We start from the raw sequence: 72,089 nt of genomic DNA, 5'->3' as shown, positions 1-72,089 counted from the left end.
CCTTTTCAGATTTTACAAGAAACGTGGGACCCTCATGCCAACTGCGGCTCTTCAGAAAGTCAGGGATCTTCATTCCTCTGGATGCAGAATCAGCTGGGTTGTCTTTGGTTCCTACATGCTTCCATTGACATGGTCTTGAAACCTCTCTTATGGTTGTGATCCTATTTGCCACAAATGTGTGGAAACGCTTGTCCTCGTTGTTAATGTACTTCAGAACTGAAGTACTGTCTGTCCAAAACACAGACTCATCCAAATGAAGTTGAAGCTCTGATTTTAACATCATATCCACTCTGGCAGCCAGAACAGCAGCTGTTAGTTCCAGTCGTGGAATGGTCACCATTTTTATGGGTGTAACTCTAGCCTTTCCTAATAGGAAAGCAACATGAACATCGCCTTTGCAGTTCATTAGCCTGATGTAAGTTACAGTCCCGTAGCCATTTTCACTGGCATCAGCAAAGTGATGTAGTTGAGAGTGTATGGGTTCACCGAAGTCCTTTGGCTTCATACACCTGTCCACTTTGAGTGATGCCAACAACTTAATGTCCTCCAACCACCGTCTCCACTGGTATACGATATCTGGTGGAATGGCATCATCCCATCCACAGCTTCTCCTGCAAAGCTCTTGTTGCATTATCTTGGCTGGCAAAGTGACTGGTGCCAAAATACCCAAAGGATCATACACCGAGCTTGTTGTGGATAGCATGCCACGTCTGGTTAGAGCCTGCTGTTTCACTTCCATCTTGAATTTAAAGGAATCTGACTTGACGCACCAGAGTAGTCCCAAAGCTCTCTCAAGAGGAAGATTGTCTCTATCCAGATCCAGATCCTTTAGCTCTTTAGCCTTCTGCTCTTCCGAGATTGTCTGCAAAACTGCCCGACTATTGCTGATCCATTTTTCCAGCACAAAACCTCCTCTTTTACAGAGAGCATTAAGATCTTCAACCATTTGTATTGCTGCCTCCTCTGAGCCCAAAGCCATCAAACAGTCATCCACATAGAAATTTCGCTTAACTGCTTCAACAGTCTCAGCAGAAAAGTCAGACTTGTTGTCGTCAGCAGTTTTCCTTAGCGCATAGCTAGCGCAACTGGGAGAAGAGACAGCCCCAAACAGATGCACCGTCATTCTGTATTCCTGGATCTCTCTGGTGAAGTCTCCCTCTGGCCACCAGAGAAAACGAAGGAAATCTCGGTCTTCTTCTGTGACTTTGACCTGGTGAAACATAGCCCGTATGTCGCCCATGAATGCCACAGGTTCCTGCCTGAAACGAGTGAGAACTCCAAGCAGTGAACTGGTGAGGTTGGGACCTTGATAAAGTACATTGTTTAATGATGTTCCTTTAAATGTGGCACCACAATCAAACACCACTCGGAGAGAACCTTTTCGTGGATGGTAAACACTGTGGTGTGGGATGTACCATAATTTTCCACTGCCACAGTGCTGCTGTGTTGGTACCTGTTCAGCATAACCCTTTTCAATCACTCCATTCAGAAAGCTGGCATATTCCTTATGCAACATTGGGTTACTCACAAATCTTTTCCTCAATCCAAGTAGCCTTTGCTTTGCCACTGCAAAGTTGTTTGGAAGAAGGACGTCAGGTGTCTTAAGGGGCAACTTCAGGCTGTACCTGTTGTCCTGTAGTGTTGCAGATGTATTCATGATTTCCATAAATGTTTGGTCTTCCCTTGACATCTCTTTTTCCTTTGAGGGATTTTCATTAAAGTCATGATTATACTGACTGCTAAGCATGAGCTCCAATTTGGAAATAGAAATCCTATTCACCACAACAGAAGCTTGCTCCATGTCAACATCGCTGCCATTGCTGCTTCCATGTAAAGGACCATTGATGGCCCATCCCAACACTGTTCTTATAGCGTATGGGCCATTTCCACAACTGTTGACAATTTCCCAAGGTTCCAATATCTTGGGAGCGTTGGTTCCAATCAACATGTCAACATTGGCATTTATGCTTGGGATATGAACTTTTGACAAATGATTCCACCTCTTCACATCTGCGGCTGTAGCAATGTTTTCTTTGGTTACTGGCATTTGCTTCTGTGTGAGGACTTCTGGAAGAGGATAAAAGTTATTTTCCTCAAGATAAGGAGTAAGCTGGAACGACCTTTTTCTGTCCCATAGTCTTCAAAAGAAAATTAGTTATTTTTCCTGTGATGTTTAATCTGTGCATGAGATCTTCTGAGCAGAATGTGGCTGTGCTTCCAGGGTCTAAAAATGCATAGGTCTGTATAATCTCACTTCCCTTTGTGGACTTGACCTGCACTGGAATAATTGAAAGAATGCAGCCATCATTTCCAGCCACTGTTCGTCCACATGTCTGAGGGGGGGTTTGTGATTTAGCGGTTTTTCCCAATTCCACATTAGATGTATTTATGTGGAGCGCAGTAGGATGTTGCTTTTCACAAACCTCACAGATCAAGCGTTGTTTACAGTCCCGGCTTATGTGTCCAATACACAAGCATCCAAAGCAAATTCCTTTCTCCTTTAGAAATTGAATTTTGTCTCTGTGCTTCCTTTTGCTGAACTGCTTACATCTGTCCAAAACGTGAGTGTTGTGATCACAACAATGACACACCAAGCTCTCCTGTGGTTTTGAGTTATTTGTCGTTTTAATTCCGACCTCACTCATTGGGAATACTGTAGCAAAACTACTTCCTTTCATTCTGTTCTTTGATTGTGGCTGAAACATGTTGGAAGATTTTATAGCAACTGATTTATGTCCTGAATCCTCGATGTCTCCAAAGGTCGGATCAGAAAGGACTCTTACATGTCTCTCAATGAATTTGACCAAGTCAATGAAATGAGCTCTGTTGTTTGAGGCTTCCATGATGTTATGAGCTTTGTTTCTCCATTGTTCCCTTAGTTTGTATGGCAACTTGAAGACGACCATTTTCATATTGGAGGGCATATCCAACTCCTGCATGTACTGAAGTTCTTCCATCACATTAGCACATCCACGCAGAAATAAAGCATAGGCTTGTAGTGCTTTAATGTCTTCTGCCTTTGTTATTGTTGGCCAAGCTAGAGCCTTTCCTATGTAAGCAGCAGCAATCTTGTACTCATTCCCAAAATGTTCTTGCAAAAGACCCTTTGCCACAATGTAGCCATGTGCTGGCAGCTACGAACCAGTTCCTGTGGCTGTCCTTTTGTGAACTGTTCTAAATAGTACAAGCAGTCGGCTTTGCTGGCTTTGTTTTCCACTCCTTGTTCAAATGCTTTAATGAAAGCCTTGTACTGAAACAGGTCTCCATCAAAGATAGGAATGTCTCTTGCTGGTAGAGACAGTAAATGTTGCTGGTGAACCAGTGCAGCTGTTATTTCATTTTGCTTTTGCATTATCGTGAATAAACCTTCAGGTGGAATTCGATTGATTTGCTGAAGGTAATTTTCCTGTTGACTTTCCCATGCAGTTGATTCACCAGTTATCAACCCATGTGATGTTCCCAGATAATGTTGATTTTGTACATAAGCATCTTCCTTAAATGCAAACTGCCTTTCAGCTTGCTTTGGTTCCATGTCCATCTTTGTTGGTTTGCTGGAGGATATTTTCCATGATGTGGAATCATACTCCTTTGCTAGGGGGTTAAGTATGTTTAACGATGCCAGTTTCCTTTTTTCCTTTTCCAGGTATGAGTTCATTCCATTTGTTGGTGCAAGAGAGGACTGTCGTGAATGTGAACCCTGTAAAACTGCTAGCCTAGCAGTAGATACAGCTAGCTCAGTTTCCAAATCAAGCTTTTCCTTTTTCCGCTTTAATTGTAGCTCCTGTTCCTCCAGTGCATGCCTCTCAGTTAAACCTGCCAATGCGTGCAACAATTGCAGCATTTTCTGCTGCTGCTATAATTTGTGAAGTTATACTTGACTTTGTACTGCGGTCACTTTTGTTTGAACATTTACCAACATTAGAAACACTGTCATCAGGATTGATATCATTATTATCACCAGTACCTTTGGTTTGACCAACCCACACCTTGATTTGGACAATAAATTCATCATTGAACATCATTTTGGCTTTAAACCATGTTTCATGTCTTTCCCTTTCATCATGTGGCAATAAACCCATTAAAGTGTCATGCATAGACCTGGCTTCAACACACAATTCAATATAACCATCAAGAGCATTTTGAACCTTAACATCAAATCTTTTATATTTGTTCTTAATTTGCTAGCTTTATTTAGCTTAGCCTTTCTGCCATTTTGCAACCTCTCAAGTTTTTCCGCAAGTGCTTTGGCAGAGAGTTTAACTACCCGCTTAGTGCTTTGCGCATCTCTACAGCTGACCACGCTATCCAGCTTGCCAGCTGCTGGCAGCGCGTAATCTGACGCGTTGTCAGCTGCTGGTATGTCCGCAGCGCGCTCCTCCATATTTGAATGTCTTAAAGTCAAACGGATTGTCACAAATCAATCAGTACAATACAAGCGCTTATTGTTCATCCCTTTCACAACCAATGCATTGGAATTACGCCCCTTATGTGTGCACACAACTTAATTCCTATGGCCATTTAAACCGGTTGTAGCGCGCTACACATACCTCTTTAGATGAACGTAGTTCCATGCCAAGCGGCGAAAAGCTTCCCGGCACCATTCAGCGGGTTGCTACTGTCGCCTTCCTGTGCAGCAGATGAGCAAACGAGTTGTAGCCATCCTCCTCTTGGCGTCCAACACACTCTCACTCCCTAAGCGTCCAGGAGCGACGTTTGGTCAGTGTCCGTGGCATCCAGTTGTGACGCTCCTAGGCTCCTTCAGCGTCATAAAGGGACGCAAATAGCTTTCAACTGATTGCAATGTATTCCCATCTGTGGCGGGATTTGACGCTCATGGAAGCACGGCATTCGTTTGTGTCGGCTGCCCTTAAAGGCAATGTGAGCGTCCATTCCCATTGGATAACGGTGAATTGTACACCCGGAAGTAAGTATTCCTCTTACTGTCGATTGATTTTACAGTGATATCTGCACTACTCATCGACTAAAAAACACCAGATTATCCTTGTTAATTACACAACATTGATTGGTTTAAATTGTGTGCAATGCTTTTGTATTTTTCCCCTTCGATTCGGAGAAACAAATATTTTTTCGGAGTAAAGGATGGCAGAAGACACTACACTACCCAGAATCCCCAGCTATCGTTTGGACTACACCATGTGCTCTGTTTGACAAACCCCGTTTTTTTTCACCATTCATTCCAATGGTAGGCGTCTATGTCACGTAATCTTCAAATTTCTCCCTGCAGAAAAAGAAAACATGGCCGAACTTCGTTTTATTCACGGTGGAAAATGCCTATTTTAAAGTTAGTTTGGCCATTAAAATGCGTTTATGTCATTTGATGCGAGAAATATGAGTTGTTATTTCAGATTATGTGTGCAGTGGATGTACATGATCTTTAGTTTGCTAGTTATTATGAAGATTACTTCAGGAAATCGCGACGTTTTCATTGTTACCAAGGTGGTTGCTAGGGACGCTTCTATCGATATTATTTCTGTTATGTTGTGTAACTGTTTAATGGTGTTATCTTTATTGCTACCCCCTTCCCCGTCAATGTATAGTGTTGGTCCACAGTGCAAACATATTAATTTAACAAAATCCGCATCTAAAGATAGCCTACGTTATTTTCCCCTGTGCAATTCCAGTCTCACATCTCACAGCACATCGTCATTAACAAATACCGGAAACAGACCGAAAACATTTAAAAAAAAAAAAAATACTTTATTCCGAGTGTGCTTGGTTTTCTCTTTGAAAGTCATCACATAACGGCATTGTAATACACTGTTCGGCTGCATTAAATATTACATATCTGCCGTAGTTCTGTATTTATAGAGCCCTGATGAGAAGACTTCTAGACAAACATGAGGAACTGAAAACGTGACGTGGATCATAAATATATCAGCCATTAAACAACATCTTACATTTATTTTCACACAATACGTCTCCTTGCAGTATCAACACTAATTCGGCTGACTTTTATATTTGATCCAATTGGTAGATAGGCTGTATTTACACCATAAAGGTGCACAGCTGATATAAAGGGACACCTAGTGGTTAAAGCATGTTATTGAATTTCATTATTTTTATTATTAGATATGAATAGGATTCCTATAAAGTATATTCATTACTCGTTATTCTCTACTAATAGTTAATTAAAGACTGTATATAATGACTATTTTGCACATCCCTTTCAAGATTTCAAGATTTTCTAAGGTGTATTGACATATCATATAGGCCTACACAACTATGGTGTAGTTCTGCACTGAATGAAAAACTTGGGTCGCAGGTTCCTCAATAGTGCATTACAAGACATCTATCAATATGTGTGCATACCTCCAGCAATGTTAACTATGTTGAAGCACTTATTTTAACTGATATTATACATAATGTATTATACTCTTATAAGATGTATGTAGATATTTCATCTCCGGCCTTGTCAGGTATTGAACAATCAATAAATAAAGAACACAGAATTGTTGAATATAAAACACAGAATTTGTGTTATTATACTAAATTATTTACAAATAAACACGACTGCATATTTACAACTGTTACACATGCTGATGTAACGCAAATGTTCCAACTTGGGATCAATAAAGTATATCTTATCTTAAGCTGATCGATGGCTACTGCCATATTTGCAAAATTTGTCTCTGAACCTTGACAAGTGCATGTTTCAGGCTTATCAATTAATGTAATGTAATGTTATCAATTAACCGCAGGGGTCACAAACATAAGACCAGCTGTTAAATAAAGCTCTTCTGACCTTAGCTGGCATGTGTGTATATATATATATTAATGCTGCCCATTATGGGCACAAGCAATTTTCACCCATTTATTAATTATATGTTTTAAATTTGAGTGTTTCCTATCCCCTAAACCTCCAGGGATGTACACAGTTTAATACTGGCAACTTCTTATTATGGGAAATATGAAAACGTCTTTTAAAACTACAACTCCCAGTAGAGACGTGCCAGAGATGGAGAACATGTTGGGGGTGGGGGAGGGGGGGACGCGGTGGACCCGTTCAAATCCAGTTTTGGACAGTCTGCCGTGGTTCCATCTCATTTCAAGTGCTGTTCGAGAATCGGCGTAACCCTCGGAGCACACTCTCCAATCACAGAGCTTGAGGACTATCACGGGGTTTGTCAAACAAAGCACATGGTGTAGTCCAAACGATAGCTGGGGATTCTGGGTAGTGTAGTGTCTTCTGCCATCCTTTACTCCGAAAAAATATTTGTTTTTCCGAATTGAAGGGGAAAAATACAAAAGCATTGCACACAATTTAAACCAATCAATGTTGTGTAATTAACAAGGATAATCTGGTGTTTTTTAGTCGATGAGTAGTGCAGATATCACTGTAAAATCAATCGACAGTAAGAGGAATACTTACTTACGGGTGTACAATTCACCGTTATCCAATGGGAATGGACGCTCACATTGCCTTTAAGGGCAGCCGACACAAACGAATGCCGTGCTTCCATGAGCGTCAAATCCCGCCGCAGATGGGAATACATTGCAATCAGTTGAAAGCTATTTGCGTCCCTTTATGACGCTGAAGGAGCCTAGGAGCGTCACAACTGGACGCCACGGACACTGACCAAACGTCGCTCCTGGACGCTTAGGGAGTGAGAGTGTGTTGCAGCGTCAGGTGGCTGATAACAGCTGAGCAGCCGGCGTGTTGTTTTCCTCCTCTCGGCGTCCGGTTGAAGGTGAGCAGCCGCTCTCAGCGTTCGATAAACGCAACGAAAAAATGTCCTCTTGTGTTACTCCAAAAAAGGCTAGTTTTTGACTATGTGTAGAGGCTAAGCCAACGCTTTAAGCCTCTGAGGATCCGCTTGGTGGGTGTAATTGACGCACACCTTGTTTGCTGCCGAATAAAAGTTAGAAACAAAGTTTCCAGTTCGAAATAGTCCATTTATTTCCCTTTTTTACTGGTTTCTTCCCATCATTCACCACACGATATTTATGGTTTACACCAGTGGTTCCCAAACTTTTTCTGCCCAAGGCACACCAAAGGACAAGTAAAAATCTCAAGGCACACCTATTGTGCAAAATAGCCCTTATAACACGTGTTATCACTCATATCATGTAAAATATCTGTACATGTGCATAATTATTTACTAATGCCAAATAAAATGTGACAAAGACAACTATATTACTCATGAAATATTTATTAATGAAGTATTTCAGAAATTAATTTGAAACGTTATCAAATTAGGCTTCATCAAAGCAGCAACACACTCATTTAAACCAGACAGGTCACACAATAAAAAATGAGGCAAAGGAAACTCAGCAGAAATTCAGCACAGAGAACTTTCAATGCAAGCTGCATTGTCCATGGTCCTGAACTACAAATTATAAATGTAACATTTCAGCAATCAGAATTGAAACATGTGCTATTGTAAATATGTTGCCGACTTACAAATGAGTGAGATACATGTGCCTGTCGGGGCGCGCAGATTTTTTTAATCCTTGGTGGCACTGAGGAGAGGGCCACTCGCAAGTCCTGTTCAACAGAGAGCCGTGACCTCCTGTTGTTCTTCATGTAAATCAGAGTAGAGAACGCCAACTCCAGAGATGGGGTCGTTACTATTTTTTTTTAATACATTACATATTACTTTAAAAAAAAGTAATATATTACACTACTTTGTTACTATCTACATAAAGTAACTCGTTACTTTACTCGCCGAGCACGTACGAACTGCGCATGCGTGAGTGGCAATAACTCTCCTTACCAGCAGGCGGCGGTAGTGTGTATTTGTCATTCAAAACAGGCAACAACCGGAAGACAGAGAAGAGGAACAGACTACGTGATATAAACAAACAACAAATAGCGTGTGCGTTAGCTTCACCTTAGCATGTGTTCCTTGCAGGTGTGTGTTGAGGTTTGACGTGGTGTTCACAGCAGTGGATAACAGCTTCTGGCCTGGACACAGTTTGCACCTCACCGTCACATTCCTGTCTATTCTTTGGACGAACTCAAAATAATGGGCATACCTCCACCCCTCGAAAGTTATCGCTGACTCAGCCATGTTTATGCAGCACTGCACGTGGAGATGTGGACGCGCAAGTCGTGCAGATTACGTACATATAAACCTACAAAGTACTGATATAGTGAATTAAATAATTATTTGTGTGTAGTTGCATATTGCAATAATAACGTATAGTTGTCACAAAATCCCACGGCACACCCGGACTTGACTCACGGCACACCGTTTGGGAACCACTGGTTTACACAATACCTTTGGCTTTGTTCTTAATCCCGTGTGTGTGTGTGTGTGTGTGTGTGCTCGTGTGTGTGTGTGTGTGTGTGTGTGTGCTCGTGTGTGTGTGTGTGTGTGTGTGTGTGTGTGTGTGTGTGTGTGTTCAGTGTGTGTGTTCTCCGTGTGTGGTCAAAAACTGTATGGGCCTTCCGGCGGAACCTCTCACCAACACACATAGGTTCCTACCTTTATACCCACAGTTAATTGGCTCCTACACATGTGTAAGACATTTTGATAAACTAGCCGAGTACAGTTAGCTTAACTTGCTTTTTCACTAAGCGGCCTGACGTCGGACTGTCAAACTTTGGCTACAGTTACATAAATGAACTGACAAAATTGTTTGTATTAATTACTTTCTTTGTCTCTTGAGTTACCCTGTCCATTGGGGGAGGTTACTTCCTGGTTCAGCAAAGGGCGTGGCCGAGCGCTGAGGACTCATAAATACTGTAAGGAGCCAATTGGGACAGATTGGGACAAACCACCGGCTTCCATGTTAAAGGGGGGATTTGGGTTTTGTCAGTGTCCTTTGTGTTTTCTGTTACTATTAATTATCCCTTGGTTTCAACTTGGTTTGGCAAAGCCACTATATAGGTTCCTTGGTTTTTCATTGGAGCACTAGCAGGTTAGTTTGTTGAGTTAACACCTGTTAAGTTGATGCCATGTTTCTTTGAGGTATTTTCTGGTGACCTTTTTTATAGGCCTAGTTATTAGAAATTATTGATTTGATGTTTTCTGTGGACTTTTGGGTAAATAAAAAAACCCTCACTGTTTATTCATCATTCAATTCATTCTATATTTTATTCTGTAGATTGTGTACATTACTTTTCACTTCACTGCTTGTTGCACTCCTGGTCAGAAGCTAAACTGTAGTGATGGCAAAATGAAGCTTTGAATGAAGCATCGAACCACTTGGACAATTGTGTCGGAAATAGGTTCATTTCTCGAAGCTTCAGTTACAGCGACCTCTCCTGGCGAAGTGCAAGGCTGTCGTGGGTTTAACGTATCTTTGCCTTGAAAAATATTCGATGCACACACACACTAAGACTGAATATCATGTTCTATTTGCAATTAAAGATTGATAATTGTGTGTGTTGGGTTATTGAGAAGAGACTAGAGCAGGGGTCTCCAACCTTTCTCCACCTGAGAGCTACTTTGAAAAAATGAAAGTGGCCAAGAGCTACTTGCATCGCATCGCTTACATTTATTCACATAGCACTCATCAGTTTAATTAGGCTACTAGACGTGTGAAATTGCAATACCTAAAGCTTATCTAAAATCTTAACTTCACATCAAGGTCCAAGAAAACGACAATTTCTCACATATTAATATAGACAACATAGTAAGTACTTCACTGAAGATTCACACAAATGTCCAAGAGAAAAATACAATGTTTTCACTTGTTATTATGGCCCACATAGTAAATGCATCGCCTTAATCACCACCTTGCAAGCATATTATGGCACGTGTAAAATAAGTGCATTCACTCTTTTTTACAGTCAGTGAGATGACTGGCTCTGCATGGAGTCCACCATAGAGGTGTATGCTGGACCCACTTAGGTTCACTAATAGAGTCATTTACATGTTCATCAGTCGGTCTTGCTCTGTATTTAGATTTCATTCCTGTCAGAAAAAGCTGCTTCACAAAGGGATGTATACAGAACCAAATAAAGCAGACGTGTTCAGTGCTGCTTGGTGATGTTCTTATAGTTTTCTGGGTCTACAATGCTCCAGAAATGTTGTGAGTTTTGCTGAGACTTCAGCTGAACATGATTTTAGAGATTTATAACCTCCACCTCCATCTCCACAGGATTGACACTGAACAGTGCATCCATATTTTCTTCTTCTTCGTCTTGACATTAAATTATAAACCATAATTAATCAATTGTATAGGTCTAGCCTCCCTATATCTGTGTGTGACATTTTTCCATCCTCAAAAACAAAAAACTAATACTTCTGCAGTCTAACTGCAGCTTCAAGCAACGGTCTTCTGTTAAAAAAAGGACACTGAATGTCTTGAATGAGGCATCACACACAGGACTTGAGTCTGAACACAGCAGACAACAGGAGTATTTACAACAGCATTATAAAAACAAAAATAGTGCATGTGGGTGCACACTCACATTCTCTGTTTTACTGTTACATTAATCCCAAGAATGTATGAGATTAAGTTAGCTTCATCATCCCAATCAGTGATTAAGTGAATAATAAAGTTTCTATCAGGTCACTGTCAGCCTGTCACTCTTATTAGTAGTTATTTTTCAGGAGGGGGCGGGGCTTGGAGGAACGGAGAGGAGACAGTGATTGCGGAGGCTTTCCTCCTGCCTTCACAAACTTTACACACGTATTATCAACTGAAAATAGCAAGAGGACATTCATACTCTGCAATCCAAGACTTGATTGAATCCACCAAAAACCTGACATTACGATAACGAGAGTTTTTCAAAAACACAAATCCCTCCCTGTGTGTCTGAGCCGCAGCTGTGGTTCTGGACTGGTGCTGCTGGATAAAGCAGACTGCTCCATGTGTGGTGTCGCTGTGCCGCTGTCACATCTGCTCCTTGATCTCTGCGTCACGGACCAATTTTATATTTGTGTGACAGAAACAATTCTAAAATAAAAACACCGGACAATCAAGAATACACTATAATCGATAATCGAGCGGCGAGCTACTGAAAAGCTGCCCGCGAGCGATCGACGTGTTGGAGACCCCTGGTCCTGGACTAGAGAGTGCTGGACATTTTTTGGGGAGGAGAGGGCCTTTTATCAGTTATTAAAGTTGAAAAGCAATGATTAAAATACATCCATTCCGGGCTTTGAACCAGCTGCGCGGAGGACATCGCCGCATTCGGGCCGCCGGCTATACACACTGGGCTATCTATTCCTTGAAATATTGAACTGTTTTTATATTACTGATCATTTTCTTTTTGTTCACAACTTCTCCACATTTCGAAGTGTTTCCAGAGCCAGAACGACCTATCTTTCTTCCTGGTTTGCTCTATAAAGATACAATTCAAATGCAATACCAACAACAACTCAACAGCAACAACGCAAACTACGACAACAACCCACACATTGCGCATTGTTTAGAGCGGTCATAAAGTGTTGAAGCGCTCAAATTCGAAACTGTTTCAACCTGTCACCTGTCAGAATCGAGACGAGGCAGTGCATTGAATCGCGTGAATGGACCGCGAACCAGTCAAGTGATTCGTTCAGGAAATGAAGCAGTTGCTGCTTCGGACGTCATATGTCACGTGATTTGAAGCAAGCTTCGAAGCACTGCTGCTATGGAATAGGAAGTCCAGGGTTGAAGCTCCGTTCGAAGCTTCAGTGTCAAACTGCCATCACTACTAAACTGCATTATGAAGTGGATGCAATATAAATTCCACAATTAATATATCACTACAAATTAATAACTCAAGTGTCTGTTAATTTTAATTGCATGAACGCCAACGCAATTTCCGCCATTGCAAACCGAGTCAAGCCGACTACGAAGAGGTTTCTCAATACTCAAATGTCCAACTGTGCAGCGCTGAAGCGTAAAGAGCAGCGGCAGAATATGTCCCCGCCAAACGGTATTGGCCTGATCACCCATACCCGTGCACAGGCGAGTAAAAGTATTCCTGATGTCTCATTATCTGAGTCTGTGATTGTGCCTGTGTTTTCCGATGAAGCTGTGTCCGGGGAGAAGCCAGAAATTGTGGCTCCCCCTCCTCCTCGTGAGGATGTCGCGAGACCGGCGCAACACGCCGGCTCAGACAAGCCTCTAGACTTCTCGACACTCCCGGTAACCCGAGAGCGTCAGCTAGGTTATCGAATCCTGGTGTTGGTGTTAGCCCTACAACATGTTAAAATTCATGTTTGACCCAGCCTTTGGCCAATTGTGATGTTTACATGTTACGATTCATTTATATTCTGCCCCAGCGCGTCCAAGCACAATCAGCGTCTCCTGCAATGGGCTCTGATTGTGCGGGACTATAACAGTAGACACCCGTCATTAAAGGGTTCAGAGAATGTGTTGGCCGATGCTTGTCCAGGTTGAGTTTGAGATGTTAGTGTGTGTTATTAGGAGTTCGTTAGTGTGTTAGGTTTACAAAACTGTGGATTTGTGTCTTAAGGGGGGGGGGGGGCTGCCTGAGCAGTGTGCGAACTATACCACGGTCACCGGGGGAGCCGGGATTTTTTTTTGTTGCGGGGCCCCCCCCGCAAATGCTGATCCGTGCATTAATAGCAACAGCACAGACATAGGCTTATTATATAGAGAAAATCTGTTGCACACGGGGTGGTGCCACAGGTCTACATTTACATGAAACGTCCCGATGGATCAGGTTCATGTCAACATATTTCCCGAGCATGTATGGACTATGCAAACTTCAATCAACTTGATAATAAGTAATCCACGGACCACCAATGTAACGTTTGACTGTTTAATTAAATCAACTTAAAATGTCTCAAAAATGTGATCCACTCACTCCACTGTTGGCTGGTCCAGCCAGCCGGCGGCCGCGGGACCACCGCAGCAACTTCGCCCCCCCCCCGATCTCGAGCAGCAGGCAAGGAGGAAGAGGAAGAACAGGTGGAGTGGTCATCAGTAGCATCATCATCATCTTCTTCCACATCTCCTTCGACCTCTACTATGGTAGTTGTAGTCATCAAGTTAGCTTCTCTTGGCTCGTCTTCTTGTGTCTCTTCAGCCCCCAAGTTAACGTTAGCTGTCAAGTTAGCACTAGCACATGACGTTAGCTCCCTCCTCTCTCGGTTCTGTTGTAGCAGCAGTCACAACGTACGATGTGCTACCACCAGCTACATTCGGTTGGTCTTCTTGATCAGGTTGTTTGGCCGTCTTTTTAAAGAAATTGCCCAAGGTACGTTTTTTTTTTCTTTTCGACATGTCAGCAGCAGCAACAACAATGCCTGGTAAACATGCAGTGCCAACTAAAGCTTGTGAGTGAGTGGGTAGTGGGTGGAGCAGCGGGCAGCATACAAGCAGGCGACACTTTTTTCATGAATCATAAACTATAATTTTATTTCACTTATTTTACACCTTTGAAAAAAAAAACATGCCCAAAATGGAATTTATTTGGTCATCATATCAGTATTTTAGAGAGCTCCCCCCAAATTTCACAAACCATGTTCCCAGGGGAGCTCATGTCACCACTAGGGGAGCTATAGCTCCCCCTGCTCCAGGGCCGGCCCTGACCAATTTGCCGCCCTAGGCAAGATTTTAGCTGGCGCGCCCCCCCCCCCCCCCCCCCAAAATGCAGACACTCACTATGATTCGCATGTGCATGGTTGCATGGTTTAGTTTCCTATCCATTTTAACATGATTTAAGTGGGGGGGGGGGGGCTCCTCTAAGGGGGTCCGGGGGCATGCACCCCCGGGAAGACTCTTTTTTTTAATATTGAAGTTAAAAGCATCAATCTGGTGCACTTTGAGAGCAACATTAGGAGATCTATGGATACATCTCTCAACACCCATATGAAACAGAACTGTAAGCAGATTTTCTTTTTCTTTATGGATATTTTACAAATCACTCCCCTTTCAAACTGTATTCTTGTTTATTAATAACAACTTTTTTGTACTGTCAGTATTTTATACCTGTTTTTCACCTGTTCTCTTATTTTTTTATAACTATAATGATCATATAAAGGTGTGCCTTTACCTCACTGAGCTGAGGTTATCAGAGCCTCTCAGTCTTTCAGGAGAGAGCTCTCTAAAGCTCTCCCCCTCGCGGCTGCTTACACAGTAAATTCCAATGTTAATAAAAGCACACAGAAGCTGTGTACGTTTTTTGGGAGTTTGATTTATTTTAAATGAATACAAATACAAAATTAAAACCTATAATTGCACACTAAAACCATTATTTCAAAAAAAGAACAATTTCACATAAACCTTTGGTTTTTACTGGGACTGGGGCGGTTCAACTTGATTTGGGGGGGGGGTGCCATAGTTTATGGGTGCTGTACGCAATATAGGCGTAGTTCTGTTAGTATAAGATAATAAGATGTACTTTGTTGATCCAAAATCGGGAAATTGTGTTGTTATGAAATAAAAAAATAAATATATTTTTTTTATTTCTAACTTTTTTTTTTTTTTTTTTTTCTTTTCGGCGCCCCCTATGGGTTGATGCGCCCTTAGCATTCGCCTATACTGCCTATGCCGAGGGCCGGCCCTGCCCTGCTCCCCTCCAGTTCGCACCCTGTGCCTGAGTGTTTTCAGCTGTGTGTGTGATTATGTAAATGAGCTGTGTGGTTGCTCCAACATCATTGGCTGTCCATCTCCTGGTCCGCCTCGGAAGATGGTGATTGGATTGACGTCGTCCAATCGCAGCGCACAGCCGGCGCACACTTGCTGGGGAGGAGTACAAAGGCCGCAGACTATCACCACTCTGGAGGCTCTGTATTGTGGGACAGATAGTGATGGCGAGATGAAGCCTTATGAAGCTTTGAAGCTTTCGAGCCAATTGGTTCGCAAAAGGGTTCATCTCATGAGGCTTCATCATGGGCTTCATTTGAACACAAACCCCCTGTTGGTCAAAGTGTGTAAAACAGGCAGATTGGACATCTCAACAGTGTGCTCTATCTCATACCGAGTTCCCAATGAGTAAAGCCATAGAATAACTCTAAACAACGAACATTAAATCATATTTTCATGTTAACAATATTGTATTTATTCCAGTTTAATGATTGTGATTGAAAAGCCTAAGGAGGCTGGTACACATTGCAAAGAGGGATTTGTATTCCGCAATAATATTCATAAACTTGTTGTAGCCTGAGAAAGGCTAAACCATATCAAGAATACATTTATTAACTACATTATCTCATTTAGCTGTAGCTTTTCTAAACAACAAAAAAATACGTATTGTTCAGTCGTTGAACCAGGGACCCTGCGGTCATGAGTCAACTGCTTTCAGGCTGAGCCGCAGCACACACACTAAAGCTCCCTGAAAACACTGCAAGATATGTATTCCTGTATTTATTGATGTTTTTATTCATGTTTTTATTCCTACATTTATTTATGCTTGCATCCATTTATACTTATGACATGTTCCGACCTCTATATAAGTGAGGGTCTGAGCTCTCTTAATTCCATCATGTCACCGGGCCCGGGTACAGGAGGGGTAATATGGTTCTTGTTATACATCCATGGGTATTATGAGCGTTGTGGTTCAACCCAGTGGCGGCTGGTGTAAAATATGTTTGGTGGGGCTGTTGATATAGTGAGTAAAACATTTTTTTTTGGGAGAAATGACCCCTTAAATTAGGACTTCTGGTGATGTAATGGCGCATTCCAGTGCAGCGCGGAGCTCGCTTTAATGCTGCGTTCAGACCGGACGCGATGCGAATATTCGCTTCGCTCTAAACGCTCCTATCGCATCAACACAAAATGCTGCAGCTCGTGTACTAACCAGAGTTAGGAAAAGAGACCACATTACTCCTGTTCTGGCTGCCTTACACTGGCTCCCTATAGAACACAGGACAGAATTTAAAATTCTTCTAAAGCAGCGTTCAGTTATTATGCTCCAAACATCTGGAACAAACTCCCAGAAACCTGCAGATCCGCTGCAACTCTTACTACTTTTAAATCCAGGCTGAAGACTTTTCTTTTTGTCGCTGCTTTTAATTGAACTATTCATATCTTAGACTGCACTGCAACTTTTATCCATGTATTTTTTCTTTTTATGTTTATTTTATTAGCTTTTATTTTTAATGACTGATTTTAAATGTCATTTTCTTAATGTCTTTCATTTTTTGTAAAGCACTTTGAATTGCCTTGTGTTGAAAAGTGCTATATAAATAAACTTGCCTTGCCTTGCCTTGTTCTCGCCTACAAAGCCCTTAATGGGCAGGCGCCATCTTACCTTAAAGGAATGGTATGCTCATGACACTCATTTTTAAATAATTATCATCCGATAAAACAGACCAGTCTCTGCCAGTCTCTCTCTTTTTTTTTTTAATCCGACGACATTATCAGTGATTTTAAACTGATTATATACCGAAATAACATCAACACTGTGGGCGCCGCCATTTTCCGGACGTGACGTAAACCATGCGTTTGGTTTTCGAAGACACGTTGATCTCCATGTTATTTACTGTAGTTTCTCTCTTCAAATATGCCTCACTGTATCGCGAAATATTGCCACAATTCTGATAGGAACAATCCACGGAATGCTCGGTTCCATCTGTTGCCAAAAGGTAAGCGTAAGAAGTACATTCAGAGGCAGTGGCTAGCGAAATGTGGCCGGCCCGAACCGAAAGATTCACAGGCTCATGTATGCAGCGAACATTTCAAATTTCCGGACGACTACTCTGAGAGTATGATAAAACATAACATGGGATTTATGGAACAACCATTACTTAATGGAGATGCAGTACCATCGGTCTTTCTGGTGTCATCACCGACCAGGACACCAGTTCGGCCAGTTGAGAAATCGCCCTCCGCAAGTGTGAAGCGACGGAGGAGCAGAAGTAGTGCTCGGAGTAAGAATAAGGTATGTTATAGCGCATTTCCATTGCAGCGGCTAGCCCCGTTTTAACGTCCTTTAGCGTCCAGGCCAGGACAGTTTTTGGTGGCCTTTCCATATAGCGTAGTACCGGCTAGTGTGTATTTTCCCCCAGTTTTTTCCGGCCCCATAAAATCGTGATTCTATGGCCAGGGACAACGAAGCTGAGTATGCTAAACTAGAGAGGGAATCGCTAGCAAGGGTGGTACTACATGCATACATATAGTATCTTATATCATCTTCCCATTATACACACATGCATTTCCAAACATTTGGACTACCTATGTTGCAAATGTATTATCTTTTCAATTTACACACGGCATCTATTGCACGTCTGTCCGTCCTGGGAGAGGGATCCCTCCTCTGTTGCTCTCCCTGAGGTTTCTCCCATGTTCCCTTTAAACTGTGGGTTTTCTTCGGAAGTTTTTCCTTGTACGATGTGAGGGTCTAAGGACAGAGGGTGTCGTATTGTCATACTGATATGTATGGCTGAATTCCCCCATCCAATCTCTTCACATTGGTCAAAACTTGTTCCTCTGCTGACGAGTCCGAACTGAAATACTCCACCATGTTTCCGTGTGTTGACAAAGTGAACGCATGGATGACGTCACGACCATCACGTGACTACTGAAAATGGCAAACATGGCGGCGGCCAGACGGAATATACAGGTCTTGATAAAAAAGAGCTATAAAATCATTATTTACCGGGGAATATCGCTGATTTCTTCAGGGTATGGTTTAAACATAACGTTTCACTAAATACTGAAGTTTTGATTAATTATCTAATGAGTGGACCATTCCTTTAAAGAACTCATTATACCCTACTGTCCTACTAGGGCATTGCGTTCCAAGAATGCAGGGTTGTTGGTTGTTCCTAGAGTCTCTAAAAGTACAATGGGAGCCAGAGCCTTTTCTTATCAAGCTCCACATTTGTGGAATCAGCTTCCAGTTTGTGTTCGGGCGGCAGACACCCTATTCGAGTGCGCTTAAGACCTTCCTTTTTGATAAAGCTTAACATTTTTGGTTACTGTGATCTTCTACATTACATTGTTGGTTACTGTGATTATATACATTACATTGTTGGTTACTGTGAATATCTACATTACATTGTTGGTTACTGTGAATATCTACAGTACATTGTTGGTTACTGTGATTATATACATTACATTGTTGGTTACTGTGAATATCTACATTACATTGTTGGTTACTGTGAATATCTACATTACATTGTTGGTTACTGTGATCTTCTACATTACATTGTTGGTTACTGTGAATATATACATTACATTATTGGTTACTGTGAATATCTACATTACATTGTTGGTTACTGTGATCTTCTACATTACATTGTTGGTTACTGTGAATATCCACATTACATTTTTGGTTACTGTAAATATCTACAGTACATTGATGGTTACTGTGAATATATACATTACATTTTTGGTTACTGTAAATATCTACAGTACATTGATGGTTACTGTGAATATATACATTACATTGTTGGTTACTGTGAATATATACAGTACATTGTTGGTTACTGTGAATATATACATTACATTGTTGGTTACTGTGAATATCTACCGTACATTGTTGGTTATCAATCAATCAATCAATCAATCAATCAATCAATCAATCAATCAATGTTTATTTATATAGCCCAAAATCACAAATGTTACATTTGTCTCAGTGGTCTTCACAGTGTGTACAGAATATCAGTATGACAATACGACACCCTCTGTCCTTAGACCCTCACATCGTACAAGGAAAAACTTCCGGAGAAAACCCACAGTTTAAAGGGAAAAATGGGAGAAACCTCAGGGAGAGCAACAGAGGAGGGATCCCTCTCCCAGGAGGGACAGACGTGCAATAGATGCCGTGTGTAAATTGAAAAGATAATACATTTGCAACATAGGTAGTCCAAATGTTTGGAAATGCATGTGTGTATAATAGGAAGATGAATCCACAAGGATATCCATCCAGGACCGATGATCCATGACCACAGCCACGACTCGCGATCCAGGACACAGGACCGCAGGATCATCCATGACTCCGGATCCCGGCGTATATAGACACCAAAAAGAAAGAAATTTGGGGAAGCTGGGTTAATCGCAACATGAGAGTACACAGGTATAGACAGAGAGAAGGAAGAAGTAAGATGTCCCCCGACAAACTAAGCCTATATCAGCAAAACTAGGGACTGAATCTAATCAGCCCTAACTATAAGCTTTATCAAAAAGGAAGGTCTTAAGCGAACTCTTAAAAATGGATAGGGTGTCTGCCGCCCGAACACAAACTGGAAGCTGATTCCACAAATGTGGAGCTTGATAAGAAAAGGCTCTGGCTCCCATTGTACTTTTAGAGACTCTCGGAACAACCAACAACCCTGCATTCTTGGAACGCAATGCCCTAGTAGGACAGTAGGGTATAATGAGTTATTTAAGGTAAGATGGCGCCTGCCCATTAAGGGCTTTGTAGGCAAGAACAAGGCAAGGCAAGGCAAGTTTATTTATATAGCACTTTTCAACACAAGGCAATTCAAAGTGCTTAGGGTTAGGGTTAGGGTTAAAATGGCATTTAAAATCAGTCATTAAAAATAAAAGCTAATAAAATAAACATAAAAAGAAAAAATACATGGATAAAAGTTGCAGTGCAGTCTAAGATATGAATAGTTCAATTAAAAGCAGCGACAAAAAGAAAAGTCTTCAGCCTGGATTTAAAAGTAGTAAGAGTTGCAGCGGACCTGCAGGTTTCTGGGAGTTTGTTCCAGATGTTGGAGCATAATAACTGAACACTGCTTTAGAAGAATTTTAAATTCTGTCCTGTGTTCTATAGGGAGCCAGTGTAAGGCAGCCAGAACAGGAGTAATGTGGTCTATTTTCCTAACTCTGGTTAGTACACGAGCTGCAGCATTTTGAATCAGCTGAAGCGACTTGACTGACTTCTTGGTACTCCCTGATAATAAAGAGTTACAATAATCCAGCCTAGAAGTAACAAATGCATGAACTAGTTTCTCTGCATCGTTTTGAGGCAAGATATGCCTGATTTTTGCAATGTTACGTAGATGGAAGTAGGCGGTCCTTGAAATTGATTTTATGTGGGCGTTAAAGGATAAATCCTGATCAAATATAACACCAAGATTCCTTACAGTCTCACTGGAGGCCAAATTAATGCCATCCATAGTTAGTATATCTTTAGATAATTTGTTTCGTAGATTCTTCGGGCCAAGTACAATAACTTCAGTTTTGGTCGTGTTTAACATCAAAAAGTTTAAGGTCATCCACGTTTTTAAGTCCTTAAGGCAGTCTTGAATTTTATTAGATGATTAATTTCATCAGGCTTGATTGATAAATATAGTTGAGTATCATCCGCATAACAATGAAAGTTTACAGAATGATTCCTTATAATATTGCCAAACGGAAGCATATATAATGTGAACAAAATAGGTCCGAGCACTGAGCCCTGTGGCACTCCATGGCTAACTTTGGTTTGCGTGGAAGATTCATCGTTAACACGTACAAACTGAGAGCGTTCAGATAGATAGGACCTACACCAGCCTAAAGCAGTTCCCTGTATGCCAACTAAGTGCTCTAGTCTTTGCAATAGTCTTTACTGTGAATATATACATTACATTGTTGGTTACTGTGAATATCTACAGTACATTGTTGGTTAATGTGAATATCTACATTACATTGTTGGTTACTGTGAATATCTACAGTACATTGTTGGTTACTGTGAATATCTACATTACATTGTTGGTTACTGTGAATATCTACAGTACATTGTTGGTTAATGTGAATATCTACATTACATTGTTGGTTACTGTGAATATCTACAGTACATTGTTGGTTACTGTGAATATCTACAGTACATTGTTGGTTAATGTGAATATCTACATTACATTGTTGGTTACTGTGAATATCTACAGTACATTGTTGGTTACTGTGAATATCTACAGTACATTGTTGGTTACTGTGAATATCTACATTACATTGTTGGTTACTGTGAATATCTACATTACATTGTTGGTTACTGTGAATATCTACAGTACATTGTTGGTTAATGTGAATATCTACATTACATTGTTGGCTACTGTGAATATCTACAGTACATTGTTGGTTACTGTGAATATCTACAGTACATTGTTGGTTACTGTGAATATCTACAGTACATTGTTGGTTACTGTGATTATCTACAGTACATTGTTGGTTACTGTGATTATCTACAGTACATTGTTGGTTACTGTGAATATCTACAGTACATTGTTGGTTACTGTGAATATATACATTACATTGTTGGTTACTGTGAATATCTACCGTACATTGTTGGTTATCAATCAATCAATCAATCAATCAATCAATCAATCAATCAATCAATCAATGTTTATTTATATAGCCCAAAATCACAAATGTTACATTTGTCTCAGTGGTCTTCACAGTGTGTACAGAATATCAGTATGACAATACGACACCCTCTGTCCTTAGACCCTCACATCGTACAAGGAAAAACTTCCGGAGAAAACCCACAGTTTAAAGGGAAAAATGGGAGAAACCTCAGGGAGAGCAACAGAGGAGGGATCCCTCTCCCAGGAGGGACAGACGTGCAATAGATGCCGTGTGTAAATTGAAAAGATAATACATTTGCAACATAGGTAGTCCAAATGTTTGGAAATGCATGTGTGTATAATAGGAAGATGAATCCACAAGGATATCCATCCAGGACCGATGATCCATGACCACAGCCACGACTCGCGATCCAGGACACAGGACCGCAGGATCATCCATGACTCCGGATCCCGGCGTATATAGACACCAAAAAGAAAGAAATTTGGGGAAGCTGGGTTAATCGCAACATGAGAGTACACAGGTATAGACAGAGAGAAGGAAGAAGTAAGATGTCCCCCGACAAACTAAGCCTATATCAGCAAAACTAGGGACTGAATCTAATCAGCCCTAACTATAAGCTTTATCAAAAAGGAAGGTCTTAAGCGAACTCTTAAAAATGGATAGGGTGTCTGCCGCCCGAACACAAACTGGAAGCTGATTCCACAAATGTGGAGCTTGATAAGAAAAGGCTCTGGCTCCCATTGTACTTTTAGAGACTCTCGGAACAACCAACAACCCTGCATTCTTGGAACGCAATGCCCTAGTAGGACAGTAGGGTATAATGAGTTATTTAAGGTAAGATGGCGCCTGCCCATTAAGGGCTTTGTAGGCGAGAACAAGGCAAGGCAAGGCAAGTTTATTTATATAGCACTTTTCAACACAAGGCAATTCAAAGTGCTTAGGGTTAGGGTTAGGGTTAAAATGGCATTTAAAATCAGTCATTAAAAATAAAAGCTAATAAAATAAACATAAAAAGAAAAAATACATGGATAAAAGTTGCAGTGCAGTCTAAGATATGAATAGTTCAATTAAAAGCAGCGACAAAAAGAAAAGTCTTCAGCCTGGATTTAAAAGTAGTAAGAGTTGCAGCGGACCTGCAGGTTTCTGGGAGTTTGTTCCAGATGTTTGGAGCATAATAACTGAACACTGCTTTAGAAGAATTTTAAATTCTGTCCTGTGTTCTATAGGGAGCCAGTGTAAGGCAGCCAGAACAGGAGTAATGTGGTCTATTTTCCTAACTCTGGTTAGTACACGAGCTGCAGCATTTTGAATCAGCTGAAGCGACTTGACTGACTTCTTGGTACTCCCTGATAATAAAGAGTTACAATAATCCAGCCTAGAAGTAACAAATGCATGGACTAGTTTCTCTGCATCGTTTTGAGGCAAGATATGCCTGATTTTTGCAATGTTACGTAGATGGAAGTAGGCGGTCCTTGAAATTGATTTTATGTGGGCGTTAAAGGATAAATCCTGATCAAATATAACACCAAGATTCCTTACAGTCTCACTGGAGGCCAAATTAATGCCATCCATAGTTAGTATATCTTTAGATAATTTGTTTCGTAGATTCTTCGGGCCAAGTACAATAACTTCAGTTTTGGTCGTGTTTAACATCAAAAAGTTTAAGGTCATCCACGTTTTTAAGTCCTTAAGGCAGTCTTGAATTTTATTTAGATGATTAATTTCATCAGGCTTGATTGATAAATATAGTTGAGTATCATCCGCATAACAATGAAAGTTTACAGAATGATTCCTTATAATATTGCCAAACGGAAGCATATATAATGTGAACAAAATAGGTCCGAGCACTGAGCCCTGTGGCACTCCATGGCTAACTTTGGTTTGCGTGGAAGATTCATCGTTAACACGTACAAACTGAGAGCGTTCAGATAGATAGGACCTAAACCAGCCTAAAGCAGTTCCCTGTATGCCAACTAAGTGTCTTTGCAATAGTCTTTACTGTGAATATATACATTACATTGTTGGTTACTGTGAATATCTACAGTACATTGTTGGTTAATGTGAATATCTACATTACATTGTTGGTTACTGTGAATATCTACAGTACATTGTTGGTTACTGTGAATATCTACAGTACATTGTTGGTTAATGTGAATATCTACATTACATTGTTGGTTACTGTGAATATCTACAGTACATTGTTGGTTACTGTGAATATCTACAGTACATTGTTGGTTACTGTGAATATCTACATTACATTGTTGGTTACTGTGAATATCTACATTACATTGTTGGTTACTCTGAATATCTACAGTACATTGTTGGTTAATGTGAATATCTACATTACATTGTTGGTTACTGTGAATATCTACAGTACATTGTTGGTTACTGTGAATATCTACAGTACATTGTTGGTTACTGTGAATATCTACAGTACATTGTTGGTTACTGTGATTATCTACAGTACATTGTTGGTTACTGTGATTATCTACAGTACATTGTTGGTTACTGTGATTATCTTTAATAATCTTTTAATCATTTCTAATAAAGGATTTAATTATGAAAAATAAGAAGTGTACATTTAAAATAGAAAAAGTGACAATTACAGATGTTGAATGTCTACTAGGTAAATGTAATGATAAACCACCAGGAGTGGATAATTTAGTTGTTACATTTCTTAGATATGTTGCTAATTTTGTTGCAGAGCCTATCTGTCATATTATACATTTGAGTATTGATAAATGTATTTGCCCACAGGCATGGAAAATAGCAAAAATTATTCCACTTGCAAAAAATCCAGCTGGACCATTTTCTGGTACAAATAGCCGTCCAATACGTTTATTACCAGAATTAGCAAAGATAATAGAGAGAATAATTTTCAATCAAATACAAAAATACTTTGAAGGTAACAAACGTAATACTGTGTATCAACATGCTTACAGACCTGGCCATTCCACATGCACCGCTTTAACACAAATGACAGATGACTGGAAGGGCGAACTAGATAATAGGAAGTTAGTGGGTGCAGTACTACTCAATTTTAGTTCTGCTTTTGATGTCATTAACCATTCTTTGTTGTTACACAAGCTGGAACAATATGGTTTTCATTTTGAAACGCTGAAGTGGTTAGAAAGTTACCTGACAAATCGAAGTCAAACTGTTTTTTTTAATGGAAGTCTCTCAAAGATGAAAACAGTCACTTGTGGAGTACCTCAGGGTAGTTGTTTGGGACCACTTTTATTTTCTATTTTTACAAATGACCTACCATTAGTTAAAAGGTGAACCAAAATTGCAACTACATTTAAACCATATTGAAATTGAACAGGTCAAGGAGACAAAATTGCTAGGTATAACCCTGGATCATAAATTATCTTGGTCTAAACAAATTGATAATGTTGTATGTAAAATGGGAAGGGGTGTGTCACTTGTAAAAAGAATTGTAAAATATTTGCCTATGGATGTCAGTAGACAAGTTTTGGATGCTTTGGTTCTGTCGCAGCTTGATTATTGTTTGGTTATATGGTCTAGTGCTGCTGAAAAAGATTTAAACAAAGTACAAGTAGCACAAAATAAGGCAGCACGATGTGCACTGCAGTGCTCCTACAGAACCAGAGTCACTGAAATGCTGGAGACACTGAAATGGTTAACTGTCAGACAGAGGTCAACTTATATTTTATTAAATGTTGTCAGAAATATTACAGTGACTCACTCACCAGATATATTATCACAAAGGTTTATAGCGCAATATGCACAACATAACTATCAAACACGACATACAATAGAAGGAAGGTTTGTATTACCCAAATCTAAATCAAATATGGGACAGAAAACAGTCATGTACAGAGCCATGATCAGCTGGAACTCTTTACCGGTTCACATCATTCAGGAAAATTCTCAAGTACATTTCAAAAGGTTGCTAAAAAATTATTTAAGTATTACAAAGTAAATTTGAACTGTGCCTGTGGCTATGTATGCATATATTATTATGTATACTTATTTGTATTTACTTTTGTTTGGCCTTAGGATGGCGATGATTGGATGACCATTTTAGTTTTCACTTAATTTCACTGTAAATTGCATGAAATTATGAGCTGTTTTGTTTTGTTTTAATTTTGTTGTATGTATGTTTTGAGTGTGTGAGGACTCCAGGAAGAATAGCCAATGCTCATGCTAGTGCTAATGGGGATCCTAATAAAGACATAAAGACATCTACAGTACATTGTTGGTTACTGTGATTATCTACATTACATTGTTGGTTACTGTGAATATCTACATTACATTGTTGGTTACTGTGATTATCTACAGTACATTGTTGGTTACTGTGAATATATACAGTACATTGTTGGTTACTGTGATCTTCTACAATACATTGTTGGTTACTGTGATTATCTACAGTACATTGTTGGTTACTGTGAATATCTACAGTACATTGTTGGTTACTGTGAATATATACATTACATGTTGGTTACTGTGATTATCTACAGTACATTGTTGGTTACTGTGATTATCTACATTACATTGTTGGTTACTGTGATCTTCTACAATACATTGTTGGGTTACTGTGATTATCTACAGTATTGTTGGTTACTCTGTGAATATCTACAGTACATTGTATACTGTGATCTTCTACAGTACATTGTTGGTTACTGTGATGTTCTACAGTTGGGACGTTACTACTGATATTTTTAAAGTAACTCCAGAGTTGCTGTACTTTTTGGTTGGAAACACGGTATTATACTCTAAAATGGTATACAGTAAATTACTGTAAATAACTGTGGATTTCACAGCCATTTTTTACAGTGTGGAAATGCAGAATTATCTGCTAAATGCCCGGGCGTGCTTTGACAGATGGTAAGACACCCACTGTGTTAAACGGCATAGATTGGGGTCATGTTCAATAATATGCGTTTACTACATTCTATTGTGTTTACACATCCACATGTATACCAAGTACAGTCTGCTCTATGCTGTGTAGGACTACACGAGACCAAATCATTGATGTGCATGTAGCTCGGTTGTAATATGATTCAAATATAGTATACTGCATCTAAGGAGCAGTCTTTTAACTAGGCTATGTATGGTCTATATGTCTACAGATCGTTTGCGTTTTTAAAACTTAATGAGTAAACGCATCACGTTGTCGTGTCGGTGCATGCCACAACCCCTGCTTCTGTGTTCCCCTTGGATCCCAGTGATTTCCCTGTTTTGCATAAACCTATAACCACAATGCGCGTACACGTTCCGCTCGCATTCGCGTACACGCGCCCATGGTTCGCTTTGCATCTCGTCAAAACAAAGCGGGGGGCGAGCCAGTGAGTGAGTGAGCGAGTGAGCGAGCAAGCGAGCGGCAGCGCATGCTTCATGAATGAGTCCCTCTCTACAGCACAGAGACCCTCAGCCTGCACCCTGATGCCAGTGAGGGTGCGCTGACCCCCGGGGAACAGTAGAGGAACCAGCCGCTGATGATCCCGGACAGTGAACGCCTCGGCCCGGTGCTACAGGACCGTTTCATCCCTCCAGGAACAACACGACAGGACAAGGCACGGTGAGAGCTACAGTGGGCGGGCAGAGGCGCATGACATACGACAACTTTGTGGCCATAATCATACAGTTTGTAACCATACTTATGATGCATCTGTGCCCGTGTCTGTGTGTGTCCATAAGACAATGTTTAGAGAGGGACTTGGCTTCATTCTCTCGTCTGTTCAGGTAGAAAAAATAGAAAACCCTCCACGTACGCACGACTGGCTGTACATTCCTCCCTGTCGGAAAAAACGTGGACTGTTGATTGCGTGTCTGTGCGATTGATTGTCTTATGTCGAATAAACAACATGTGAGGCAGTACACTGGGATATCAATAAGCCAGAAAAGCAATAGAGCCCAATTTAAATTAAAAGTGTTATCCATCTGACTGTAGTCGCTCCTGAAAGAGAAAGAGGAGGGGTGAACAAAAGCAGAAATGCCCAGACTGGCCTGGCATGGCATGTCGGGCAGTCTGTCTCTGAGCCTCTGGCTGAGATGTGGATTTACTCTGATAAGACTGCAGGCCAAGCCATCTGAAAACACTCAGATCACCCATTTTATCACGCAGGCAGGGTGGCAGTAAGGGAGGCTCGTGTAGAGTCTTTGTCTGTGGAGTGACAGCCCAGACTGTTGTTCTCCCCTCTGACCAGGGGATGGTGCTTTACTATGCCTACTGTGTTTCTATGGGGGAGACACCCAAAATACATTATAATACTGTACAGTCATACTGGCTGGTGTGGCTTTTAACAGGAATACTCCCTCACTCACACTTATACTGGACATGTACACACTTGCATTTCCTTTTTTCTCTCTGATGAAAATGTGTGTGTGTAATTGTGGCACGGTTAGGGCGTAGCTTGAGCTCTGATTGCAAAACACTCTTTCATAGTATTTGAATAACAAAGTAAACAGAAAACACCTAGGTCACCAAATGTGCAGCTTGTGTTTTTACTTTCATATGTTTTGTCTGTATTAGGGGCTTCAGTGGTCCTTTATTTTATTAATTGAATCAAAGTAGGTGTAGGAGTATCATTTTCCCCCTGATGCCCCACACAGCTGCTTGTAATCCCTCCTGTTACGCTCTGGTATGTGCCTTTGATGATAGGTTTCATTAATGTCCTTTGTCTCCACACTTATGTCTAGATGCTTGATGGACTCCGGCGGAGGCATGCCTCCCGGCCCTCCACCAGACCCCTGTCACTCAACTTCAGCACTTCTCTTGCCCCTCCCCCAAGCCCAGACATGGACAGCAGCAGTGAGCATCCAATCAGGAGGTGAGGCTCAGTTTCCTGGGATTAAAATTTCACAACACACAGCATCCTGGAAATGCATGAAATATTAATGAGCATTCATAAAAATCCCACCACTGCTCCTCCCAAATTATTTCATTAAACAACCGTGCTTTCAACACACGTTGACTTAATGATCTCCTGGTGGGATGTTTGTTTTCTCATCAGTTTGTACACTCACTTTCCATGTTTTCCTGTGTGTAGTGTGTGTGTGTGTGTGTGTGTGTGTGTGTGTGTGTGGTGTTGTGTGTGTGGTGTGTGTGTGTGTGTGTGTGTGTGTGTGGTGTGCGTGTGTGTTTGTTTGTGGGGGGCGTGGAAGGGGGTCCTTTTTGTTGACTGCATTGCTGTCAGCAGAGAGTTTGTGGAAAGCATGGGTTTAAAATATATAATTTCCACCCCTTCTTCGAGGTGCTGGTTCTCCCCAAGTACCTCTTGAAAATATGCAAAACAGTGTTTACTTTCATGTTCTGAAATTAGTTAGGATTCAACAGGAAAATATGTCATGGAGGGGAGGTTGTCTCATATAGAGCTAGATTGACAAATTCTATGATGACAATATGATCTGTAAATTACTATTGGCTGATGTAAGGCTAGGCGCTAACAACGATATTTTTGATTTAAAAAACATAGAATAGTGATATCATTTGAGTAATACACATATTATAATACTGTGTGAATAAATGATTTCCTTTTCTTTCCATTCACATTTAATCTCCCTAACCAATTATAATTTTCCTTCAAATGTATCTATAAAAACGCAATACCAATGTCAATTCTATTGGCAATGATAATCGTGTAATGAAAATCTGATATTGTGATAACTCTTGCTGTTTTATTGTTATCATTGATTGTTTTAATATTCCCAATAATCATTCAAACTTTTAAACAATCAGTGGGCCTACCAGTGCTGGGACACTTATTATATACTCAAAATGTGCAGCTAAACTTTGTTTTTATTAATACATATTTCTAAAAGAGATACACAAATGTCCAAAGATATAGTATGTCAAGTTGGATTTGGGAAAATGCGGTCAAAAAGATGTAGAATGCATACATTTTTTGGATTGGTATAGTCATGAAAATATGGAGCTTTGGGGATTAAATATTTAATTCATAAAAGTTCTAAACATCATAAGGAATTGTTCAAACAGGCTAAGATATGTAAGACTGTCGACAGGATTAGAAAATATATTATTGGTCCAACCTTTAAAGCTATGTTAGGCGGAATACATTAAAGAGGAAAACCTTTAAACTCTCAAATATCAAAAGCATTTTTAGCTTCAAGATCCGGTATCAGGCCTCCTCTAGTCTGACCCTTGCTCTGCTTTTTTACTTTGTTGTCCTGCTTAAGTTGTGCTGAACATGGGAGAGCAGGAAAACCTTCTTTATTGTCCCTCATTGTGTCACTGCCTTCCTATCCCTGTTGTTGTAATAAGCAGAAATTCTTCCTCCTCCGCCTCCTCGTGTACAGTGACAAGCACAGCAAGTCCCAACTGCTTCAGTCTGCTTATCCTGCAGTTCCTGCGGCTTCTGTGCATAAATATTTGTTTGCATCAATGATTGGTATTGTATTAAAAGAGAGGAGGAAGTATGCCCCCTGTCAGTGCATGTGCTATTGTTTCCTCCTCTTCTGAGACTTCAGGCAAGAGCGCTGGCCCACCTCTCGGCTTGGCTCCACCCATGCTGCTCTTAACGTGCTCTTAACCATGCATCATTCTGTCCTACTTTTCCTCTTCCTCTGTCACCACGGCTTCTCTTTCTATTGTCATTGTGCTTTTTCCTTCTCTGGCATCCTCTATCCCTCTCTCAGACTCACACTGCTTATGTTCTCCCTCTGGCTATCTCCTCTGGGTTCTTCTCTGTATGTCAGCTTGTAGCCTGACCTGCTTTCTCTCCTGTCCACTACTTGTTTCTTACGACTTCCTCTATATCTCCCTCATGAGGACTCTGCACCGGCTGAAGCTGATGAGCTCCCCAAGCCTCAGTGAGCTGGGGAGAGTGAGAAAAGTTCTCCGGAGGAAAGAGGAGAGAAGCAGAAGAAGGGAGGATCAAACGCCACCTGGAACAGGTACGCGGCTTAATACAACCACGGTGGAAAAAAACCTCAGCGGCTAAAATTAATTTTGAACTAAAAAAGATTATGTCGTGTTGCAGCATCCACAACGCTGTCATAGCAGTCTTCCAGAAGAAAGGCTTGGCCGATAACGAACTCTACGTCCTCAACGAAGGTGTCCGGTAAGTTTAGAAAGAAACTGCCACACATTCACACAGTACAGAGAAAACAACCTTATTTTAGACCATTGATGTCATTTTGTGCTATAATTAGTATAATCACTGCCTATCCTATGTTGGCTGACTGAACATTTTCTTGTGAATGAGTTTATTTGTTTGCGTGTGTCAGTGAACTGTATGTGGGTTTGGAAAGTCATGTGGTTATGCAAGATATGTCATTATCTTTCTGAACTGGACCCATCACTTCTATCCTATCAGCCCAGTAAACATATTTCCATGTAAAGAAAAGCAACAAGGAGGTGGACCGACGAAAACAGAGACCTTAGTAGTTGGCTTGACATCCTGGTGTTATTTTTCATGGTGTTACACAGTCACATGGAATGCAGTTCAGTAATAAATTGCAGGTTTAAACGCCTCATTTCCACAAAATAAAGATTTTCTGAATAATTAAGTGTGTGAGTCATAAAGTAATCCACATATTTGTTTCTTCAGGCATCTGTTGAAGACTGAGCTGGGGTTCTTCTTCACAGAATACCTTCAGGTAATAAGCTTTTGATATTGAATGATATAAGATAAGGGTTAGTATAAGGCGTCAAAATGAAAGCGGTGGTGTCTCATATATTTATTTAATGGCATATTTCCTTGTGTTCACAGAACCAGCTGCTGACAAAAGGCATGGTCATCCTTCGGGACAAAATAAGGTTTTATGAAGGTATGGCTGACTGAAAGATAGTCTGAATGCATTTTGTTGTGGTCTGTGTCCATGAACTTAGCTTGAGTCAACTCTATTTCTACTTTATGTGTTATCAATGCAGGTCAGAAGTTACTTGACTCTCTGGCAGAGACTTGGGACTTCTTCTTCTGTGATGTTCTGTCGATGCTGCAGGCCATCTTCCATCCGGTCCAGGTACACAAATATCTTGCTGCCTGACAACTTCACTGGATGATGATCATTGTTGCTAAGTTCTTCTGTTTGTTGTTGTCCTTAACGTGTGCAGGGTAAGGAGCCCTCTGTCCGACAGCTAGCTTTGCTTCACTTCAGGAACACCATAGTCCTGAGCGTAAAGTTGGAGGACGCCCTGTCTCGACCTCGGGCCCGTGTTCCCCCCTCTGTTACACAGATGCTGCTTATTCTACAGGTAGGCCTGCAAATCACACATGAAACTAAAAGTAATAAAAACACCAACTGTATTTAGACTCAAATTAGTACCTAATTGAATAGAATAGACAAATTAGTTGTGAAAACTTGTAAATGTGATTCAGTAGTCAACAGTTGATTGTCGATCTGAGCCTATTATTGTTTTATTGTATCTATTTTTTTTGTTTTGTTTCTTAGTGTCTCAACTATTATAGTAGTAACATTCTACATTTGAGATGTTAGACATGCAAGAACAATATTTTGCGATATTATTATTTAATAAATAGCTTATTCTGTGAATAGTTTTTTTCATGGTTCTAAAGCACTAATGAACAGCTTTAGGCTGATTTATACTGGAGTGACTTTGATGCCTGTCTGTCTCTGTCTGTGTTTAGGGGGTCCATGAGTCGCGCGGTGTAAATGAGGAATACCTGAGGCTGGAGTCTCTGATTCAGAAGGTGGTCTCGCCCTACCTGGGCACCACACGGGCTTTACTCTGAAGACGGGGCTGAGTCTCATTGCTGTGTTTGGGTGAGACTGTGAACCTCAAAAAGAAGAGTAAAAATTGCCACGTTTCTGGAAAGAGACATAAAGTTAACCTTCTTATCCTTCTTTTATGTCTCTCAGAGAAAGCGTTCACCGTGGGGCTGGTCAAAGTCTACAGATCAAACCGTTCTAAAAAACCCTGTGGTACGATCCAAAAGCTACAATATCCCTCTGCTGCTGACCCCTGTGGCTGAGTATGACCCAGATGCCAGCTCTGTTGGCAGTGGAGGAATTCGGCGCCACTCGGCCTGCGAGATTATAACATGCCTGGAGGAACAAGGACTGGTTTACGCTGACTTGGCCTCCGGATCTGAACTGTCTGGCCCCTCCTCCAACAGGCTGTGTGTGGGCTCTCAGTTCAATGGTATGTCACAGATTAAGATGTCTGAAAAACTGAAATCCTACTGTAAAAATGCTCAATAATCCAGTACCCTCTCATTCATAGGTATTGTACAAGCGGGAGCGGGTGCCATGGCCTTGCCTCTTTCGTCTGCCTCTATCCATCTCCTTCATTCCTCAGGAGCTCTGGCACGGCACTGAGGCTACAACAACAATGACTGATCTCAGTAAAGGTGCATCATCCTCGCCGCCCAGTGAATCATCAGCCCTGAAACCATTATTGGACAAGTGCTAGACTCTGCAGACTCAGACTCAGATGGGATAGTTATTGATTTCCCACCTCACTCCTCAGAGGCTATGGGGTACTGCCGTGACAGCAGGCAGAGCACTGTGTAGCTGTGGCTGCTTTAAGAACACACCCCTCCTCCAGTGTGTACACTGATAATCTGGGAGACAGATTAAAGAATAATTACAAGAAACATTTCATTAAATTGGTACCATCTTCTGTTCTTATTAGTCCATTCCAAGTGCTTTCAATGGTGAATGAAAACCTTGCAACTCTAAAGTTTCAACTATTCATCCAACAAAAAACTAAGCAAATCCCAGTGGAATTATTATTATCAATGCTCTAAAATGTTTGACCAAGTTTTGAATTTGGGATATAGTTGCGACTTTATCCAAGCTCTTTATCCAGAGATTTCCAATGTTTTCATTAACACAAAATACGTTGCATTAACTTCCTAAGCGATAAATCTGGTGATATTCTTATACTTTTCTTATTGTCAACAACTCTCTGAAATGAACAGCAATGAATGAATCTCAGAAAGATTTCTTCTGAAGAACAAATCCTAATTATCATGTCCCACTGCCACAGACCTCCATCTTGTCCAAAAATACTAAAAAACACATGGAATGTGCCATACAGTTGCACTAACCTGTTACCTGATTTGAAATAAAAACGGGCACTTTAGTTTATAATGACTCAATTCAAACATTCAATTTGTTGGTACTGTAAAAACTCACAAGATCATCAGATGTGAATTAATCTGTGGCTGAAAGATGTCCCCAAAAAATGCACTATTAACTTAACTACAGTGCAGAATTACTCAGCTTTTGTGACGCATTTAGAAAATGTATGTCTTAAAAAGAACAAGATTTGTTGACAATATACAAACAATAATATATCCTTTAACTCAAAGAGAAGCAAGACAATCTTTAACTGAATTTAACATCATCAATAGAGTTATGAGGTTTTTTTCAAACAGCATCATTTTCTTGCCTCTACTAATAAGATGGCCACCATTTACATGGAAAAAGTGACAGACACGTTACATATTTATCATGGATTGTTTTGTATGTGTATTTTATATATTCTGTTTACGCTTTGTTGTCTGCTTTTAGCAGTAACAGTAATGAGGTCTTCTGCTCTCTCTTTTGTACGACATCTTATGAAAATGTTGACTTTTGGATTGTTTTTATTGTCAGCGGCGGTCATAGAGGTTTATATGCAACTTCTTATCTTAGAACAGACATCAGTGTGACAACATTTGCTTTTCTGTATTAGCTCCCTACAGCCGGACTTTGAGGAATGATGATGTTTATTGTTTACATTTGATAAAGACATGAACATTTTGACTGAATGTCGTCTCACACACTGTATTTTGCACCACCACTATGTTGTAAATAGAAATGCATTGTTGTTTTTTAGGACAGCTTGATAGTGTAAAGTGAACTTTTACCTTTAAATGACTTGAGATTTTAATAAGGGCTTTTTATCTGAATCTTTTTCAAACAATGTTTTACCTCAAGCATTTTGTACTTTACCTTTTTTGACAATCTATGATGTCTTCGGAGTTGTACTTTGTATTAATTTGTTATACTAGCCCAGTAAAAAAATAAATACATTTGAAAAGTATTTAAAACCATTGGTTATCGCCTTCTTTTAACACTTGATTTATCATAAGTAAAATGTTGCCCTGATTAATACTGCCAAGTGTAAGAGGGGACATACAGTCAAAGCTGGATATATTTGTTATCGATGAGTCAAACTCCATTAAGCAATCTATAATTAAGGGCCAGCATTTTAGAAAAACTGAGGTCGTAAGTCCAAATCCCCCCAGTGTACCACAAACGCCTCAATTTTGACCAGTGACCATAAAGAATTAGATTTTTCATATTTTATAAATAGATTTCAAAATAACTAATTTGTGCATGTTTTTATTAGTTTTTATCACCCTCAGGGTTGAGCTTTCGGTATACATTTTGATTGTGGCAATAGTAAATCTCAACTCAAATTCTACTTCATAGATTTATTATGTAACTATACACAGTCGGGGAGAAATGTACTGGACCTGGAGTTAAGATGAACTGGGTGTTCTCAATAGAAGCTACAAACCACCTGCAGTTATTTATCAAAACATTTATCAGCTGATAAAAGAATACATTTTTTATTTGGAAAGGGTGTACCGGAAGTCTTCAGCTATTCTATTTAAAATTATGCTTTTGTTTTGTAAAGACTTACCGGAAACTTGCAGTAGCTGCTTGCCGCTGCTGCTGGCGGAGTTAATCTGGAAGTGGCTAAATGCTAAATGCTAACTACACTGTAATGTTCGCTGTCATTGAGATACTTTAAGCTTAAAACTAAACCGTCTGTTTAAAAGTGCTGACGTTGGTGTCGCTGGTGAAGAGTCGTTTTTTTTAAAAGGCTGATTCCCCTGGTCTACTTGGTAAGACATATTTCTTTTAACAATGTTTTTTTGGGTATCATGTAAGCTACAAAGCTAGCCACCATACAGTAGCTTAAGTGGAAGTAAAAGAAAAATGGGTCTTTAAAAAAGTGATTTACATTTTCTAAAAGCCTGAGAGCTAGTGGAGGGAGTTTTGATGTGTGAACAAAGTTACCTCCTATTTCTCAGTCAAGACATCCATGAGAGAAAGAGATTAAGCCTGCTGTGTTTTGGTTTGTTTTCAGATCTATCTGTGTGGGTGTGTGGGTGTCCTTGGCTGTGCTTCTCAGTCTCTGTGGTGGGGTTGACCCTGGCTCTGTGCCAGCCCTCTGTAGATGAAGATGTCCCTGGCCCAGCGAGTGCTCCTCTCCTGGATCTTCGCCCTGGTCTTCCTCATCATGCTGGTCCTAAAGCTGGACTCCAAAATCCACTGGAACTGGTTTCTCATCTTCCTCCCTGTGTGGACCTTTGACACAATCCTCATCCTCATGCTAATTGTGAAGATGGCGGGGCGCTGCAAGCCGGACTTTGACCCCAGAGATGGTGAACAGAGCCTGAAGAGGAAGCTGTGGTACCTGACAGCCATGCTTCTGAAGCTGGCCTTCTGTCTTACACTGTGCTCCCGCCTAGAGAGGCTCACTGAAATGTGGGTCAGTTTGGTGTGCATCCCCCTGTGGGTCCTAATGGGTGGAGCGCTGGTGGAGCTAGGACACAATGTTTTCCACTACAGGAGGGAATGAACCACACGACTTTGCAAAACAAGGATTTTAAATGTAAAGTAAGGGAGAGAACCTTTTATGCTCAAGAATGTCTCGCTTGGGATGCACCAATCTGATTCACTATGTGTGTCAGGTCCGATACTGACCCTTATAAAGTGGACCGGTATCAATCAGACATATCGACATTATATACATTTTCTTTGTCAATGTCATTTTAACATTCACAGTGTCTGCTGTAAGTTACATCTTATTTAAATTACAGCAGGTAGCAGACTCAATGACGTGTGGTAGCGATCCCAGCAGTGTGCACATTCGTCCACCGTGAGTTTTCGCAAAATGTGGTTTACACGCTTGGAGATTTCATGTACTCTACTCCACACAGTTTTGCGTCTTTAGCATAAAACGAGCCTTAGCATTGTTTTAGCGTTCACATTACTGCCTTATTGCTTTTGGTTGCAGAATTGGGTCAAGGATAATAAGAATTACAAGAAGATGAACCTATTCTTTCACACGCCACTGGGTTTAAGAGTTAAGGCTAAGCAAACGGAGGCACAGAAGATCTGCCATGGTGATCCAAAACCAGTCACTTGCTACACTACACTAACCCAATCTGCACTAGCATACACTGTGTGCCACTGAGCCATACTACATGTGTTTATGAAATCACTGTTGACATTTTCATCACTATCTGATCACTTTTGTAAAGCAGCAGAAACCTCACAGATCTCATGTGATTGTACACACATGTATGAATTATATTTGTCAGCCATCCCAGGATGTCTCTCTGCCACTGACACTATTTGAATGTAAAACCCTAAATGTCCTCAAATATAAAAGTACTTTTGTAGCACCAAAGTTCATGGTAATTGATCGAATATCCTCATCTCTAGACCAAATACTCTTAAAGGGCCAGTGTGGAGTATCTAAAGGAATTTCTTCGCATAAAGGCAATATAATATTCATTAATGTATGATCTCCTAAAACCAAGTTACTGGGTGTTTCTCAATGTCGAGGAGGCTTGCTTGGTAGCATATGTACCTCCGAGTCAGTGGGTGTTTCTCGATATCAAGGAAGGATGCTCCAGGGCCACTATTTCAAGGATGCTACATCATCGAGTCCCACCGAAGGACTGTTCCAATGTCCAGGCTGTCTTAAAATCCCCCACATTGTGGGGATTTTAAGACCGGAGTCTACACATGTGCAGCCTCGAAATTTCCCGCAACGAAGTACGCCGGCCTCGGTAGAATTCCAAGTATCCTGGACATTAGAAGTTTGGAACAACCCTTCGGCGGGACTCGATGACGTAGTATCCTTGTTTCTCTGGAGCAGCTTTCCTCGACATTGAGAAACACCCAGAATGTTCTTGAAGGCCATCGTAGTACCGACACGCTTTTACAACTGTAGTAGTACTATCGCCTCAATTTGATTGCTTTAAAGTAATTAGTTAGGATGGCCTCTGTGCCAGGCAAATATAATTAAAGATACCAAAACATTGTCAGTTTTGCAGTTGGCGGCTTGTAAAGGGAGGGACATCCTACACACTGCCCATTAAAGTAGCCAGAACGACTTATACTGAAACCTATGATATGAAATGCAGTCATCGACACCAAGTCATTATTTTTGAACCATTTATTGAGAGGTTCTGATAAGAGTATAAATCACACTACCAAGTCTTATCTTAGGAAATAAAATGTATTTACAACAAAATTTCACATATTGGTTTCAAATTAAAAACAGACAGTAAATGATATAAATAAGTTCTATGGAAAATAAAACTTGTCTTACAAAAAATATATGCAATTTCTGTATACATTTTCTCACATTGGTGCTAATAACATCTATACTGTACAGTTTTGGTACATACAGTATAATTTACAGCCCGGTGTGAGTCAAACAACGTCCAGTCTGAAAACAACGACCTGCTCCGATTTGGGAGTGTTACAAATGACAAACCCCATCGAATAAAGCCACATGGCATTTCAGCAGTAGCGCGGTGAACGTAGGTAATTCCTATAGAGCGCAGTAAGGATGGTTGTTTTCAGATTGGCTAGTCCAGTACCTAAAATAGGTGCTTTAAGAGCGAAGCTAAGTAGTGCACAGGCACTGACACATGGGTCACATAACATTTTATATAGAGCCTACATACATTCGCTAACAAACGTGAAGTGAGCTACTTAGCTTACATTCTTAGGCACTGATAAAATACTTGGAGAGTGCATCCTCTTTTCACTACGTCACTGGAGTAATGTGGCTGTCAGCAAAGAAATGGGATGCACCCCGCTCCTCGATTACAAACTAGAAAGACCATTTAAGAAAGGATGCATTTTGAAATATCTTAACAAAGCCATGGCGTAAGTTGTACAGTAAAAAAATTAGACTAGACATCTAGACATTCATATTAAGAAGTCTTTCTGTGTTTGCGGCGTGTGTGTTTTAAGGGGCTGTTTTAATGAGTGTTGCGGTGGCCGAGTGTCCTGTACGGGTGTGGCAGGTTTTCCCTGCACTGTGTCCTTTGCTTTTGAACCTTTAGAGGGCGTTACTGTCCGACTGTCAGATCCGGGCTTAGAGGAAGTGCCCCGAGAGTCACTGTGATGGTGTGTTTTAGGCCGACTGTCCGTGAAAGAGAGGGCCAGAGTTTGGTGAGCTTCCATGGGCTTAAAGAGGTCAAAGGTGATCAGCGTCCGTGGTTGTTTGTGTTCTGGTGGACCAGAGGCAGCCTTCTTCCTCTCCTCTTTGCTGTAGACGTCTTTATCCTTCTTCCCATCTTTCTTGACCTGAATGTTTGCCGGTTTGGGAGTGCCTGTCTTCCCGTCTTCTCTCCCTGACTTTGCCTGCGTACTCAACGTGTTTCCCTCTCTGCCCTCCCTGTGCCCGCTTTTCTCCTTCTTTCCGTGCGAAGACTTGTGTTTGTTGGAACAGGCGTCTCGGGCCTCCTCTCTGTCCGGCCGTAGGTGAGACTGTGATCTCTCCCGGTCTTTATCGTGCTCCTTCTCTTTCTTAACGTGGACTTGTGTCTTTGAGTCCCACTTCTCGTCTCTCTGTGCAGACAGGGAAGTTTGAGAGGTTTTAGTTCCCTCCCTTGTCCGCTCCTCGTCCTCTTTTTTCCTAATTGGCGGCAGTGTTGATGTACCTCCCTCTGCTTTAACCCTCTCCTGCTCTCTCCCCCTGTCCCGCTCTCTGTCTTTCGCCCTCTCTTTTTTATCCCTTTCCTTCTCTTTACTCCTCTCCTTGTCTCTCTTTTCTTTATCTTTAACCCTCTCCTTTTCATCTTTTTCTCTCCTTCCTTTGTCTTTTTCCTTTTTGATTTGTGGTGTGTTGTAATGGCTCATTATACTATCTTTAGTTTTCTCTTTTAGACCTTGACCTGGTACAGTTGTCTTTTGCTGCCTCTCTTCCTCTACGTCATTCTCCTTCCTAATTTGCGGTGTTGACTTAAAAGATGGACTTTCCACTCCACCCTCCTCGTGGCTCTTCTGCATTGCCTGGCATGAGTCTTCACCTCCTCCTTTGCCTTTCTCGTCTTCCTCAGTTTTAGGCTCCATTAGTGTGTGAGTGAGCAAACCTTCATCTCTCTCCTTCTTGATGAAAGGTAGAGACTGTACCGTTGAAAAGCTCTTGATTTCGCTTCTGATGTCTTTCTCTTCCTCCTTGAAGGTCTGTGTCTGAGTTTTTGAGGGCGGTGTGTCCTCTTCCTCTGAGTCCTCATACTCCTGCTTCGGCACCATCTTTGCAGCAGGCTCAGGCTCCTCCTCCTGTTGTTCTTCTTCTTCTTCTTCTTCTTCTTCTTCTTCTTCTTCCTCTACTTCTTCTTCTTCCTCCTCCTCCTCCTCCTCTTCTTCCTCTTCATCCTCCTCCTCCTCTTTGATATGAAGTTTTTCTTCTCTAGGTGCACACTTCTCTTCCTTCACCTCTTCCTCCTCCTTCACTTCGTGTTGGTGATACTGTTTGAGTCGGATGTGCCAGGCCAGACTGCACACAGCGGCCACGGTTTTGAACTGGTGGACGACTCCTCTGGGAATGAAGTAGATGTCATCGTGGTAGAGTTGGATCCGGGCGTATCGGATCCCCTCCCTCCTTAGCTGGTTCAGCTTGGCATCATCAATCCACTGCACACACTGTGGAGGCAGGGACAAGAACAGACTCAGTAATCCCGAAATAAAATGAACAAGTATTCAAATGATTCCATGGTAGAAAAAAACGTGTTCTAAACATGTATTGTAAAGGCTAGCAGTATTATAGTGGGGAATCCCTCTACTATGAACGGATTACCAGGTGTCAACGAGGCATTAAACTGTAAACACAATTTTGACACATCATTTTATAAACTTGATATGGTAAAAACGTTATAAGAAAGCTTAAATACATCCACCAGACAGAGCATTATCATGTTTCTGGCAACACGCCAAATGTTAGTCCCATATTTACTCTCCTAGCTTTGTTTTTGATACATTTGATAACAGCAGAAAATATCTAGTCATACCACTGTGTCACATTAGCCACGGTGTATAGCTCTGACCCACCTGAGACAGCGGAGGTTCGTGTAGGTCCAGCTGCAGCCTCATGACCACTTCTGGGAAATCCCCCGCGTGGAAACACACAACATCTTTGGTGATTCGGCCAGGAGCGTCCGTGCTGCAGGGCAGAATGCAAAGTCCTGTTTATTGATCGGAGTGTGTGTGCACTGAGTGTGTGTGTGCACTGAGTGTGTGTGCACTGAGTGTGATAAAGGTGGAAAACATGTCACGTGTACTCACTCCTCTCCACAGCGCACAGCCTTCAGCACACCTACGGCAGCAGTGGTTTGTCTCTCAAAGCCCTGACCAATGTGGTCGGCGTGGGCTCTCGTCCGGTCCTCAAACAGCATCTCCCTGGGCTCACTGGCTCTGGGAAGGTACTGCAGGTTCTTTATCTCATTGGTCGACCTGAAATACATTTATTCACAACAGTCAGGATATGTAGATGGTAAATGACCTGTACATGAGATGAAGTGTTGAAATGAGCTGAAAGTATTACACTTGTTTTGCTGCATCAGCCTTATTAATAAAAAAAAGAAGTAATTATGCTGGGAAGACATTGACAGATTAAATATGTCAACCCACCTTTTCCTTTTGAATGGTGATTTTGGCATGTCTGCCATTGGGATCATCTGTTCTCCCGGTCTGACCCACATGATGGGGCCGTCATCGCTCTCTGTGGGACTGTGCAGCCGCAGACTGGAGAACGTTCCCCAGGGCAAAGTCCGCTGCATTATCACAGGGTGAGAAAGCTTTGAGTTAGATAATGACTCCGAGTCATGCATGGGGGGGGAAAGAGAGACAGATGTTCACAAGCCCAAAGGCTGTAAAGGTGTGTGCACATGCATTCATAACAAACACACTCACCTCCAGAAAGGGAGATTCCTCTAACATGTTGATGAACTCTGGGAAGTAGTCTCCGACCTCTTCGTCCACAGCCCCCACCAGACTGACCTGCCGCATGGCCCCGGCTCGGTACGTTCCCTGGGAATATGTCCGCTTCACCTGCAGGAGGAACCACAGAGAATAAGATCAGACCCACCCAGCAGGTACCAAAGTATCCCACTCTGACAGGTGACAAGACCTATAAGGCTGTTACATATAGTTCAATGGTTGCTGCACAACTTTATTTTGTTTCGCATGTCTCTTCAATTTGTCTAAACCGGTTCCGCTCAGTTTTAAATGCAGAGCCTTGCCAATTCCAATAGTCAAAGAATATTGAAAAACACATTTTAATCATTTCCAAAATGTTCAGCATGTTTTTTTCCCCAAAACATATTCTGCTTTAGTCCATATGTTTTGGCGTTCAGCTTTTTAAAGGTCCCATGTCTTGGCCATTTCTACTGATCATAATTCCATTGTTGAGGTCTACTAGAATAGATTTATATTGTGCAATCTTCCAAACTAACATTGTTCTCATACAGCATCTCTGTATAGTATGTGTATTCACTCTCTGTCCTACACGCCTTGTTGGAGCTCCTGCCCCCCCCCCCATGAGCCCACTGTGTGCTCTGATTGGTCAGCTCGCCCACTCTGTTCTGATTAGTCCACCACCGTTACAGCTGAACATCAGTGATTATGTGTTACAATGGCGTTTGTTAGCAACCAGAAAAGGACACCAGTAATGACAAACAGATGAGAATGCTGCGTGGGGTCTGGGTGCCGTGTTGGCGGGACGTTGCGGGGCTTTCTGCTGCGAGGAGCGGACAGTGTGAGCTGGGTTCATTTCCTGCTTGAGGCGTGGGATCTGCTTGACATCTGCGAGGGTCCACTAGCACCCGCGGCGCACCTACAGTCAAGGTCAGCGCCACAGTTTCTCCGCGGCGAGGCTCCACTAGCACCCCCCCCCCCCCCCCCAGCGCGTCACAGTTTCGCCGCTGAGAGTGTGTGTGTGTGTGTGTGAGGAGCTCCACGGATTGGTCCATTTGGGTATGGGCACGTCACTATACACAGGAAGAAAACAACGGAAAAAGAGAAATCTCCAACGAGGCGTTCTGGGGCAGCATAGACAGGTATTTTCTGTGTTAGAGTTTTACTCGCTACAGGGTGTACTTTGAGGGTTTGTGACTTTGCAGACCGTTTACATGCAGAAAAAGCTACATAACACACAAGGGGACAGGTAATGACCAGAAAAGCATGACATGGGACCTTTAAGAACAATCTTTTCCCTGCAGTAAAATAACCTTTCACTCTCACACTAAAGTCTCTTAAGGTCTTTTTAGGGTGAAGTCAAGTTTGTTTCAAAAACCTTTGTATTTATTAAAAAAGAAAGAAAAAAAAAAGACATTAGGAAAAGCCCTACTAAGATGTATTTACTGCCAGCAGAGACCTTTTTCTAAAAAATCATATTCATTTTTTATACATGCTCGTCTTACAATTAAAGCTCACACTGTTGGTGTGTTCTTAATGCGACCTTTCCAGCGCACCTGTCTTTGATAAAGCACTCGCTAAGAGCTCAGCTTGGTAGTCAACAGGACCTAAGGCACAAAGATTTAGATCTTTGGAGGAACTTGAAGATACAGTCATTAAGAGAGGCAAATGTCAAAAAGGTGAGCTTTTGTTTCTCTGAGGAAAATAAAACACTTTTAATAAAAGGAAAGGAATTGTGGATTATGCGAGCAAATTTAGATAACAAAACCAGACCTCATGTTCGCATGAGTCCATGTCAAACATCAAGACTCTTCTGAGGCTCATAAGACAAAATATTCCCTTATGACCCACATGAAGTCTTTGACAATGTGTTGTATCTGTATGGCTTTTCTGTTAATGTTACTGTTATTGGGATGTTTCAAGGCATCACACTTTAAAAGAGGAGCTCCAAAGTAATATTTTGGTTGTTTTTGAAATTCAGTGTGCAAACTTTTAATGTTATGTTTACAAACTGACAAATACTACTTATTGTGCCTGTAAATGTCTGTCTTTTAACAATGATAATGAATACAGAATGAAGTGATATTGCCCCGCAAGTGTTTATTTAAATCCTGTCAATGTCTTAAAATTTAAAAAGGACAGCTGCTCGTAAACATTTGACTATTTTGAGCGTAAAGCCACTTCTTGCAAGTCTTAATGTTAGCATAAGTCTTGAAAAATGGTGCAAGTCTTCTTACAGATCATCAGAAGCTTGAAACTAATCTATATTTGATCTACTCTGGAGTCGGTTACTTCCAAAGGGTCGACTGAGCCATGACCGCTCTATTCTTCTCTCCGTGTGGAAGGATTTATTTTTCCAGCAGAAAGATTAGCCTAACTGTGTTAAATGTATGCCAGGACCGTTTTGAAGATGAACAAGAAGCGTGAACCTGTAACATATGACGTTCCCACCCAACCACCACCAGGCCTCCATTCCCCCGACACAGCAAAAGAAACGGGACCTTTTTTTAATAGTCATTTTTGCTATATCCTGTCTCAAAGTGCACTTTGCTCACCATGAGAACCCTACAGCAAAACTATTTAAAAAAAGGAAATGCTGCAGCATCAAAAGATGGGATGCTATAAAATGATGATTCTGGACGTGAGAAATGAAGTGTCCAGAGTCTGTGACACACGGCCTGCAGTAGGGCTGTGCGATTATGGCAAAAATCATAAATCACGATTATGTGGGTCAATAATTGACATCACGATTATTTTGACGATTATTCATTGACCATTTATTGAACTTTAAAACAAATAATATTTTACCAATAAACAAGATCAACACATATGTTGGAGCGTACTTCCAAAACCATACTAAACATATATTAATATGATAAATAAAAATAAATTAGACCAAAAATAAATGAAATCAAATATATAAGTAGGGGTGTAACGGTTCACAAACATTTCGGTTCGGTACGTACCTCGGTTTTTAGGTCACGGTTCGGTTCGGTACGTTTTCGGTACAGCAGAAAATTATCACAAAACATAACATATTTTTTTTTAATTATTATTAAACTGTGAATAATGTATTCACTCAAATAAATACAAAATATAATAAAACAAACATTAAGGTGCAGCATTTCGATTAACTGAAATAATCTGTATTTGAACTTTACTGTACTAGTAGGCCTACTCACAAAACATAAACTATTAGTTTTGGGTTTTTAATTATTATTAAACTGTGAATATTCACTCAAATAAATATAAAATATAATAAAATAAATATTAAGGTGCAGCTTTTCGATTAACTGAAATCATCTGTATCTGAACTGTACTAGTACCTAAGCAGCCAGTTTGACATTAGGACTTGCTTGTCATTGTATTTTCATGTTTTTTTAAAGAAAAATGTACTTGTCCACATTGCTTGCCGAAAGGGCAGATCAGCTGGCACTAGCAATGTCTCCTGCTGTGGAGAACACCCTCTCGCTAGGGACAGAGGTAGCAGATACAGCCAGGTAGCGCTTTGCTAACATGGCAACATAAGGATATTTGCCGTTTGTAATAGCTTTGGCTCGGTCTGATGTTTTTGCGAGTGGTGGAGGCTTACATGCTAGCGGGAGTTGGGTTTGCACTTCAGTCTTTTGGTGCCGGTGATATTCACGTTCGGGTGATGCCTTTTCAAATGAGTGTGCAAGTTTGATGTATTGCCAGCCGCGTAACCAATTTTAGTTGAACAATGCCGACAAACAGCTTTGGTTCGGTCCACCTGTCTTTGTCCGTCATCCTTGTACGTAACTGCGAAACCAAAATGTTCCAAAACCGGAGACTTCAATGATGCTGGAGGATTTTCGAGCTCAACTTTATCTGCGTTCGCCATTTCGACAGTTCCTCAAATCACTGACTACATTTGAACGCATCCCTCTGACCAGCTCGTCCAATGAAATGACTTGTTTGCTCTATGACGCGTTGAACACAATGGGAGCAAATTACTCTGAATGCTGCGACGCAGCACCTGAGATTACTTCCAAGAAGTTGTTCACGGTCTCAATTTTTTACGTTTAACGTTATATTCGTTCGGTACACATGTGTACCGAACCGAAGGGCCCGTACCGAATAATTTCGGTACGGGTACGTGTACCGTTACACCCCTACTAATAAGACAACTCAGATCTGAATCTACAGGAATCTGCTGCCAAAGTGCAAAAAAAAAGACAACATTAATAAAATCAAACCCTTTTTTTGTTGCATTTTATTAGAGTATAAAAAGAAATGCCTTTAAAATAGGATGCAAGCAACACTAGTTTATTAACCTGAATTGATAATAGACTATAATCAATTTAAACAGAACAGATCTTAATGTTTGCATTCTTATACCATTTTGTACAATAATTATAATGAATAAGTTCAAACTAAAACTTACATCTGATTAATAACGGTATCTAACTTGAGTTTTTATTATATCAAAAACCTGTTGAAATGCTACTGTTATTTTTACTGTCCCCCAAAAGCGCGTCGGCAGCCTCCAGGAATGCTTCTTTCACAACTTCGCCGTCTTTGAAAGACTTCATGTGTTTCGCAAGAATGTGACTGACACGATAAGATGCTATGGTAGCAGCCTTGCTCTTGTTGTGAAAATGGACTGCTGTGCATTTAGCTGTCCTTTCAGGCTCCTCCCCTTTTGGGAGCGTAGGGCAGAATTAGGAGGGAATTCCGTCTCGTAGCGTTTGTGCACTGTTTTGAAATGCCGCTCCTAAATTACCCTTCTTCGATAAAGCCACACTCGCATTGCAGATGAGACAGATGGACTTTGAATTGGAATAGATACAAAAATAATCATCCTCCCACTCGGAGTGAAAATTATATATTTTGGGCTTTTTTGCTTCTGCCATAATTGCGGTCTCATGTGTGCGGACTGTCACTGCACTGCCCACTGCCCACCAGCCACGCCCCGACACATGGGGTGACGCCGGCCAATCACAAAGCTTTGATGCGTTCAAGTGCATTATTCCGGTCGAATAATCGATTATTATTCGCCAGGGCTGCCGAATAATCGATTTTGATCATGGTCAGTTTCTGGCAACCCTAGGATAAATGTGCTGTGTTTTTAAAAACGCGCATATTTCAGACTCTTGAGCCAAGCTACATTATACAACACATGTAGTCCTGTATCAATTTCTTCCACATGTAAGTCCAGTGCCAGTAGAAACCCTCTCTACTCTAGATCCCGTCAGTCATAAATCATTCAGTCACACTGACTGTGCTGCGTAACCATCTAACACGGCCCACATTATCAAGAGACATTAATCACAAACTGGCTGAATTAAGATAATATGCTAAAAGTTTCACTGAGTTTAGTTTTATTGAGGACAGCAACAGGATGAAATGCACCATCTGCCTTATGTTGGTAGTGGATGAAGTCATGATGCCAGACAAGCTGGAGCAATATCTGATTACAGAGCACTCAGAGTATCAGAACGATCGTGAGAGAGACCATGGGAACATTTCTCCCCCGTTAGGGTCCCGGGCTGGAATCATTGTAAGCTTTCCTGATTTAACCATCCATTTCTAAAAAACTGTTCAAATGATGGGTTAATACAGTCTGTGAATGAGACTAGGGGGGCATCATTTCTGACTTTTCAATATAATTAAACTCACTGCTGTGTCAGTGATCAGATTTCTTGAACATGTCTTAGTTTAAGGAAGGTATTGTGGATATTTTATATTCAAATAATTTGTAGAACGAGTTCTTGGTGCTAAGAAAGATATGTACCAAAGTATAAGAGTTGATATTAATATCATTCAAGCACAGATGCAGGAGAGAAACACTGTCAGGTCTCACATGGAAAACAATGAAATCAAAAACATAAAATTGCAGGTTTCTGATTTACACAAATCTTTTGCTATTTTGCGAAAGGTCCTTTCTATAAGCAATCCAAGGCAAATGCTTTATTCACAGATCAAGCACGCTGCACTCGTGTTCCTCATGTATTTTCTGACCTGTAATACCACAGAGTCTTGATTTAGATTTATAATTTCTGATTAGTTTCACCTTTTTTTGGAATTAAGAAGTCGAACAAGATTGATATCAAATCTGTTAAATAAGAAAGTAAACAGATAAACTCCTCAACAAATCAAAACTAAGTGAAGGCAAAACTCCTGATCATCTCTCACAAGTGACAGGAACTGGTGGAGAAGTAAAGAGATAACAACCACACAACAGCCCCAAACTATTTGCTGTCATCTTTACACAGCAATCACCTTTTTTTAAACTCAGACAAGCATCGAGTATCTTCAGAGGCTGAAAGCACAATGCAATCTGAAGGAGCCATAATCTCCATAAACTTTTCAAGAAACCATTATGTTGAGTTACAACATGTGTTGGACGTGTATTGGCAATAAATTAAAGGTCACCTATTATGCAAAATGCACTTGTTCATGTCTTTTCTACATCAACATGTGTCCCCTCTGTGGAAAGAGATTCTAAAAGTTTCAGGAAAAAAGATTCTCTCTTTTTGTCCTGATCCATTTCTATAAAAACCTGTCTGAAAATGAGCTGATCAGATTTTGGCCACTTTATGATGTCATAACAATGTTTTGGCTTGAGTAACCATTAGCCAATCACAAACCAAGGTAACCCCCACCCCACCTTATCACCTGAATCTCCTCCTAGAGCACCATTGAGTTCTTTTTAACCAAATATCTCTCAGAGGGGCGTGGGGAGTGGCTCCTTATTTTCATCCAAAGTAACAGACACAGAATCAGCACTTTTGAAACAGGGCTGAAACAGAGGGGATTGTGGGATGCTACAATGCATGATCTGTTTGGTATTTCCAGCCAACACTTCAGAGACATGTTTTGTATATATCTGATACCTATAACATATTGATGAAAAACAGTATAATAGGTGACCTTTAAGTATCTTGATACAGGGGTTTCTTTCAATAGAACGGAATTATTTCAATACTGTAAGAAAGACGTAATATTAGTGTTAATTTCGTCAGCTATTTTTTTATTTAGTTTTAGTCTTAGTCCTGTGTTAAATTTCCTTTTTAGTTTTAGTCATATTTAGTCACCTTCATCCTGTTTTTATTGAGTCAAGTTTTAGTCGACTAAAAGTCTGAGCATTTTAGTCTTATTTTAGTCAAAGAAAACTAATTATTTTAGTCTACTTTTTGTCAATGAAAACTGTTGAATCTTTTTTAGTCATCAGATTATATAGAACATTTCAGTCAAACTAGTCTAGCCAAAACCAATAATTTGTCATTTTAGTATATATAAATAAGATTATATCTTGTCCTTATTTGATGAAAAACACAGGTTGAATGATTTAAGAATGCAGCTTTGCAGAGAGTATCTGCTCAGGTTTGTGGTGTTTTTACCTGTGTTATGGCCACATTGCTTCCCTTCTGATAAAACAATGCATTCGCTTTTTTTCTCCGCCTCATTGAAGCGAAAATGGGCCCAAATATCACATCGTTTCTTTCTCCCAAGCAGTGTGGCTTTAGACTTTTTCGTTGTCAGTCATTTTGACGGACAGGATTGTAACATTTCCGTCATAATCCATTATTATCCGTCGAGTGCACAATGTATCACTCACTCGCGCTGACGGGGGGTATTTGGTTAACGCGAGTGCGACCACTGCTCCCAAGCCCTGTTGTTGCCATTTTATCTTCTGTTAAATAAGGTTAGTTAGACCATGAGTTAGACCCGAGTCTTCCTGACAGTTCACAGTGTGCCGCTGCCCGGTGTAATTCAAATCTACCGCCGCGTGCACCACAGACACACAGCTGCTGCCCAGCGCAGCACCGGAAATGGAACTGCTGGGAGAAAAACTGACTATCAGAGATGTAACGTTATCTTTGATAATATTTCGTCTCCTCATTTTTTGTCAACGAAAGTAAAGAGAGATTTTGGCATAGTTTTTATTTAGTAAACTACATTTTCGTCTCGTCACTTTTCGTCAACGATATTGCATGATGATTTCGTTACAGTTAGTAGGCTTGTTTGAGATAAGCGAGACCTGCGCAATTTCGATCAACGTCTTGCTAGTGCGTTGCATGATGGTTAGTCATTTTGTCCGACTTGCTCTGGAGCCTCACCTACATGAGACGTTGAAATCTCGCGGGACAAAGACGCCCGCAGCCTTGAGAGCGAGGCGCGGCGGCGCAGTTCCTCTCCACGGGCTGCGGAAGCGAAATGCATGATGGGAAACGACTCGCTGGTATCTCGAGCTGAGCGCTCATTAGGGCTGTAGTGATACACTAATCTCACGATACACGATATTCAGCTCACAATACGATATATATATCACGATATTCAGCCAACGATACGATTCGATATAATTCGATACACTTACATCATTTTCTGAAAGATTTTAAAAGGGACAGTGTGATTTTGGTGACATCTTGTGAGTGTTCCATTGACTTGGATTGTATTAATTCAACTGAAAACTGAAAGCATCAATTATACAATATATGGCTCCGACAGAGAGTCTACAGCTTGCAAATGCTGGACAAAATGAATTAAAAGATGTGGTGAGAAAATTTGTTTCATTTATTGAAACAGTGCAAACTGTAGCTTACAAGCCTTTGAAACGTAAGTACATAAAGTGCAGTATCACAATGGACAATGGAGAATTAAAAGGTGCAGCAGGTGGCGGAACACGGGGGATTTGAATGGGACGTGTTAGAAATTAAAATCAATGTTTTGATGGCATAAAGTACCTTAAACATACCGTCAGTTTAAATGCTGTTTTATACTGAAAAACCAGAAGTTCTTGTGCACAACCAGTTGTTAAGCTTTTATTCTGAAAATCCTTCATCTCCGGTTAGCATTTAGCATGTGGCTAATATACCATTTACTATAGAGGTGAATTTAGTAGCGATATGACATGGAGTGTTGCACACCGAAACCTACTGATTTCAACACTACAACTATAGACGTCGAGATATTATTATTGCTGAATATTAAATGAAGGTACAGTTTATTTGAATACGTTTGTTTACAGACGTGGGTAGCATGAGACAACAAACGGAACTACCGGAAATGATACCAGCCGTGAGGTATTTTTGGAGTATTGATTACACCGTTTAAAATGTATTAAATGAAAAGTCATGAAAGAGATAAGGAGGACAAAAGGCGTGTTTAGTTATATATTTAATGTACAATGTCTGAATCCTCTGTAATGCGCAAACAACGAACATTGGAGACGTGGAGGGCCGGCCCCCAGCAGCGCCAACCGGCCCACAGGGAGGAGCCAGCAGAGGATATTTAACAGCTGGAAAGGTGGAGCTCGCTCTCTTCCCTTTGCTCAAGAGAGCCAGAACACAGCTGTTTTTCTGACTGAACCATCTTCTTCTTGTAACATTACTGCGCTTTTCATTAATTAAAGTATACATTTGAACCTTCTCAGAGACTCAATTAGTCTCCTTTTTAAAGCTTCTCTCCTAGACGCGAGAATAACGAACACAGTTATCAGACTTAATGTATCGATTATACCCGTGGCTGAAATATCGATACTTTCTCGGAAAACTAAATATCGATATATATCGCAGGATCGATTAAATTGCACAGCCCTAGTGTTCATTGGTGGTTTTTACCCCGTGCTGCTATTGAAACTCTCCAATTGGCTCGGCAAAAGTTTGTTGTTGTTTTGTGTCAGTTTTACATCGCCACATCCATTCCCATTTTTCATCATTGTTCCATAATGTTTATCATCATGAAATTAATATCTATATATTTTTATACTATACTTGCACTGCTTACCCAGTGTGCGAAAAAGTACACGTCCCACCGTGTTATTTACAATATCGGACAAGTAGATCTGTCAATTGACTTGTCCGGCGGACAAGTGACGTTTATTGACAAATGATTGATACATTCAGTTTACAAAAGGCAGAACTCATTTGCAAATTGTACGTGTCCGCCATTGTTCGTTTAGAAATGTTAGTTTCGGTTCTGCTTGTCGATTCCTAAGGAAATGCATCTCGCGCTTTCTGTACAGTTAGACGGGGGCGGGGCGGGAAGTGTAGCACAGTGGCAGGGTTGGGAAGCAAAACTCGGTTCCGAGTAAGAACAAATAACAATTGTCCGGTACCGGGATTAATAAGAGTTGTGAGGACAGGAAGCGAGGCCGAGCCCCGCGGACCGCAGCTCTCTCATATGCTCCGTATCAGCTGATCGCTGCAAGGTGCAGCTCAGCGTCTCTCTCTCTTTCTACACACAGCGGATCCGCTGCCCGTTTAACAGCCTCATCTCTGTCAAACTTTCTTATGTTCTTTCTCTAACACGTAATGAAGGTTATTAAGCGTTTTAGCTCCTGTGTTGTTAATATTGACCGCCATTTCCTTTATGAAGTGAAGCAGCCTCCCTGTCTGTGTCCTCGCGCTGTCCTCACATCCCTGGACCCCCAGACTCGGAGGAGCAGGGATGTCAGTATTGTTTATGAAGCAGGAAATTATTGAAATGAAAATACTATTTATTTACTTTTACAAACAGTGAGCAGCTGCAGCATGTGTATTGCAGGACATGTGTAAGCGTGCAAGCGTCTTTGAGTTGTAGAAAAGCGCTAAGCCTATAGGCTATAAATATAATGTATTATTATTATTAGGGATGCACGATAATTATCGGTCCGATAATAGGAATTATGACGTCATCCCGATACCAGTATTAATAGCCCCGATAATATACAATATATTTTTTGTGTAAAAAAAAAGAAAAAAATACTGCGGTGTGGTTGGATTGGGATGAGGGGCGCTTGTTTTTCACTCGGCTCCTCCCGTTTTGCCAGTACTGTGGTATTAGTGGTTTAGGAAGAGGGGAGTTCTTCATAAATCCAGCGCTCCCTAATACTTCGAACCTGAAACATCGCCATCGCTACGATGGTGTGTTAAAAGCGGACGAAGACAATAATACAATACAAAGTGTGTGTGTACGTACGTACGTACGTACGCGCGTTGGAGCTATGTGCAACTCAAGGCATATGCTCGAACCGGAGCTGCCTGGACGCTGCAATCATGTTGTGCACTATACGAGCTGAGTATGCTGACTTTTCGTACAATGTACCACTGTCTGACTGCCTGCATCAAGTCAAGTGCTCGGCGCAGTTGTGGCGAAATGTCGCTCCTCTGTTTTCATTTAAACAGCTCCTTATATCCGTTAGCGCAGCTAGCTAGCACCAGATGCTAACAACAACAATGCAGGAGCGGGGCTGTCAGCATCAGCTTGTTGATGGTATTTTAAACTCGATGCGCCCTGAAACTACGGGGCGGCCAAGAAAAAAAAATACACATGCGTTAATCGCGTTAAAATAATTAGTGGCGTTAATTTTTTTTTGTTATCGGTCTTGAGAAGCAGGAAGTTATCGGTATCGGTTTCAAAAACCCAATATCGTGCATCCCTAATTATTATTATTATTAGGCCTATGTGTTGGACATGTGTGGTTGGACTCCGTCTCACAGGCAGGTTGCAGTGTAACATCAGAGGACACTGGGCCAATCGTACATTCTCAAACTGCACCACTTAGAACTAACTAAACAATGCAGAGATTATTTTTATATAATTGTATTCAATAACTGTAAGAAATTAAACAGTATGAAGTGATTTGTAAATAGGAATACAGATTTGACTTAATGTTTTCATAAATATATTTTCTCCCAGTTTGACTTATTTTTACCCTCTCAAAGAACCGGAATCGAGAACCGAAAATAACCGGAATCGAAAAGCAGAACCAGAATCGTTAAAATCCAAACGATATCCAACCCTATGTGTGATGCAGTAAAATCTTACCGCTCACTTACGTTAGCGGTGTCGTAAAAACGTGGGAAAATGTAAAATACGATGGCGAAGAAGAAGATTCCAGTGGCCCCAATTTTTGTCCATTCTGGACAAGTGAAAAATGTATTCGGACAAGTAAATTGCCAAACTCACTTGTCCATGTACAAGTACTCTCTAGAAACTTTTTCTCACACTGATTACCGTTTTCATACTTTATATATCTTAGCATATTAATACACACTGTTCATACTGCTCGCAGGCTGATATCTAGTGTATTCATACCCCTCACTGTTTATTCATCATTCAATTCATTCTATATTTTATTCTGTCTATTGTGTACACATTACTTTTCACTTTACTGCTTGTTGCACCTGGTTAGAAGCTAAACTGCATTTCGTTGTCTCAGTACCTGTAATATGTGCAAAAACAATAAAGTTGAATCTAATCTTGAGCAGGAACAACTGTATTTACTTAGTACATATCTGACATTAACGATTAAACACATGTGTGCATTCTTTATAAATGCAAACCGAGTCAAGCTGACTCCGGAGGTGGCGGTATGCACCTTCAAGCTGTTTGCAAACCGCCAAAAAACCGAGAGAAGAAGAAAAAGAAGAAGAAGATGAAGTCGACTCCGAGCTTTTTGAGACCTCCCCCGGCTGCGATCGGCTATTCTCGTCTACTTTCAAGGCGAGCCGCAACGCGTCTCAAACAAGCCTATTGTTTACTGCCGTCGGTGCCGTCTCGTCATCGTCTCGTTTTCATCATGGAAAAAAAGGTCGTTGACGAACATATTTCGTCATAGTTTTAGTCAACGAAATTAACACTACGTAATATTGGAATTTTATATAGTTAAATTCCAGGAACACTGTCAAAGTATGCAGAACACAGCGTTATATCCCTGCAGTTAAGTAAATAATTGTTATTTTTTATGCAATCAGAACAGTAGAATGGGTATTTGCATCTATCACAGTCTCTGTATATAAAAACATAGCACAACTTTTATCGATACAGTGTCAGAGAACATATGCAGGAATCCTGAAGTCAAATGTAATACCTTTCAAGACCTTTTCCATACATTTTAGGACCACTTTGAGTTCTAACCTGTTACATTGGCGACACATTGACTATATAGTGTATTGATTGTCCTTCCTCCTTATCTTCCAACCATTTGGACGCAAAGTTGCTTTTCCCCATAACGATGTTGTTTAACAACCGGACCTCCGTGCGCTATCAAGCAGTGAGCGTGCGATGTCCTGTTCAGATGACGTCAAATCGTTCAATCTGACACTTTGCAGTATCAAAGTGGACACACAGCATCCTTTTAAACACAGAGCCTTCAAACTATGCTGTCTACCAAAGATAATCTTACCTGAGAGAGGAAGTTGACCATGGTTGTCGTCTCTATGTCCTTCTTCCCGAGCACCTCCATCTTTACTGGGGCATTGGGGAACTTGTAGGAGAAATAGTCCAGGAAGTCTGGGAGGTAGGATGCTGCTCCATGGATGATTCCCATCACAAAGCTCGCAGCCTGGCCCTCTTCCTCGCTGAATGATAAAGTCACAAACTCCTCTGCGAAACGCTGCATCTCCGCCGAAGACAGGGAGGAGAGCTGCTCCATGTAGGCGTGCGCCACAGACGCCCCTCCGTTGGCCTGTTGCTCGATGTGGATCAGACGACCAAACTCCAGACCCGACAAGCCCGGCGCAGGGGTGCAGTGGAGCGGGGAGCTGTAGGCGAGCCGGTCCCTGACCATGGAGGAAATGGAGGCAGAGGTAGCGGGATCCGGGTGTGGATGTGGTGCTGTGGTGTTGTGGAGTAGACTGCTGCTGCTGCTGTTTCCATTGATCCGACCGAGGAACTCAGGCGGAGACAGAGACCCTCCTGAACACACCGTCTGGCTGGAGCGATGGTACATCTTGGGTCTGCTGTGTCTCTCCTTCACCCGCTCGCCATCTTTGTGCTTCTTTTTCTTCTTCTTCTTGAGTTTCTTCAGGAGGAGTTCTTCATCAGAAACAGCTTTGGGCTTCTCGTTAGATTCTGTAGTGAAAGATAAGACATTTGTAAAGTAAGTACAATGTTGTGCATCATTTGAGGATAGTATGTTACACAATATCATATAATTTACATTATGTGTGAAGACATGTTGCATAAAGTAAGAACAGTGTTATTAATGTAACAGTATGTTAATGTCTGGCTTGTGTTTGACACACATTTATAATTCATGAAAATTGAAATGTTCTCCTCTTAGAGATGTATGTTTCAATAACATGTGTATACAATTGATAGAAATCGTATGTAATCATATTGGACTCATTTTTTACAATTATAGATTACTAGAAAAAGGGTATCAGTCATGCCTCTTAAACTGTAACATATTGAAGAAACTTTTAAAATGTAAAGTTAACCCCAAAAAATTAAATGACTTTTCATCCAAACTGGTCCACGTTACATGTCATCCCTACCTTTCTCTGGGGAAATCACGTCTCCGTTTTCTCTTGCAATGTCATGTACAGGTGGCAGTTTGTGATTGTTGCACTCTTTGCTCTTTTCCTTCTTCTTTTCTCTGTCTTTCTCCTTTGCATTGTGATCTGAGAAGAAGAGACAGACAAGGTGAAAAAGCTGCTACATCCATGCTGAGCAACATAACTGAACAAACATTTCCACGTGTATGTATCACCATCTGGGCCTAATAAATACTGGGGCCCGCGGTAGAGAACATTATGTAATATTTAAAGAATCATAATATTGCAGCAATGCTTCACAAACTACTTAATTTGAGCACAAAGTGGTGTAACAGAGTGCAGTGCAAGCTGGCTGTGAGCTCCTACCTCTCTGTAGCATTTTCACGTCTCCGTTCTCGGTCTTTGTATGGCAGCTAGCAGGGCTCAGTCTCTCCTCACCAGCGGCGGAGCTCTGCTGCGCTTCACTGCTTTTCTCCTTCTCCCTGTGACGTTTCTCTTTCGTCTTTTTCACTTTAAGTGGCGAGGCGAGGAAGTTGCTGATTTTGAAGATTTTCCGAGCGGGAGTAGCGGACACCGCGGCGGCGGTAGAGAGGCTCGCCTTGGCCGGGCCGAAACTCCATTTCGCTGGGCTCCCACAACTCTGCTTCCCGTTGTGTTTTTCCCCTGCGCACACCTCTCCGTTCAGTTTCCTGTGCTTCAGGCCCTTCTCCTCCACCCGGACCTTCTTTGGAGCCGGCGGGTAAATGTCGCTGGAAGACTGCGGTCGGCTCTCCGGCGGCCGTTTAGCTAATAGGGGTTTAGGGGAATTTGTTTTGCTGTTTGCAGCGAAATGCATGGAGTCCACGGCCTCGGCCATCTTGGAAGTTTCTATTTTTTACGGTCGGACGTAACTGGTGCGTGAGAGCCAGGCCAGGGGCGGGGCTTCGAGGCTACGTGCTGACGCAGGGAGGAGGGAGAGCAGCAGACTGTTTACAGCAGGGGTGGGGAACCTTTTTCCTCTTAAGGGCCATTTCCATTTTTTCAACATCCTCCGAGGGCCGTACAAATGATTGACCTCTGCTTAAAAATACTAAAATCACAGCCCATTAATTTCGCCTTGCTTTCATGCTGTGCAAAGAAAAAGCAACCTCTTAATTCCGATATCTTACCATGACTTGCGTATGCATAAACGTGCCGTGCACTGTTGTGGCATGACCGTCCACAACATAAAGATATGGACACAAGGGCCCTTTCTCATTTCTCGAACTCCCCTCCTCGACTCCTATCCTCGATACTTAGTCCCGCCCACAGGAGATGCGAGTGGAGGAGCCGAGGAGGGGAATCGAGGAGAGAGGAGGGGAAGCAGCAGGCGGTTAGAGAAATGAGAACTCCTCTCCTCTGAGCGGTCATTTTAAAGAGACGTCCATTAATGATGACAGAAGGCACAGCAGCCCTCAGATGTGTTCATGATGACTTATATATTTACTTTGATTCATTCACTGTGCGGTATAATGAGACAATAACAGGCTACAGATGCGGACACGCACACACACATATATATATGTATATATTTATATAAATATATACAATTTCAGAATCAAACAGAGCACTCTCATAATAACGTAACACTATCAGAGACTGGATATATCCCCCCCCCCTCTCCCCTCTGGTCGCTACAATGAGGAAAATAAATTACGGGCCAAAAGTTGTATTTACAAGTATTAAAAGTGGGCAGAGGACCTGTCTGTCCGCTGCATCTACGCACACACTGTACCACACACACACGCACATACAGCTCCTAAAACAGGCTACAGCCGTTGTGTATTTTATTGTGAAGCACTAAATGGTTTTAGAAAAATATCAACTCTTTGTTTGTAGATATCTACTAAACTAAAGTAAATAAAGAGAGTAGGCCTGTTATACTGAGTGATATATATTATACACACTGCTCTGCTTTCTGCACGGACCTCACAGCTGTTCTCACTGTAAACATGGCGTCGCGATGAAAGCAGTTAATAAAATAATATCCAGGAGATGCATGCAGAGCTGTCATTGGCTGAGATAAGTCCGGGCGTGCGTCACGACTCTTTGAAACATCTCTGTTGCCGGAAAAGCATCCACGAAGGAGCCGTGGAGGACCGTGGAGGACCCATCAGTGTATCCTCGGTTATAGCTCCTCCAGAGAGCCTCCTCGACGCTCGGTCCTCGGCCCTTGAAGTGCATTTAGAGAAATGAGATGTCCTTCAACATGGCGCGCTAAAATTCATTTCCGGGTCACTACCGGAGGACCGAGGAGTCGAGGAGGGGGATTTGATGAAATGAGAAAGGGCCAAGGTGTGTGCACATGTATTTAGTTTCCTGATTTAAGTGAAGGGGACCTAACCTCCTCTACGGGGGTCCGGGGGGCATCCTCCCCCGGGAAGATTTTTTTTTAAATGTTGAAGTTGAAAGCATCATCATCATCATCATCATCATCATCATCATCATCATCATCATCATCATCATCATCATCATCTTTATTTAAAGAGACTCTTGGTCCATTATTACAAAACATACAACACTCAAATATAAATTAAAAAAGGCAGTTATACCAATGTTTCCACAGAGGTGACTGGTATCGTACAGCACTGAAACACGGATTTGAAAGCAGCATAATAACAGAGTTATGAGAAACATTCAATCGACAGATGAATTTGTACATTAGATTTCTCAAAAGAGCATGGAACGTGTTGACTCGTGCATTACAGAACATTTCACTTGCACTGCACCACCTTGGTTTTCTAAGCAGTATACGCAAACAGTCATTATAAGCAACCTGGAGCTTCTGGAGGCTCGCCTTCTTATACTTGACCCACAAGGGGGCAGTATAGAGAGGAGTGCAATAAGCTCTAAAGAGGTTCACCTTAACCTTATCTGAACACCAAGAGAATTTTCTAGCCAACATGTTGGCTTGTATATATAAGACACGCCGCTGTCTATACATGTCATCATCATCAGCCATTTCATCTGTGATGATGTGTCCCAGATACTTAGTGTTACAGCAAACAGACAGCACCTGTCCTGATAGGTAGAATGTTGGAAAACAAAGGTTCCTATCCCCTTTTGCTCTGCAGATCATTACAGCGCTCTTCTTAGCATTGTATTTAACGTCAAATTTGACTCCGTAATCAGAACAAACATTTAGCAACTGTTGAAAACCAGCACTGCTAGGAGAAACAATTGCCAGATCATCGGCATACATAAGATGGTTTACAATCACATTACCAATCACACACCCTGTTTTACAGACACTTAAATCATCTGATAGATCATTCATATAGATATTAAAAAGGCATGGTGAGAGGAGCCCCCCCTGGCGGACTCCATTACCAACACCAAATGGCGCCGAGACTGCATTCCCCCATTTGATCCGCATGCTCTGGTTGGCATACCAATAAGCCAGGATCCTAATTATACTGTTAGGCACACCTCTTTGTCACTGGTTGGAGAAAAAGCTTCTTATATTCGTTAGCATAGCTAGCTAACCAGATGCTAATAACAACAAAGTTATTTACTGTGACAGATGAACAGATCGCCACTGGGTTTACAACTAAAGACACAGCCAGCAAAAACTGCAGCATGTGTACGGCTCATGCCCCTTTCACACCAGCGCCTTTTCAGCTCCGGCTCGGAGCTAGAGCCTGAAAAGCGCCGGGTTTTCCAGTTCACACCGGAGCTGCGCCGGCTCTTAGCTCCGGAATCCGCTTCATTTCCAGCTCCAAAAAATTGTCTGTCCAGAGGCAAGAGCTTTGGAGCTAAGAGGTGACGTCGCTTACGTCGAGGCGTGCAGGAAACTAAACCCACCTCCCATGGGTCGACTGTTATGCCTGCCTACAAGCAGTAGTGCCTATAAACACACTTTATAAAGTCAGGCAACACTAACCAGGCTTCTTGTGATTCTGTTTATTTGTGCCTTACTTTGACCATCCGTTCGCTGTTATCGATCATTGTGGAGAGAGGCAGACGTGTTGTTTTGTATTATTGCAGCTATCGGATGCAAGTAGTCAGTTTAGCTTCGGTTGCTATGCTAACATCACCCGTTTTATACCAGAGAAACTTTCATAACAGCGTTGTGATACCAAACAGTGTCAATTCAGACTGACACACATTCACTTAGGCTAAGGGAACTGGGGATATGCATCAGCTGCTTGTGTGAGTCGGACAGTGAATACTTTAGAGCGGCCGCTGCAGTGTGAGCTAACCGGGAGCTAACGGGGAGAATAAACTCCCGTGGAAGAGCAGCCAGCACTGCAGCGGTCGGTAAATGCTGCAGAAACACATTAATAAACAATGAACCACGGCACTCTGGAGAAAAGTATAAGGTTGAAGAAGTCGTTATTCAATTTATTCTGGCTTCGTGTGATTAAAAGCAACACGATCATCGACCCGACGCAGTTGTTGTTGTTGTGAGCTGCCGTAATGGCTGCCGTTGGGGGGCAAATCAGCGATGTAAACGGTGACGTCATGACGCAGCAAGGGCAGCTCTGGAGCGCCAGTGGGCGGTGTGCACAGAGCGGGAGCTGAAAAGGGAAACCGGAGCTGAACCAGAAAAGCTCCCGCTCGGAGCTAGAAACTGAAAAGCGCTGGTGTGAAAGCCGCAACAGTGGTGGAGCCGCGTTCTGGTGCTCTACTACACCCCTGTCAGACGAGACATATACCACGTGATGACACCTTAGGCTCGTGCTGTGTTCAAGTAACCAGACCTTGGCCGGTGTATACTAGATCAGTGCTTCTCAAAGTGTGGTCCGCGGACCACTGGTGGTCCGTGAGCGCCCCCTAGTGGTCCGTGAGAATATTGGTAACATTTCACATTTGAAATGAATAAATACATTTAAGTTTTCCGCACTCTCGCGGGAATATCTCCGCAATGGAGCAAGCTTAAGTTTCAATTATATTGCATGACATAGCCCAGCGCAACACCTTCATCACACATGTTGCCACTTGTTTGTACCATTTTCAGGCGATTTGTAATCTGTTCTAGAAAAACGATGTGATTTTGGATATTTGTGGAGTTAGGTGGTCCGCGAGTGTTTTTTTATTGATTAAGTGGTCCATGGTATGAAAAAGTTTGAGAAACACTGTACTAGATGACTCAAGGGGGAGTCGCCAGCATAGCTCACCGGCGGCCATTTTACCACAGTCAACAACTACTGCTACAGCTGTTGTAAGGTGAGTGAACTGCACAAAAATACTCTTAACTTGCTGAAATCTTGACTGATTTACAAACGGTTTGGTTTATTATAAACGTTATTAGCATGGCTATGATACAGGAGACAACAAGACATGTTGAAAAAAAGAAGTTAATGATTATAATTATAAGTATGCAGTATCATAACTACATCTTTGATGTTTATAACGAACCAAACCGTTTGAAAATGGGTTGAAAATTGAGCAATCTACGGTTATTTCAATAGTGCACCATAGACTTAATGTTATGAATGAGCGAATGTGGCAAGATGGCCGCCATGTGGCAACGTCGGTCTCCATTGGCCAGCAGCACGGGTGAGTCATCTGGTAGTGTTTATATATATATCTATGGGTGTAGGTGGTAGGTACCAGGGTTGCGTTCCGATAATCTAAAAATCAGCTCCAAAGTTCTAACCCTATCTCCTATTCCTTGACCTCTGAGTGAAACGTCACGGGGTTAAGGGATAGTGGATAGGAGAATTCAAAAGGACTTAGAAGAAGAGACTGCGGTCCTTTAGAAAATCCGATTGCACTTTCACTATCCGACGTGTTTATGATGCGCCAGCGGACGTAATGAATGTGCGTCTGCTGCTGTAGGGAAACTATGGAAACAACAGTTTTCTATACAGCGGACTACAACATGGATGTATAATAAGAACTGTAAACTCATCTAGAGACTCTGCACCGTGCTCTGATGCTGTTGCTTTATGCTTTATGAATGTGGACAACAGAGAAACATATTCTTCATGACCAAAGTTGGAATTTAAATAAAAAAGGAAAGTGAAACTTATGCTCGTCACCCTCTCCCTCCGGTCCACATTAATACAAATGATCCCAATACGTATTATTGTATGAACTATGAAAAGATCTTAAAATCAATACAAATGTATTTATTATAAACGTTAGTCCTTAACATCTATCACTGTGTATATCACCATTAAAACATCTTTTAAAAGTTAAACAAACTCCACACAGCTCAGTAAAGACTGTGAAATGTTGACTTTATTTGATAATTTCAGTAAAAACTAACGTTCATATTTCTCTCTTTGATTATAATACTGATGAACGTTCAGAACAAAGCACTTTGGCAACTTACCACGTTTTAAAATGCTTCATGATATAATTTCTCGGTCATAATCGGTTGTTTCCATGAACGGCCGACTGTTGAGTGCCGGCAAATGCTGCGGCTGCAATGCATTGTGGGGCAGCATTTTCTCCTCTCCTTTCGTCAAGGGAGGTCCAGTGGTTCCTAAGCTAAAGGAGGTTATAAAGGAAGTTTGAAACCTCCTTTCCTTTCATTTAGAGAATTGGAACGGCACTTATCATGGCTGCCACTGACGTACTTCCGGGTCATTTCACTTGGTTAGGAAGGTTCCTAAGCTAAATGGACTATTGGAACGCAACCCAGATGTGTTCGGGGTACCAGGGCTGAAGTCGAATAGTCCATTTAGCTTAGGAACCTTCCTAAAGGAGTGAAATGACCCGGAAGTCCCTCAGTGGCAGCCATGATAAGTGCCGTTCGATTTCTCTAGAATGATGAGAATGATAGGAAAGGAGGTTTCAAACTTCCTTTATAACCTCCTTTAGCTTAGGAACCACTGGACCTCCCTAACCGACAGGAGAAGCGAAAATGCTGCCCCACAATGCCTTGCAGCCGCAGCATTTGCCGTCACTCAACAGTCAGCCGTTCACGGAAACAACCGATTATGACCGAGAAATTATATCATGAAAGTTACGGTGCTTATTAAGCATTTTAAAACATAGGTGGTAAGTTGCCAAAGTGCTTTGTTTTGAACGTTCATCAGTATTATAATCAAAAAGAGAAATATGAACGTTAGTTTTCACTGAAATTATCAAATAAAGTCAACATTTCAGTCTTTACTGAACTGTGTGGGGTTTGTTCAACTTTTAAAAGATGTTTGAATGGTGATATACACAGTGATAGATGTTAAGGACTAACGTTTATAATAAATACATCTGTATTGATTTTAAGATCTTTAGTTCATACAATCATACGTATTGGGATCATTGGTATTAATGTGGACCGGAGGGAGAGGGTGATGAGCATAAGTTTCACTTTCCTTTTTTATTTAAATTCCAACTTTGGTCATGAAGAATATGTTTCTCTGTTGTCCACGTTCATAAAGCAAAGCAGCAGCATCAGAGCACGGTGCAGAGTCTCTAGATGAGTTTACAGTAGTCCCTCGTTCTTATTAAACATCCATGTTGTAGTCCGCTGTAGAGAAAACTGTGGTTTGTTTCCATAGTTTCCCCACAGCAGCAGACGCACACAATGACGTCCGCTGGCGCATCATAAACACGTCGGATAGTGAAAGTGCATTCGGATTCTCTAAAGTACCGCAGTCTCTTCTCCTAAATCCTTTTGAATTCTCCTGTCCACTATCCCTTAACCCCGTGACGTTTCACTCAGAGGTCAAGGAATAGACGATAGGGTTAGAACTTAGGAGCTGATTTTTAAACTATCCGACTGCAGCCCAGATGTGTTCGGGTGTATTTCCGTCGCAACCGTCATCCGTCATATGCGTCATATACTCACCTCCCTCTGCTCCCAGCGCTCTGCTGCCACACACCGGCCGTCTGCGGAACTGCAGCCGGAGGAACTCGGGACAGCTTGTTATGTGTGGGGTGCTATACTTGTGCACATAAATAATGTGTGTGGGGTGCTATACTTGTGCACATAAATAATGTTTCTAATTATTTACAATTAAACAATATATATATTCTGCGTTACTTTAGCCAACACTTTTATAAGGCCACTAGATTAGATAATTACGAAATGTGTAGATAGAATACATATCTTTCAGGTTGTTATTTTGTCATTATGTTTAATGTTTTATTTACCTTTTAGTATTTTTATATAGTATCTGAACTTTGGAGAGGAGTTGGGAGACACACTACACATCAAATCACATCTACAGATCAAGACGAAGCGAATGGAAGTACTCCCATACTCCTAGCGTGAAAACGTGTGCAAAGTCTCCGAAAATCCTAAAAATAAGCTCATATTTGAATTCCCCATAAAAAAACACATCATTCAGTAAAAACAAGGCCCCACTGATCATCTACTCTCTAAGACGATTCCAGGGATGTCTGGCTTGAGTTTCTACCACCAGGGAAAGTGGACAAAAGTGCCCGAGATCAGCCTCTTAATTTACCCAGGGCCTAGTGCTTTGCGGCTAGGTTAGTTGTTATTGTTTGAAATTGTTGCTATGGAAACAACATGACAGAGAAAAAATTAATATCTTCTACATATAATAACAGACAAAGTAAAGAATGAAGTGTAGGCTATGCCTGTTTGAAGTTGTTGCTATGGAAACAACATGACGGAGAAAAAGTATAATCTTCTACATAATAACGGACAAAGTAAAGAATGAAGTGTCGGCTATGTTTAAATGTTCGGAATTTGACCATGATGGCCCTCTTGAGTTGCCGTAAAATATGACGGATATGACGGATGAAGGTGCGACGGAAATACACCCGAACACATCTGGTACCCCGAACCCATCTGGTACCTACACCGGGAAAAACAGGCACTCGCTTGTTAAATTATTTTGCGGTCTAGATTTCTTTAATTTTTTTTCTTTTTTGCGTATGTTTATAAATTACCTCGAGGGCCGTATCGAATGGTCTCGCGGTCCGTATACGGCCCGGAGGCCGAAGGTTCCCAACCCCTGGTTTACAGCCTGCAGGACAAGAGACAGTACTGTGCTCACTGTGCAGGTTCACTGCAACACCACCGACACAGGGGGCATTCATGAGCTCCATTGTTGCACTCTTATTATGCTGGAACAAAAAGTCTGACGGATCTATGATCAATATATGAATAACTATTCATAATTAACCTTTGGTTTTTTAATAATGGTTGAAATATCACATTTTACAGAGGGCTAACATCTCTAAGATGTACTGCATAACAACAACAACACATATATTGACAGAAGTTAAAAGGAAACTATCTGATTATGGTTATACTGTTGCACCCATCAAATAAATCAAATGGGTTTTGTTTTTAAGATGGAAATGGAAACATTATTATTTCTTACTACAGATAGGTGGAATATATATATGTATCTAATAATTATTCATCCCTTTCTGATAGGCCTTCTCAAAATGTCTAGAAATCAAAACATATTTAAACTAGTTTAGTCTTTCATATACTTTGTCATGCCATGTTTGAGCAATAATATGTTGTATGATACAGCAAAGCATAGTAGATTCAATTATGAGATATTTCTTAAAGTTTCCACTAGATGGCAGTATATTTCCGTAAATATATTGAGGGGAATTTTGTGTGAAAATCATCACACCTATTGAACCTCGCAGCTGTGTTTTTAGTGCTTCTTCAAAAACAGTCACAACAGTGGGAAAACATACTCATTTATATTGCGCAATAACATGTAGTCAATAGTTGAACTAATTCCAAGATCTTTGTACTATTGTTCCTTTAATGACTACATTAGGTGATTAAAAATCAATACCATGCCAAAAATGCTGTCTTACATACTTATAGTGAATTAAATGAATCTTTCTTTTATGACAGAAAACAAAACTAATTCTGCAAAGCAAGGAAGAAAAGTTCCTACTAACTGTTATGGAAACTTCTGTGTAGCAATCTACAGTCTATGGTAGCAATGCAGTAGGAGTCACCGACTCAGGAAGGAGACAGGGTAGAGCAGGAGCTTCGAAGTCAAACACTGGAGGTTTATTTGGAGTTACGGCCGGAGAATTCACATCACAAGTCACCCAGTCACGGTCTGACTGCACGGGTGGTTGCCACGTCAATTCTGGAGAACCTCTCTCTCGTTAGCCCATTTAACTGGTTTCACAGAGAGTAATCAACATATTTAGATAAGATAGTTTAACCAGTTGGGCACACTGAGTCACTTGCGTCCGTCACTTATGGCCTTGAAGATGTCATACCTTGGAGTCTTTATATGTCTATGGGTGTCGGTACCAGATGTGTTCGGGTGTATTTCCGTCGCATCCGTCATATTTTACGGCAACTCAAGAGGGCCATCACGGTAAAATTCCGAACATTTAAACATAGCCGACACTTCATTCTTTACTTTGTCCGTTATTATATGTAGAATATTATACTTTTTCTCCGTCATGTTGTTTCCATAGCAACAACTTCAAACAGGCATAGCCTACACTCCATTCTTTACTTTGTCCGTTATTATATGTAGAAGATATTAATTTTTTCTCTGTCATGTTGTTTCCATAGCAACAACTTCAAACAATAACAACTAACCGCTAGCCGCAAAGCTAGCATCACAGCCACTGCTCCATTTTCGGAGACTTTGCACACGTTTTTCACAAACATGTTCACACGCTAGGAGTACTTCCATTCGCTTCGTCTTGATCTGTAGATGTGATTTGATGTGTCGTGTGTGTCCCAACTCCTCTCCAAAGTTCAGATATTTAATAAAATATTCAGGGGAGTTTCCTGAATTTTCATGCCCAAAGCCAAGCACTAGGCCCTGGGTAAATTAAGAGGCTGTTCTCAGGCACTTTTGTCCACTTTCCCTGGTGGTAGAAACTCAAGCCAGACATCCCTGGAATCGTCTCAGAGAGTAGATGATCAGTGGGGCCTTGTTTTTACTGAATGATGTGGTTTTTTATGGGGAATTCAAATATGAGCTTATTTTTAGGATTTTCGGAGACTTTGCACACGTTTTCACAAACATTGTGAGTATGGGAGTACTTCCATTCGCTTCGTCTTGATCTGTAGATGTGATTTGATGTGTAGTGTGTCTCCCAACTCCTCTCCAAAGTTCAGATACTATATAAAAATACTAAAAGGTAAATAAAACATTAAACATAATGACAAAATAACAACCTGAAAGATATGTAGGCCTATTCTATCTACACATTTCGTAATTATCTAATCTAGTGGCCTTATAAAAGTGTTGGCTAAAGTAACGCAGAATATATATATTGTTTAATTGTAAATAATTAGAAACATTATTTATGTGCACAAGTACATGGGACCCCACCATAGCACCCCACACATAACAAGCTGTCCCGAGTTCCTCCGGCTGCAGTTCCGCAGACGGCCGGTGTGTGGCAGCAGAGCGCTGGGAGCAGAGGGAGGTGAGTATATGACGGATATGACGGAGGCGACGGAAATACACCCGAACACATCTGGTACCCCGAACACATCTGGTACCTACACCGGGCCTAATAAAGCCTAACCAAACCGAGCGAGGCCGAGCGAGGCCTGCAGTGGAAACGCGCCATTAAGTAGAAATATTATTCTGTCAGAGCGATTGGAACGGTAGTGTACACAGTTTTCATCAGCGCTGACATTGGCTTACTCTAAAATGAGAGTTGTTTATTTCTCTGACCCAAATTGCTCAATGGGTGAATGTTACACAAGCACTGACACTTAAACAGTCACCATAGAGAAGACAACACAGTTATTGCGGAATAATAAAGTCCAAGGTTATTTTTGGTCCAATAACACAAGGCAGTGCAAACAGAATAATCCTTCAGAGCACAGTTAGCAGTAATGAAAATTACATTTACTTAAGTACAAATCTGAGATTGAGTATATTCACTTCAGCCTTCTTCTTTTTTTTTACAGTGTTTACAGTTATTGTTACTCCCCCTTGTACCCCCCTTCACTATTTCCGATAATTCCAATGTAACATGTACTGTAAATCTAATAACCATCCTCAGGTCTACAGAAATTATTGATGTAGAATAGTTGAATTGTTATAAAGAAGAAGAAAGATCAACAACGGTGACCTCAGTCACACATTTCTGGATTAGCATGTAGTCCATCCACCATCAACTGTGTTTTGTGCATGGTCTCTATTAACCACAGCTGGGAAATACACAGATTGCAGCACACATCCTCCAGTATGAACATCAGGATATAATATGAAGAAAAATCAAACAGCTTAAATGTAATGCTTTTTGGAAAATGTATATAAATATACTTAAAAAATGTAAAATAGTCTCGCCCGTCATGGAATGACACTCATTTATTTCTTGTGAATGCAGGGTATTAAATGATTCCACTTACACCTTGAAGTCCAGTGCATCTGGTGACAGCAGTAGATAACCCGTTCCCACATTACGCCTGCTTCACTATCCTTCATAAGGACACATTCATTTCAAACAGGGACTTAATGAAGTCCAGGCTTCTGGATTAGAAACAAATTGACCTGACATTATCTGGTGTTGGATAGCTGTAGGAAATCCAGCACAGATGTGAGGCACTGTTCATATTTAAAAATCTCTTGTCAGTCAATTGACAGATGAAAAATATTTTCACACATGGCAAAATAATGTATCAGTTATTCAATAATTAAGATGTTAGCTATGAACAATGCATGTGAATATGTCTGTGTGGTGTGTGTGTGTGAGGAAGAGTAAGAAAGAGACAAGGAGAGATAGCTTAATTTAAGCAGATGGGCTATAATATTATACCTGTTTTGTTGAGAATATATGTGTATTTGTTATGGGCATGCAAAAACGGATTCAGTACAATAATATTGAGCAGCGGGTTTATACCTTCAGACAGGAGGACTGAGTTTGGTATAAGAAGTGACTGGCGCTGCACTACGACAGTCATTGGGTTCACTCCCGTTAATTTGGAAATGGGAAACGTATGCACATAACAGACATGACCGACGACACTGGCTCCTCTGCCCAAAGTGGAAGGAGATGGAGTGGTCTGCCAGTAAGCCAGGCAGTAAAGCTGGACTGATGATCAGATGTTTGTTCTAGTCTGCATGGAAAAAACCTCATTGTTTACATGATCCAGGACAGAGAGTGGACCAAGCCAGCTCTCTGGGCGAATTCAAAACACTTTATCCCGAGGGCACCCTGAGGAGAAAAAAACCTGCTGTCCATAAATGGGTAAAGCCAGGAGTGAGGGTATTATTGGGGAAACTTGAGTTCCTGTGAGCCCGCTGCAGAACAAAAATAGATTTGTGTACTTTGGCTTCTCTCAAATAAAATTGACTTTTTTAGTCTCAATCAACTGCATTAATCATTACTGGTCTTCATGCACCCCGTTCTTCAGGTTCGTTGTGGCTGTCTGAGATTTATGCTTTGCTGTAAAAGTTGTGGCTCTATGATTATAAATCAATACAGCCTAGTGTTCAGACAGAAGTCTTCTGAGAGTGTAAACATTTCTCTCTCACTATTTCCCAGTCTAAGTGTTGAAGTAACAAAGTGACTGTGAAAGGTGAAAGGACACTTAATCATGGATGTTATCCTGCCAACAGTTGTCCAATGTCAAATGAGCTCATAGCTGCATTTGCGTAGAAGGACTTGCGATGTAAAGCCATATAGTATTTTTGGATAGATAGTTAGTTAGTTAGTCTTTATCTCTAATTTTACAATGTCTTCATAGTGTGTGGTTGAAACATATAACAGCTTCCTTTCCAAACTAAAATCTGAATCAATGCAATAATTTTCTTTAATTTATCAAAGGATAGAAGTTGTTGTTCTCTCGAAGTAACTAACCGTATTTGGAGTTTTCTTCCAACTCGTTTTCTCATCTCTAACCTGACGCATCCCACAGTTCTCTCCCTGAACAAATGGTTTCCTTTCTCATTATCAAAGGACAGTTGAAAAATCTCTCCAGATGGTGCAGTCTCAGATCAACAGGCCAATGAAAGAGACAGAGAACATAAGTGCACAAAGATCACGTTTCCTCACAGCCTCAAGATTAGACTATCTAACTAATCTTATCAAGCATTACAAATGGACACATTTCTAAAACATCAAACACTCGCATTGCATGCCATCAATCATATCTCATATCCTGTGGTTGGACTGACATTACACCCCGGGTCTGAGAAACTAAAGCCTCATTATCTAAACTCCCTGCCAAGCAGATGCCTGATTTATTTCATGTGACTGTGTTTTCTCTCTTTCTTTGCTCTAAATATATGTAGACACAATGAATTAGCAAAGAAACAAAATCTTGGACGAACGGCAGTCTAAATGCAGCGAGCTTAGCCTCTCCACCCAGAGATTGTCTCACCATTCTCAACACTTAGTACTGTCCGGATAAAGTCAATAGAACATGATATATTTCTCTCTCCTGGCATTGCATTTGAATCAAGCAGCCTTCTTGGATAAATCTGACATTCCTGACTTTCATTCCTTTTGAACATTAATAAACCATGCAGCGTACAGTAAAATAAAACATGTCTTTGTAAATCTATTATTTAGCTTAAGATGCATATTCTGACCTGTTACATATGTCACTCATATGTTTGTGCACACAACAGGAAGCTGGAGAAGCGCCTGCCAAAGCAACAGAGACACACATGCACATTAAGGGCCAAGATGCACATAATGGAGTGAGAATGCGTTACAAATGGTCTTCTTAATGGTGTGATTAAATTCATGATACTTTGGAATGTAATAATAGGAATGCAATAAGGCATAGGCTTTTTATAGCTTTCACAGTTTGATATTTTTCCTGACTGAAATATAATTACTATGGCTGATTATGCTTATTTTATAAAGAAGAAAGTAGTAGTTTTAGCATCTGCTTAAGCTTCATGCTTATCATTCACTATCTCACCATCTAGTCCATCTACTGGCAAGTACACCCACACAATCCTCTCTTGCTTTTTTTTGTAACCTGTTTTATTCTCAGAGCTTCTCACTCCACATTTCTCCCCTTTACTCGCTTTCCACTGAACAGCTCTATCAGTTCCCCCTCCCTCCCTCCTCTTCTTCCTCCCGCCTTACCTCCTCCTCTCACTGTCAATGTCTCAAACTGAGGTGGGTCTTTTTTACACTCTCTCCCTCTTATCCTTTTAGTCTTTGCTCTCAGGACGCCATGAGGTTAACATCACTCTGCATGTGTGGGACCCTGCTGGCCTTCTTGAGCCTCTCTTGGACCACAGCTGATGAAGGGGACCTCTTCTGGGATCAGGAATTTGGACCCTGCTCTGCAACTCTGAGACCTGAGGAGCCGTGCAGGCAGGGGCAGGATGAGAGCATGTGTCCATACAGATTAAGTCTGCCTCCGCTGACACTCCATTTGCCAAAGGAGCTCAGAGAGCTGGAGAAGATTGTAAAGGATTTACAGAATCTGAAGGACAATGTGGACGAACTGAGGAAGATGTGTGCTGATTGTACAGTAAGCCAAACTGAGAGAGAGTGTGGAAGCCGTAGAGAAAGTGAGCAGGAGAAGCTAAATGAGGGTATAAATAGACATATTGATGAGAAGAACCGGCTGAATGAGAACAATCGTGAGACGCAAAAGGAGTGTGGAACAGACAGAGTTAAAGTGGAAAAGACTATGGAAGGAGAATTAGGATATGGTGACACTGATTTTGATAAAATAACGAGTTTAGAAGAGAAAAGGAGAAATAAATGGGAAGCAGAAAGAGAGAGCAATAAAAGGTTCTTAAAAGAAAATAAGAAAGAAGAACCCCTCAAAGAAGAGGCAGAAAGCAATGGAAAAACTAAGAAAGAGGGGGCAAAAGAAAAGGAAAAAATGGACCAGATAAAGTTGACAACTGCTGCCGGAGAGGAGAGAATAGTGGACACGGTAAAAAAAAAAATGGTTGCAAAAAATAACAGGGAGACAGACAGAGACAGAAATAAAGACGGTGCAAAAGGGAATTCAAAGAGAAATCGAGAGGATATGTTGGA

The 72,089-nt window shown here is 41.1% G+C and overlaps 4 protein-coding genes across 4 annotated transcripts in view; 3 read left to right on the top strand and 1 right to left on the bottom strand.

The window, feature by feature from the left end:
• Positions 1-27,435: 27,435 nt before the first annotated feature.
• On the top strand, positions 27,436-34,009 carry prr5a (proline rich 5a (renal)). The gene is given in 15 exon segments (XM_034084320.2): positions 27,436-27,647; positions 28,774-28,904; positions 30,863-30,912; positions 30,915-30,987; positions 31,074-31,154; positions 31,644-31,692; positions 31,806-31,863; positions 31,967-32,058; positions 32,150-32,290; positions 32,685-32,771; positions 32,773-32,820; positions 32,923-33,199; positions 33,281-33,363; positions 33,365-33,434; positions 33,437-34,009. Coding segments are annotated over 15 exon segments (1,452 nt in total). The 5' UTR covers positions 27,436-27,569; the 3' UTR covers positions 33,571-34,009.
• Positions 34,010-35,702: 1,693 nt separating this feature from the next.
• tmem60 (transmembrane protein 60) lies at positions 35,703-38,135 on the top strand. The gene is made up of 2 exons (XM_034085232.2): positions 35,703-35,900; positions 36,146-38,135. Exon 2 carries the CDS (start codon positions 36,236-36,238, stop codon positions 36,638-36,640), a length of 405 nt encoding a protein of 134 aa, XP_033941123.1. The 5' UTR covers positions 35,703-35,900; positions 36,146-36,235; the 3' UTR covers positions 36,641-38,135.
• A 98-nt stretch (positions 38,136-38,233) lies between these two features.
• Positions 38,234-57,272, bottom strand: LOC117448475 (lysine-specific demethylase RSBN1L-like). Its single transcript, XM_034085789.2, has 8 exons — positions 56,595-57,272; positions 56,229-56,354; positions 55,136-55,803; positions 42,001-42,138; positions 41,719-41,861; positions 41,374-41,541; positions 41,140-41,251; positions 38,234-40,734 (listed from the first exon to the last, which is right to left on the bottom strand). The coding sequence occupies exons 1-8, from the start codon at positions 57,082-57,084 to the stop codon at positions 39,013-39,015; spliced, it is 3,567 nt and encodes a 1,188-aa protein (XP_033941680.1). The 5' UTR covers positions 57,085-57,272; the 3' UTR covers positions 38,234-39,012.
• A 14,001-nt stretch (positions 57,273-71,273) lies between these two features.
• LOC117447710 (uncharacterized) overlaps positions 71,274-72,089 on the top strand; it is a 6,636-nt gene continuing 5,820 nt past the window's right edge. Inside the window, exon 1 of the mRNA XM_034084544.2 lies at positions 71,274-72,089. This exon is cut by the window's right edge and continues 2,753 nt beyond it. Within this exon, the coding sequence (XP_033940435.1) occupies positions 71,290-72,089 (800 nt within the window). The 5' untranslated portion in view covers positions 71,274-71,289.

This window comes from Pseudochaenichthys georgianus, chromosome 6 (assembly GCF_902827115.2).
Source record: "Pseudochaenichthys georgianus chromosome 6, fPseGeo1.2, whole genome shotgun sequence".
Lineage (NCBI taxonomy): Eukaryota > Metazoa > Chordata > Actinopteri > Perciformes > Channichthyidae > Pseudochaenichthys > Pseudochaenichthys georgianus.
The sequence above is the reverse complement of the archived record's forward strand: the minus strand, read 5'-3'. Positions and strand labels throughout refer to the sequence as shown.

What these genes read in the sequence shown, in the direction of transcription:
- LOC117448475 (XM_034085789.2), bottom strand. Translation starts at nt 57,084, where the DNA reads ATGGCCGAGGCCGTGGACTCCATGCATTTCGCTGCAAACAGCAAAACA. An exon ending in CGTGAAAATGCTACAGAGAG is followed by an intron (nt 56,355 to 56,594) that starts GTAGGAGCTCAC and finishes TCTTCTTCTCAG; the next exon opens with ATCACAATGCAAAGGAGAAA. An exon ending in TGGTCAACTTCCTCTCTCAG is followed by an intron (nt 42,139 to 55,135) that starts GTAAGATTATCT and finishes TTCCTCCTGCAG; the next exon opens with GTGAAGCGGACATATTCCCA.
- tmem60 (XM_034085232.2), top strand. Translation starts at nt 36,236, where the DNA reads ATGAAGATGTCCCTGGCCCAGCGAGTGCTCCTCTCCTGGATCTTCGCC.